The sequence below is a fragment of the Fundulus heteroclitus genome, chromosome 9, assembly GCF_011125445.2.
Source record: "Fundulus heteroclitus isolate FHET01 chromosome 9, MU-UCD_Fhet_4.1, whole genome shotgun sequence".
Classification (NCBI taxonomy): domain Eukaryota; kingdom Metazoa; phylum Chordata; class Actinopteri; order Cyprinodontiformes; family Fundulidae; genus Fundulus; species Fundulus heteroclitus.
Window position 1 is genome coordinate 16,827,404 of NC_046369.1, and position 71,445 is coordinate 16,898,848.

General features: G+C 40.8%; 3 protein-coding genes across 7 annotated transcripts in view; 2 read left to right on the forward strand and 1 right to left on the reverse strand.

The window, feature by feature from the left end:
• The first annotated feature begins 1,242 nt into the window (after positions 1–1,242).
• On the forward strand, positions 1,243–12,949 carry LOC105928657 (serine/arginine-rich splicing factor 11). Of its 5 annotated transcripts, none has more exons than XM_021318259.2 (13): positions 1,243–1,592; positions 2,898–3,031; positions 6,903–7,012; positions 9,059–9,085; positions 9,217–9,306; positions 9,391–9,437; positions 9,512–9,645; positions 10,598–10,676; positions 10,767–10,880; positions 11,191–11,280; positions 11,388–11,447; positions 11,531–11,708; positions 11,860–12,949. In XM_021318259.2, the coding sequence occupies exons 1-13, from the start codon at positions 1,471–1,473 to the stop codon at positions 12,058–12,060; spliced, it is 1,386 nt and encodes a 461-aa protein (XP_021173934.2). In that variant the 5' UTR covers positions 1,243–1,470; the 3' UTR covers positions 12,061–12,949. The 5 variants fall into 5 exon arrangements, with proteins under 5 accessions (XP_021173934.2, XP_021173935.2, XP_012721479.2 ...); XM_021318260.2 differs by having other exon boundaries at positions 11,391–11,447; XM_012866025.3 differs by lacking the exon at positions 9,059–9,085.
• A 1,724-nt stretch (positions 12,950–14,673) lies between these two features.
• On the reverse strand, positions 14,674–57,129 carry LOC105923145 (ankyrin repeat domain-containing protein 13C). The gene is made up of 15 exons (XM_036141104.1): positions 57,046–57,129; positions 56,487–56,953; positions 51,930–51,971; positions 41,993–42,097; positions 35,722–35,807; positions 33,562–33,607; positions 31,179–31,245; positions 29,806–29,950; positions 28,122–28,253; positions 26,271–26,432; positions 20,240–20,319; positions 19,974–20,072; positions 18,098–18,198; positions 17,457–18,012; positions 14,674–16,961 (listed from the first exon to the last, which is right to left on the reverse strand). The coding sequence occupies exons 2-14, from the start codon at positions 56,848–56,850 to the stop codon at positions 17,882–17,884; spliced, it is 1,560 nt and encodes a 519-aa protein (XP_035996997.1). The 5' UTR covers positions 56,851–56,953; positions 57,046–57,129; the 3' UTR covers positions 14,674–16,961; positions 17,457–17,881.
• A 4,569-nt stretch (positions 57,130–61,698) lies between these two features.
• The window catches only part of LOC105928662 (cystathionine gamma-lyase), a 13,182-nt gene continuing 3,435 nt past the window's right edge, over positions 61,699–71,445 (forward strand). The window contains exons 1-11 of the mRNA XM_012866062.3: positions 61,699–61,957; positions 64,755–64,836; positions 65,956–66,051; positions 66,170–66,279; positions 66,486–66,620; positions 66,711–66,768; positions 67,959–68,036; positions 68,429–68,581; positions 70,130–70,251; positions 70,630–70,682; positions 70,955–71,093. Coding sequence (XP_012721516.1) covers positions 61,775–61,957; positions 64,755–64,836; positions 65,956–66,051; positions 66,170–66,279; positions 66,486–66,620; positions 66,711–66,768; positions 67,959–68,036; positions 68,429–68,581; positions 70,130–70,251; positions 70,630–70,682; positions 70,955–71,093 — 1,209 coding nt within the window. The 5' untranslated portion in view covers positions 61,699–61,774. The remainder of the gene's footprint in view (positions 61,958–64,754; positions 64,837–65,955; positions 66,052–66,169; positions 66,280–66,485; positions 66,621–66,710; positions 66,769–67,958; positions 68,037–68,428; positions 68,582–70,129; positions 70,252–70,629; positions 70,683–70,954; positions 71,094–71,445) is intronic.

Consider the following 71,445-nt stretch of genomic DNA (forward strand, 5'->3'; position numbering starts at 1 on the left):
CTCAGAAGATTTAAGGCAGAAGACCTGAGTGGTCTGGAGGGCTGATACACTGATAACAAGTCTGTGATGTATTCAGGTGCTGAGCCATTTAGGAATTTATAGACTAGCAGGAGTATTTAAAAGTCTATTGTCAGAGATACAGCGAGCCAGTGTAAGGACTTTAGAACTGGGGTGATGTGATTTACTTTGTTAGTTTTAGTGAGGATGCAGGCAGCAGCGTTCTGGATCAGCTGCAGCTGTCTGATCCACTTTTTAGGCAGACCTGTGAAAAAACACCGTTGCAGTAATCAATTTGACTAAAGATTAATGCATGAATTAGTTTTTCAAGATCCTATAGAGACATTAGACCTTTAATCCTGGAAATGTTCCTCAGGTGATAGAAGGCCGACTTTGTATTTGTGTTTAGATGCCTTTGGAGGTTTAGGTCTTAGTGCATTAGTACACCCAGATTGCGGGCCTGGAAAATACTTTACTGGCTATAACAGCAACCAAATATTTCTCACAATTGCTTAAATCCTTTTGCCACTGGTATCTCAAACTATTTATCTCAAGTCTTTCAGATTGGAAAGCCTCGTTGGCATCACTCTAATCTTTAGTAATCTCTGTCAGATACAATCTCTGTCAAGACATGGGCTGGGTCACTCCACAGCAGTGATATATGCACACACACACACATGACCACTTCCTCACCAGTTTAGCTGTGTGTTTTGGGTCATTGGCATGCCAATGGTGCCCAAGACAAAAATTTTGTTATAGCTTTTTTTTCAATGATTCAATTAAAATTTCATTAGGCTACCAGTCCAAATGGTTAAAAAACACCCTGAGAGACTAATGTCCCAACCACCATGGAAATGGCGTGAATGCCTCCTCCTTTTTTCACACTAATTGAAGGCAGCGCCGTTGTTAACAAACATTTCAGAATTTGTTTTGCCTTGACCACAAAATCGGAAGATCAGAAGGTGGAGAACTTCAGGGCATTGTAATTACAATTTAAAAAAATGTTCACGATCGAAGTAATTGTTGCACCAATTACTGTACAAGAGACCCATTTCAACAAATTATTTTAATTATTTTTCTTCCAAAGATGTATACGTTTAAAACTTTCAAGTGTGCAAGGGAGAGAATAGTTTTTCATCGTACTGCAGTTGTGCATATAAACATTGCTTTCCTGGTTCCTCGCCACATTTATTACAAGTCTGTGACAACCGCGAGCTACGAGAGCGCGACCAACGGTCCCTGAAGGCAGCACCAGAGCATCACATCCACAAGTCCCCCCCTCTATCAGCCGCATTGTTGCTCCTCTGTCCGCAGAAAGCATTCACATATTCCTCCCCGCAGAGAAGATGCTCGCCTTTCACAGACCCCTGTTGGTTTCTGAACTCTAAGCGTTTAGCGTTTTTTATTGTTGTTGCTTCCGTCCACTGTGCGCGGCTAGCAGCGGCTAAGCTAGCTTGGTTAGCGCTCGTGAAGATGAGCTTCACCACTCACGTCGTACAGGTGACCAACGTCTCCCCGAGCACGACGTCCGAGCAAATGAGGACGCTGTTCGGGTTCCTCGGAACCATAGAGGAGCTCAAGCTGTTTCCGCCTGAGTGAGTATCCAGAACCAAAAGTCCTGGTTCCGGTCGGGTTTAGCTGAAGCCTGTAGCGTCGAGCGGAGGCCCGGCTAGTTGTGAATGCTAACGCGGCTATGTGAGCGCCTCCCTCCTCCCGTCACTTCGCTCCTGACAACGCTCCAAATATTGTTTTATTAAATGATTTAATAAAACAATATATTACAGATTAATTTAATAAATTAAAGCAAATAAATAAATAAAATAATTAAAAAAACACTTTTGCGCTGCCATTAGACCGTAGTTATAAAGTCAACAAAAAAGGGTCTGAAAATTGTTATTTTCCTGATGCCCATATTTTTGTTGCCTTTATTGCTTTGATATTAAATCGTTAAAAGATGGAGGAACGAGTCAGTTTATTTTTTTAGCGACTGTTTGTAAAAATATTTGAGAAAAAAACAAGAAACAACTCTCAGTGTTTGATTTGTTGCAAAAATAAAGCAATGTTTATTTTGCTTATCACTAAAAGTTTCAGACTAACAAACTAGTAGTATTATAGTAATACTTGTATAAATATTATCCTTATTGGGATCCATCCACCACTTCATTGCTCCCTCAGGTCCAGTGTTTTTTTATGGCAACATTGTTGCCTTAAAAAAAAAACAAAAAAAAAAACAACAGGAAAATGATTGTGATTTGGTCTTTTTCGTTAATATATTGTTTTAATTCGGCCAACAGGAGTATGTAGGTGATTTTTCCCAGGTGGATGCCTATTTACCAGGGTTGGGCTCATTTTGTGCCTCTTGTCGCTGAGGGCGGCAGCGAGCGTGTACGGTACAGTGGTTTAAAGGAAAAATGTTCAGGATAAAGTAGGGTTGGACGACATGGACCAAAAATAACATCTCGATGTTTTTAGGCTGAATGCCGATATGTTTTTCTTTTCATAAAGTAATTATAAAAAGGCGTCTCTGAACCAAAACTGTATCCCAAATGTCTCCTAGGCACATGCTTTAAACAAACAGCTGTAGATAAATATGAGAAACGGATGGAAAAATACGTAAAAGTATAAATATAACGCAACATAGACAACATAGTCTCGTCTTATAAGACATCTCGATATATCGCGCTGCCCTAGAATAAAGACAAAAACATGTATAAATATGGACCGTAATCGTGTTCTCAGTAATGACAGATCAGGTCAACACTTCTCTGAGCGTGACGCCGTTGCAGCAATCCCTTATGGATCAGCTCTCCTGGCAGCGCGGTCTGACGGGTGGGGAAAGGGCATGTGGGCTCTCTTGACTTTTTGTACTCTTTGCACAACACGTCTGTGTTTTCTTCCAGCGACTCTCCCTTGCCTGTGACTTCCCGTGTCTGTTTTGTAAAATTCAATGAGCCCGAGTCTGTCGGCGTGTCCCAGCACCTGACCAACACCGTCTTCGTGGACCGGGCCCTGATCGTGGTCCCCTTCGCTGAAGGTGGGTGTCCGCTCCGTCCCTTTCGTTTGGCTGCGCCGCGTCTCGTGTTTTACGGTGCGATGGGTGGAATTAGCTGAATCTGAACCATTATTTGCTTTTTTTTTTTACATTTTATTTACTGGGGTTAGCAGCGCTTTAGGTGTTCTGAAGGGAAATGTACATTTGTGTCTGTGTCTTACGATCAGCTGTAAACTTCTCTCTGTAATTTGTGTTGCGTTTTTTTTTTTTTTTTATTGAGGACAAGTCCTTTGCAGAGACGCTGAAAGAGGTCCTCTGTTGCCTCCAGGCTATATAACAAAAAAGAATAATAATAATAATAATAGCGGCCTTAAAATGGGGAGCCCTGTATTTTATTTTTTTCTGCAGTAAAATATTAACTTGTTTTCTCTCTCTCTCTCTCTCTTTCTCTGTCTGTTCAAGGCAACTCTTCTTAAAAGGTTTTAGCTTCACAGCTCAAATTTAATGAACGTCCGGGGGAATGGTGCACAGACTAAATCCTGGAGTGCATCGTGGTTTCTCAGATAACGAGCCATGTTGATAAGCAGGCATAGAGAAGTGACGGTTGAGCCGCAACAGGACATAATGTGCAGCGATTTACTCGCATTAGAGAGAACGAAGCCGCTTTAGTTTACGAGACGAAACGATTTCTCAGAGACCGAGAGGTCGACCCTTTTCTAGCGCTTTGATCTGCTTTACGGAAACACCTTAAAATGTCTTTTAAGTTGCCATGTTTTCCATTTTAAGCACCAACTTTAAGGTTAGACCCTTCAAGGCGAAGGAAATGTGGTCGTAAAGTATATAATAAAAGAGTGATCAATAAAATTTGGCACAAAAACTATATTTCATTGGGTCTCACAACTAGTGAGCTGCTGCTGCGTCCTCTTTGCCTTAAAAAAACATCTCAGAACAACAAAAAGAACTCGATTGGGCTCAGAAAAGTAGTTATAATTATTTATTATTCTGTCTGACTGGGCCAACGAATATACGCCACGCAAATGACCAAGAATGTATTCGTTACACCTGTGAGGTTGTTTTAGGTCCAGCGTAGCTTTATTACAGGCCACTTGTGGCAATGGATGAAGTTTTATTATGTAATGTGTAATTTGGCCTTAATTTCTCTGCAAAACAACGTTTAGAGAAAACGATAAACCCCTGGATCCATGTTTTGTGGATGTTCGCTCGTTAATCAGTCACATTTCTGGGTCACCCCGCAGCGAGCTCAGGTGATGGGCGGACTAGTCAGGCGTGCATGCCGGGCTGTAGTATGAAAAACCTGCGCAGTTAGTGTCCGGACATGTGGGAACGTTAATAAAAACCGCTTTGCTTTAGCAGAGATTTACGTAATTTACCCCCCGGTGTCAAAGCTCTGCTTGATGTCTCTGTAGAAATGCCTTTAGGAAATTGTCCCTCTCCATACATAGCTGCTGTGAACGAGCTGAGTGACTCTAACGTTTAACAGTGGTGTTTCTTTTGTTGTTGTGTTTTACAGTTGTTTTTCCTGGTTCAGCCAGCCCTATATTCCAGGCCCTGCTGACTATGCCACCAACAGTTTTGTCCTCCGCAGCCTTATCCCGTTTCTCAAGTGTCTCTGTCTGTGTGTGTGTGTGTGTGTGTGTGTGTGTGAGGGTGTGTGATATCTCTCCCTCCCTCCCCCCTCTCTCTCTCTCTCTCTCTCTTTAAAAAAGGAGAACATTTTAAGATTAAAATGAGCCTGTTTTCAGGTTACACAGCCATGGATGATCATCTGCTAAGATTTTCTCTTTGATTTTACCGTTTGGACATACAGTGCCTTGCAAAAGTATTCACCCCCCCCTTGGCTTTTTTTTTTTTTTTTTTACTGATTTTGTTCCATTACAACCTGTGATGTAAATGTGTTTTTAATCTTATTTTATGTGATAAGTCTACACAAAATATATATATTTTTAAAAAGGAATAAGAAAAACAAGCAGGACAATTGGTGTGTTTATATATGTTCACCTCCTTTTGCTCTGAAGCCCTCAAAATGTTGTGGTGCAAACTTCAAAAGTCAATTAATTTGTGAAATGAACGTGTGTGCAGAGTGTCTCATGATCTGTCAGGATAAATGCGTCTTTTTTTTAACGGCCCCAGAGGCTGCAGCACCACCAAGAAAGAGGCGTCACACCATGAAGACCAGGAAGCTCCCCAGGCAAGTCAGGGACAAACTTGTTAAGAAGCACAAGTCAGGGTGGAGTTAGAAAGAAATATCTAAATCTTCCCCAGAGAACCGTCAAATCCATCATCTTCAAGTGTAAAACACACGGTATCCCAGAAACCCTTGCAGGGATATCCTTGAGTACTGTGACTGGGACGGAGGTTTGCTGAAGCAACGAGAGCGGCTTAAAGGGAAACATTTAAAGGGTTAGGAATAATCTAGTCCAGCGGCCGTCAAACTGGGGTTCCAGGACCCCCCGGGGGTCCGCCAACCACGGGTTGGGTGTCCGTGAAGCGCATGTTGTCGGGCCTGAGGATGTGTCAGGGTTAAGCTACGTAACACAATAGACAAATATTTAACTCCGTCCACTTTAAGTAAGGTAAAAAGCTAAATCAGCTAAAGTGAGGAAGCATTTACATTAAGTTTGGCTTTATCCAGAGGATCTAATCTCCAGATCTCTTAATATTAGGTGTATTTATATATACTTTTAAAAACATACTTAATTCCTAATGTACTTAACTGTATAAAAGGCTGTTTAAAAATACTGATCAACATGAGGAATCTAAAGGGGTCCCTCTCCACGAAAGGTTTGAGAATCCCTGGAGTCAATGACCAGACCTCAGTCCTGTTTAGAACCTGTGGTCAGACCTGAAGATCACTGATCCAAGCGAAAAACATCCAACATGAAGGAGCCGGAGCAGTTTTCCCTCGAGGAACGGGCAAAAAAAAAAAAAAAACAGAGCCAAGATGCGTTGAGCTCTTAGAGACTGATCCAAAGAAACCTGCAGCAGAAAGTGTCTCTACAAAGTATTATCCTACAGTTATTTATGCTAAAGTTTTCTTTAATTTTGTTGCTTCACAATAACCCATCTTCAACGCTGCAAGCATGTTCTGTAAATGTAATCGTGCAAAAATCTCAAACGGTCCTTTTTTATTCAGGTTGCGAGGCAACAAAACCTTAAAACTACAGAGGGGGGGGGGTGAATACGTTAGCAAGGCACTGTGTCCTTTATGTCATTTTATCATTATTGCTGGAAGTAGCCCTTGACTGTTTAGCACAGATCATGTTTGTGTAGTATTTTGTGCACCCTAGTTTTGGCTTAATGGTAGCATTTTTTTTTTTTTTTTTTTACGGTAGCGTCAGCAAGACGCTGGTAAAGGTAAAACCACTGTTGTTTAATAGAAGTTATGGTAAGTGATGTTGAAATGTATCCTTGTCTTCACATCTAAATCATGAACTTTTGTTCTTTTGTTTTGTATCTCAATGTTTTTGTGTGCTTTATAGCGAAGCAGCCGGCGCGCGTCGCTTGTTCATAATGAAATTTGAGAGCACATCCCACGGGACAACCGGCTGTGCTTGCTAACCTTTGGTTCATGACTTAAAAAACAAGTACAGGTGATAAAATCTTGGCAGTGTTGACCACAGTGTGTATTGTGATTATTATTTTATTTATTTTTTTAAATCTCATTAGCTACTAATCCCACAATTACACTTTCACAAACAAAAGAGAAGAAAAAGAAAGTCAGGCATCAAGATTTACAGACAAGACTAAAAGTGGATTTTTATTTTTCACGTTTTTTTTTAACTCCAGAGTAGTTAAACCCGAGGTGGCTTGTCTGCAAGTCTTGTCTTAGTGTTGCTGACATTTTTTCTGGCCCCCCAGACTTGGACTGAGATGTTTTGGTTTTCCTCTTCAGGAGTCATTCCTGATGAATCTAAGGCGATGTCGCTGCTGGCTCCAGCCAACGCCGTGGCAGGAATGATGCCAGGAGGAGGTCTGCTTCCCACGCCTAATCCTCTGATGACGGTCAGTTTAACGGCTTCACCTTCAGGTTTCCCCTGCTTCTCCTAAATTGTCTTCTTATGAGCGTGTTCTTGTAGTTTGGAGATTGAATCCCAACCTTTCTAATGTATAAGTTACGGTTTAGGCGGGTTCTGATGCTACAGTTGGTAAAGGGTTTGGCGCTTCGGAAAGAGTTGTTTCGCTTATTCATCGGCAGAATCGGCGGAGCTTCGAGTCAGATGCTGACTTCAGGCGCTCGTTTCCACCTGCATCGCCTTTATATCTTATAGTTTAGCAGCTGAACGGTGGACGGACTGTATTTCCTCTGTGAATGTGTCATGGAGTGGCCATACCAGGTTAAAAATACACCTCTATGCCAGAGTTAACTTCAAATTATTGCCAACATTTACAAAGAAATAAGTTTGTCAGTGGGGAAAAAAAATGGAAACGGCGTAATTTTGTTTCAAATGATTGGAAAAAGATGCTGAATATCGAGCTTTTTTTCCTCCTATCCTTCACGTTAATATATTTTACTAAATAATTAAAATGTCTTTACATTCTCGTTGTTATTTATGAGAGAAAATTTTAATAAATGGATATAAAATCATTTTTTTGCCCCAATTGAAATATTCTCAAGAGAATAGTTGCAGATGAAATTATTATTATACCAGGTTTATCTTGCAGGTGAAGGACTGAGCAGCTCTAAATGTTCTTTTTCCAGGTTATTTGTGCTTACTGGACGTAGAACATGACACAGTTCTGCTTATATTGTAGGTTGAAAGTTGGATTTTATTAGGTCAGCTAGACTTAAAGCAACCCAAGTTGCCTAATAATACCATTGTAGCTGCTGGGTAACTATACGCACGTATAGTACTACCTCTTCTTTTATAAATCCATTATCTCACTTAAATCATTTTATATGTTGAACACATCAGTAAGTCTCCCTGCTTGTGCCACTCAGCAGGTAAATCTACTTCTGTCCTGGACTGGCACACTAAGTGAATATTATGTTATTATAATTTAGTATTTGCCACATTTATCCACACATGGAGGCTCTGTAAGTCGGTTTCTACTGTCTCAATAAAATGGCTCAGCCTTTAAACTTTTCTAAACCTTCAAAGCTACAGAAAATTGTGTGAACTGTTGCTTCCACACAGATTTAAATATTCCTTGGATTACAGCGTTGCTACATATCTGACGTGTTCAACAGGACTCTGTTTGGAAATACCGGCAGTATTTACTAGGGCTGGACGATAATTCAATAACATCAACACATCGATGATAGAAAAAAAGTGTCAATATAAACTTCAATAGAACAGTTTTCCTTCCTTTTGCATTCTAGCCATGTAGGTTAATACTACAGTCATTACATCCTCCCAACCAATCACAACGCAGACCCAGGAACCAAGCCCCGCCCCCTTCAAAGAGTTCAACGAGTGCTCGTTCTTTTTTCTTTTATGAAAACTTGCAGCTTTTGGTAAAAAGTTGGTTGAATAACTGGTTGAGTTTGAATTCAGTGTTTGTGTGTTCTGTATCTAGAAATAGGTCGCTAAGCAACAGCATAAATGGTCAGGGCTGCACTTAAAATATATGTTTAGAATTTGTTGATAATTCTCAATATCAATCAATATGATTTCCATTTTATCAATATGTTTTTTTTTATATATATCGTCCAGCCCTGGCATTTACTATTAAAAGCTATCGCTAACACTTCTGTTATTATTATAAATACTGCACAATAAAATATATTTAGTAACAAATGTAGTTTACGCTGTAGTCCCTGCAGTAGCCTCCCCTTTTAATGCTGGAATAGCTTATTCTCATAATTAAACCTTTGATATATAAAGCAACATTTCGGGTGGTGCAAGTGGATCAAGACGACTGCAGTGGCCCGGTATTATTATTATAAATTTTTAACATATTGACATCGACCGTTTGTGGAGACTTAGGGAAGGAGGCCGTGCGACTTTGATGCTGTAGGGATGCGGCGCAGGATTGTTGGATGTTTTTAACTGAAGCAGAGAAGCAGCCTCAGCCATTTGGTTGTTTTTTTTGTTTTGTTTTTCACAGTTGTCGAAATGGAAGGGAAATATATCGGTAAATATTGGTTGTTGGCCATCGCTTTTCATTTGTGTGCATCTGTAAATGTCATCGTTCATCTGACTTCGCTGAGAGAAAGTGAAAGCGGCGTTCCTGAGTGTTAAATATGTGACTGTCCAACATTGCAGATGGGGGCAAACCCATTTGGAGGGCTCGGGGGTCCCAGCATGGACCAGATGGCAGCTATGGGATTCACGGGGCCCAGCATGAACGCCCAGGTAACGGACCGCTGCAGCTTGAGTCCCGGCATGGGAACATCAGATTCTGATACTAAAGTATTGTCACTCTCCTTTCTTTCTCAGGCTTTTTCTGCAGATTTCCTCAAGTTTATGCAGTCTATTGACCCAAAGTAAGAAACTACTCATTACTGAAGCGATTAGTAGTGTCATCAGCGCTTGTTTTCATAAAGGCTTGCTTTCGCAGACTCAATCCACTGGCGGCTGGATTAAACCTGACCCCGGGTCTGAAGGTGGATTCATCCAACAAGGAGATCGAAGAGGCCATGAAGAGAGTCCGAGAGGCCCAGTCTCTGATTTCTGCTGCCATCGAACCTGGAAGTGAGTCCAGTTTTTAATCTGTTTCGTAACACTGTGGAAATTAGTCTGCTTGGCATACATCATTTGGCATACAAGTGTTTGTGAAAACAGTCTGCATGCCTAGGTGCTTGATTTTATACCCCTGTGGCCATAGAAGTGATTGCAACGCCTGATTCCAATAATTTGGATAAGTGAGCAAATATCTGGTAATACAGTGTATTTATCAGGCCTGTGCATAAAAATCGATACAAAGATTAATATCGATATTCTGGATTTCAATATCGATATACCTCCCAACCCCTAGAGGGCGTTATTACAGCGCGCCATTACTGTTCACAGTGAGAAAGAGCAAGTGAGACGCATCTTAAATCAGACGTTTATACAGTAAAAAAAAAATTTAAAAAAATCAGACGTTTGGGCAAATTTTTGGTTTATGTGATACGTTAAATGCATTGAACCATATGCACTTTATTGTCCTGTTAATATATCAGTGTTCAATAAATTGAACATAAATATAATATTTGGTTGGTTTTGTTGATTAAATGACTTTGAGCATTAATTTTGAAAGCAATAAATAATCAATATTGGAGTCAAATCAAATCAAGCTGAGCTATATCGACAACCGTATCGTGAACTACGTATCGAGAATCGTATCGAATCGGCTCATCCTGGATGATGCCCAGCCCTAGTATTTATTATGTTTATTTTGTTATTTTTAATGAATATGTCTTACATAATAATAAAAATAAACCACATTTGTGTTTCGTAACGCTATATGATACGAGCGAATTCCTGAAATAAATTCACTTTCGGATAATTTTTAATTTACTACGATGCAGCTGTAGAAGACTTGTTTCGATGAGCATCTGGTGGGTTAGACAGATTTCTCACACAAACAGAGGAAATTCTCATATCCTGTTAAAAGCTAAAGTCAAAGCTTAAGTGTCTAAGTCTGGCTTCTAAATGTCTGCAGGTAAGAAAGATAAGCGCAAGCATTCCCGATCCCGTTCGAGGTCGCGCCGCAAGCGGTCCAGGTCTCGGTCGAAACACAGGTGAGGAAAAACTGTTCCGTTTGAAAAAGCTTTGCAACGGTCAGGAGTTATTTTCTTTTAAAATATGTCTTGTTGTTTTGTTTTACACAGACGTTCAAAGAGCAGGTCTAGGCGAACTTCTCATTCAAGGAGTAGGAGGAGGTCCAAGAGCCCGAAAAGGACGACGACTCACTCCCGGGACAGAATCCGTCGCAGCAGATCCAGGTCCAGAGCTTCTTCCCGTTCCCTTAGTCATCTAAAGTCTCATTGGCCCCATGTGTGGATTACTGCACAGAGACCTGCAGCTTTGTGTTTGGATGTTTTTTTGGGGTTTTTTTTGTATTTCATCATCTTTTACTGTGATATATTAATTGCAATTACTTTTAAAGGACCCCAGGAAGACTAGCAGCCACTCTGTGGGAGCCAATGGGGATCAGAATAAAGAATAAAGCTGTAGTCATGACAAAAACTCTTGTCTTTCTGGTACTGAGGAACCTATTAGACGTTTTGCGTAATCATTTATTTTCTCTGACAGGGACAGGAGAAAAGAAGAAAAGTCCAAGAAACGATCCAAGACGCCTCCCAAAAGCTACAGCAGTACCAGGAGGTCTGGCAGCATTACCCGGTGAGTCGCCCCTCCTCGCCGTTTGTTGCTGGGCGGAGCGGCAGGCGTCGCCTTGCTCGGTTCTTCGGCGTTGCAGCCCGTCAGTTCTGACGCCGTGTGGCTTTCAGCAGGTGCAGTCCTTCCCGGTCCCCGAGGAAAAGGCTCTCCAGGTCTCCGTACCCGGGGCGGTGAGTTGTCGTGCGTCCTCTTCGACCATTTCAACGCAATTCGCCCGAAACGCGCCGACCGATTAAACCGCTTACTTTAACAGCCACAAGAAAGAAAAGAAGAAGGACAAGGAGCGCGAGAAGATCCGCGACAGGGACAGGAGGGTGGAGCGGAACCACACCAGAGACGGACGAGAGCGTTCCACCAGCAAGAAAAAGAAGAACAAGGACAAGGAACGAGAGCGGGAGCGCAAATCCGACAGCGAGAAAGGAGACGTGAGAGTGCGTGTCAAGCAGCGAATGCTCTCGTTTGTAGCCCTTAAAGGGTTTTCGTTGCTGTAGATCTATGAACCCGTCAGCGTTATCTGGGCTTTTATACCAACCGTACCTCCCGAGTTTGTCGAGTAACAGAACCCGTTCCCCCCCCCCACAGGTCACACGGGACTACGACGAAGAGGAGCAAGGCTACGGCAGCAATAAGGGAGAAGAGGAGGAAGAGCGGCGGAGCGAGTCGGATTCTGCGTCGTCTCCCAAAGATGCGGAGGAGGCGGAGAGAGACGAGCGGCGGGCCTCCAAAAGATCCAAGCTAAACGGAGACGACCGGCATCAGGAGGACATGGAGATGAGCGACTGAGAGCTTTCTGTGCCACCGTCTGTCGAGTCCTTTTTCGTGTTCCTAATTTGGGCCAGGTTCCGTCTGTGATCACTGTTAGCAGCTTCTCATGTCAACTCTGGCGCCATCCTGGACGGACGGCCTAGATGGGACTGTTTTTATAAAGATAATGAGAACAGATTAGAAGAAATTACATGAAATGGGGTTTTTAAACTATAACTTATGCCCTTTTTTTTTTTAAGAGGTCATGTTGATATTTGTTTTTAATGCTGGGTAGTTTTCCTGACTGCGGATTATTTAACATTTCCACATGGACTTTTATTTTTATCATACATGTTCCTTTCCTTTGTTATTATTTCTCAAACAGTCCCGTGTTTCGTTAAACTGTGGATAAGTGAGGATTTTACTTGTAATGCGCAGTCATGACGCTTTTAAGCATATATTGTAGATATAAGTTACATTTCTGCAATAAGTTTCTCAAGGGATACAAAACAAAATGGGTTAAACTCTACTTGTGGTAGAGCAGTAATAGTTGATTTAATAATATAAAACCTTTTTTTTTTTTTTTTTTGCAGTTTAAATGAATTGATTGTTATTTCCTGATATGTATGTGTGCTTTTGAACTACTATAGCCGACCAAAGCCATTTAGGTTCTACTGTCCAGACGGTTAGATTTGGACTTTCACTTTTTAGTACATTTTATGAGCAAAGTGTTGCAGTTTTTGCTGTATAGTTGATATAAATTGCCACAGGAAAAAAAAAAACAAAGTTTGAAACAGCTGACGCCAGGAAGTGGTGTCAGATGAAGTTAGTCTTTGGAACGAGTGAAGAGGCACACCAGCTGAACTTTACTGTATTATGGGATGTTGAAAACTGGATTTTAAATAAAAGCATTGTCTAATTAATTGAGCGTGCCAGCACAAGAATATTATTACAGCAGGAGTTGAGCATATCTCCAGCCTGCCACCAGCATTCCACTAATGTTTGTTTTACTTCGTACATGCTTGGTCATTTTTGTGTCAACAGAAACTTGCTTTACCGTTAAAGTAGTGAGCCGATCTGGGTTTAAACGTACTACACTGCTGTGGAAGAGTATTTTCCCCCTTACAGATTAACTCAGGTTTTTATTTTTTTCACACTTGAAATGTCTCAGATCAAACATTGTTTAATGTCAGAAAGAAAACGATTTGAAACAAAAAGCAGTTTCCAAGTGATTTAATTAAGGTGGTGGGACACACACCTGATTTTTGATAGACCATCATGGTAAGTCAACTTAAAGAGAACCTGTCTCACATTCATGAAGTAGGCTGAACCCTCCTTTAAAAGCACACAGCATGGGCTGACGTAGAGGAGTACCGGAGCAGATGAGAAACCAAGGCTCACTGGCATCTGTGAATCTGAAAAAGGTTACAGAGTCACTTCTAAGGCTTTGGGATTCAGAAGCAACTAAACTACCAAAATTACTCCAAATGGCTCCTTGGAGACTCATCCAGGAAGTCACAGGAAGATGAGCTCCTTTCGGATTTAATCAAGCTACACTCAGGTTATGAAGGATAAAATGGCTGATTTACATTCATGTCACATCATTTTATTTGGATCTAAATTTGGACTTAAGCCGCCGTAAAACTATTCAGAGGTGGACTTGCTGGTGCTCTTTGGATCACTCACCTGCTGCATAACCTAAGAGTTTATCCTTGAGGTGATGAAGGCCAGACGTTCTCCTTCAGGCCCAGTACAGTAAAACAGTCCCAGACCATCACACAACCCCCACCATGCCTGAGTGTTGGTATGTTTTTATGTCTGAAATGCTGTTAGTTTATCACCAGATATATCAGGATTATACACACCTTCCAAAAAAGTTCCACTCTTCTCTCTCCAGTCCACAGACATGTCGGTCCCAAAGGTCTTGAGGGATCAAGATGTTTCCGCAGGTCGTTCGTGGTCCTCACTTTTGAACTCTCCCATTGCTGCCCTTTTTCCAAGTCTTTATAATTTCATATAAGACCAGAGTGGTTTAGATTTTTCCATTAATAAATGAAATTGTCATCTAAATGCTTCTTTTGAAGTATTTAGTTGAATTGAGAAAGCTTCCTGGATGGGAAGCGAAATGTCTTCAGCTTCAGAACAGAAGTCCAGTTGTTTTATTTTTTTATCTTTTTTTTTTTTTTGGATTGATCATGACCTGGATGACTGAGTCTCTTCACCAACATTTACAAAAGTTATTCTTGACACCAAAATTGATTAAAATGACAATAACAGAAATGCAAATGCTTTTTCACAGCACTTCATCTCAGGTCTAGAACTCTCTAAACACACTTGCTTGATTTTACACACCTGTGGCTATAGAAGGGATTGAAACACCTGATTTTCATTATTTGAATGGGTGAGCAAACACTTCTGGCATTATAGTGTATATTCTACATAGAAAATGTTAACGTTTTGCACAGGACACCAAGAAAACTACGTGTAGCATCTATGGCAGAGAATAAAAAATAAATAAAAATACTCATTAAAAAAATCTTTATTGCTAAAAAACCTCAAGTTAACGTGTGTTTGTGAATAATTAGAAAATAATATTGTGCAGCATTTAGGGCTTACCGTTCATATTGTGGAAAAACATGACATCCAGACAAGTTAGATATGAGGATTTTTTTTTTATTATTTCTTAGTATATTTTATATGAAAATAGTGTTGCAGACTTATACAACAGGTTTTTTTTTGCTGTACAACTGACATGTAGTTTGATGGAGAAATCCCTAGAGAGAAAAAAAACATTTAAAACGGGAGCATCAGGAGTCAGGAAATAAAACACTGAGATGGACGAAGAGCCGCGCCTCCACTAACTGAACTTAACGAGCACGGCGGGTCGTGGCTCGGTGAAAACTGGATCTGGCTCGACTAACGCTGGATTTACATGAAAGCAACGGCTGCTGGATGACTCCCATCCACCTGCACAACAGGAACACCCTGCAGACGCCAGGTTCCACAAACGAGAAGAGTTACTCAATTTCCTTTGTCTCCAGTTTTTGGACAGAATCCTTGTGCTTCTTTTTTTTTTTTTATACAGCCTCGAATATAATTGTTTCTACATATGAGAGAGGTGTACGGTACATTATTGAGGAAATTACAGAAGAACTCAAGAGATTACTGCTCATTAAAACAGATCTACATAAAAAAAAATGGACCTCAGTTTACAAACCAATAATAGTTTGAGATAACTTCCCAGCTGCTACGTTAAAAAAAAAAGAAAGAAAAATTGCCCTCTCGTCAGTTCAAAGTACTTAAAAAAAAGACAAAACAATACTCCAGAATAAAGAAATATACTGCACGGAGGTTCTACGTGTTAAATCTGCATACTGTGATGATTAGAAACCCTAAAAACCTGTGTTGTCCATGTAGAACCTGTTTGAACAAGTTACGTCGTTAAAAAACGGTGAAATAAAAAACAAAAGGTTTAATTTGCACGGCTTAAGACTCACTGCCGCCCATCGAGACGGGATGTACCGTAGAGATCTGCAGCGTCGCTTTCCCTCGGCGCAGCTTTGATATTTCTAAAGCTGAATCCAAGGTTTCGTGTCACAGAACAAGTGCCTTTAAACTGAAGAAGAGTAGTGCTAGAGAATCTAAATCGTGACCAAATGTAGATGTTTGTGAAAATCACCGATGAACACAAACAATTACACATTTCTGTTCTGTGCAGAAGAGGAACTCTTCTGTTTTTTTTTTATTTTGACCTTGAAAAAAAAAAAGCACGTTTTACCAAACGTACAAGTGTCTTTTTTATCCGGTAAATATTTTACCGGTGATTGGTGGAAGTGAACCATTAAACATATAAAAAAAATGATTGTTCGGTTGGAACCAGATGTTTACATACGCTGTAAGAAAAAGACAAAGGATCATTTACCTCCCACTGTATGACTAAACTTCACCTGTTTTAAACCTGGATGATGATAAATCTTTTTGTTTGCTGAATGCTAGAATAATGAATAACTTTCATCAAACTCATAAGCTTACATACGCTAATGAAATTGGGGGAAAGCCGGGTGACGTCTATGTAAGGGTTTAATAGCTTATACATAACGTCTGTTAACTGCAGATGTATTTTAAGGCAACACCTCATACGCGGTCCTACCCTTGGTGACATCATGGAAATAATTTTCAGGTGCACAAAGGCACCACGTCCATCTGTTTAAACAATCATATGCAGAGGAATCCCAAGGCAAAGCCCAGACATCGTACCTCTGCGTCCCAGAGATGAAGGTGTTTTGGTGCAAAATGTGCGCGTGAACCCCAGAGCAAAGGCAAAGGGCTTTGTAAAGATCCAGAGTGAGAGATACCAAAGTCATCCATTCATCTATCTTTTATCTTCCACTTATCCAAGATCTGATCGCTGGGGCAACAGGTCCAGAAGGGAAACCCGGATAGCTCTCTCTCCAGCAACACTCCCTAACTCTTTCCGTCCGTCAGTGATAGTTGGACCACAGACAGAGCGGTAAATCCACAGCTTTCCTTTTTGGCTGAAATCTTTCTCCACTATGAAAAGCGACACCTGTGTTGCTGCTGAAGTCCATCTCCCCCTCCACCCCACCATCACTTAACGAGACTCCAAAACATTTGAACTCCTCAACTTGACCGAACACACAAAAAAGTAGGGAAATGTGGCAAATGTTTGGAAGGAAGTAAAAAAAAAAGAACTCCATAAATAATTTGGTGATCCTAATAGACCTAAACCAGAAAAAAAAGCCCAAATGTCAGTAAAATAAATAGATTTGTCTTTTTTTTCAGCGTATCTAAATATCTCGTTTCAGTTGTATGTGATTGCACTCTTGGTATTGACTGCAAATTTAATAAACTGAAGAATTTTTTAATTTTTTTTGCATTTCAGATTGTTTTTGTCCACTGTGTTTAAATAAGGAAGGAACCTAAAATTAGCCTCGTGAGACCATCCTGATCTCGCGAGCTTTCAAGGTTTCACTCGCAGATCAGTCTGGATACTCTCCGTTGAAGAAAATTTGGAGCCGTTCACCAAACGAACGTCCAATCAGCGTTGGCTTTGAGGCGGGTTGAGGTGTGACGCAACGGGAAGCGCGTCAGTTCAGTCTAAAGAACATGGCGGCTTCAGCCGATGAAACTAGCGTTAGCGTGGCTATCGAGCAAGTTTTATCGGAATTACAGAGTATTTCTTTGCTGAGCTAACGAGCCTTTACCTGCAGCAGCAAGAGTAGCTTGGCTTGTGGTTGTGTTTTCGTCGTCGCTCTGTTACGAGCCACGACGAATCTGATTGGTTCATTTGGCCCGTCTATCACCAACATAGGCCAATCAGCTAACCAGTATTTTCGCCCCTTCCCAAAATTACTTCAACGGAAGGTTTCCAGATGGATATGCGGAGCAAATCTATCTGGCGGAGTCAGGTAAACCTAAAATCACCTCGGAGCAGACTTCCCTTCACACAGTATTATCAGTGCGTCACAACATGTCAGTTCGACACAGTCCCTTTATAAAACAACACTTACATACTTAAATACAAAGCATCAAGACAACTGGTAGTTTTTAATCCCATTTTTTTACCTCATATAAATAAAGCTCACCTGCTCTGCTGCCATTTATTTTCCCTTCAATGCCCTTTGATGAAAAATCTCAAAAGTTACCTACACTTCCTGCTGCTTCGCGTCACATTCGGATGTGGGACCGAGAATGGGGAACGCCTCAGCGTACGTTCACACGGAGTTGGAGCCCACCCCTCCGTAACGCTGATCCCGTGTGTCTGCTGCTGTACAGTAAGTTTTTCATTCATAAAAAGGTAAGCTTTGTAGGGATTAACGTCAAAGTCCAAGGCGGGAGGTTAAAGGTCAGGGAAGCGGCTTGGGTCTTCTTTGTAGTCGGTGGGTATGGTAAAAATGGATCCATCAAACTCGTCGTAGCGAAACTCCTGAAACGTGACCGTGGCCGTGATGGTGGGAAAGACGGGGATGTCTGCAGGAAACCACGAGAACAAGGTCAGAAAATCTTGTTTAATGCGAAACGCAAGATCTCCGCCCTTCAGGGGACGGCTGCTTACCGAGTTTGACGGGAAAGCCAGGGGGGAGCTTCATCTGAACAAACTCCCTGAGTTTATTAAAGTGCTTGAAGGGTGCAATCACCTCCAGGACATTCAGTAACCTGGGAGAGGGTAAAACCATCGTTGCAGATTTAACGAGATCAACAAGAATTGCATGTTAAGAATACACAGTGCAGGTCAGACGTTTACATTCACTCCAGATCAACACGGATGTCTTTATTTGGGAGGGAGAGGGGGTTAAATTATTTAATTCAACCATTGTACACTGCAAAAACGGGTCTAAAAATAAGTAAAATGTTATTAAAGTTTGTGTATTTATCCTTGATTTGGGCAGGTAAATAAGATTATCTGCCAATGGAACGAGTAATTTTTCCGTTAAAATAAGATAATTAGACATCCTGCACTTGAAATAAGATGATGGAGATGAATTGTTCTTATTTTATGTGCAAAAATCTTATTCCATTGGCAAATAGTCTTATTTACCTACTCAAATCAAGGACAAATACACTCATTTTAAGAACATTTTACTTATTTCTAGTTCAGTTTTTTGCAGTGTATTTAAGGAAGGACATCTGAAGAATTAGGTTTATCAACGTTATTAAGAACCCAGTGTTGTTATTTTTAATGGGCACATGGCCTAATTACTGCTTAAAATACCCACATCAACTCATACTATTACAATAAATGTAACTTTGCAGGTTATAGAGAAACCGTGTGCTTTTGGTAGCCATCTACAAGGTCCCGGCATACATCTGGCTCAATATTTGACCTCTTCAGTCAGAAAGGACCCAACAGATGCAACCTGGTTGTTTTCTTGAACCAGAACCAACCTTTAAAGGAGATATAAGTAATACTGACACCTTGTGGCTCAAATCAAAACAACAGCTTGCCAATCACAACAATCTAATGTGCCCTTTTTAAACGGTTTGTTGATGTTGTGAATTTTTACTTTCACAGCACAGGTATAGATGTTGTATTCTGTACTATTTCTGGTCTGCTTCTCCTACTGGCTTCAATGCTTGCAGGCTGCTGCTCTTTTGCCAAAATAAAATAGCCAATGCTGCGCTCTGTGTTGGGAACTCTCATAGGATTGGCTCAGGAACCAGGAAGTAAACCCGGGCTGCACTCTGAACCGAAGTAGTTTTGTACCGTACCTCTAGGTCTGAAAGGAGAAAAATGTGACTAAAACATTGTTGATGGAGAGGACTGGTTGTTTATAGGGAACGTTACTTCCATCCCAGGTGAGACATGAGAATGATTTTGGTTGATTTAGAGTAAATATCTAACTCGTAGCTCCTTTAAACATTGAGCTTACATTTCCAGTAGGGTTACGGCTGGAGCCATGTCACAAGCGTATCGTCAGGCTGCTTTATCCATTACAAACCCAGTTCTGATCCAAACCCAAATTTGTATTTGTTTCAAACAGCTAGTTGATGATTTGAAGGGAAGTTGGTGAAATTAGAGGTAGTTTTCCTCCTTCATTGTTCCACCCATTAAAAGCAGTTTAGGAAATTTAGCATAATGCTGCCACCAACATGGTGGGAGTTGGTTGATTGTTCTTATGCCTAAAAGATTCCCCTGGACAGCTCTAAATATTATTATTTTGCTCATTGCGGTTTTAAACTCAATTTAGTTTCTCTCCTCAGACCATAAAGTTCAGCCCAGAACTTGGTGGTTCCTGGGTCATTCCAAATTTTTTAGCATATTTCCTTTCATCTGAGGAGGTAGCAGTTTGGATCAGACAGTATGGCTGAAACCTGGACAAAATGACATTCAGGCCTATAAAGAGTGTGTGAATCTTTTCCTTCCTTTTTCAACAAATCAGGCCTTTGCTATTTAACGACTGTCTGGAGGACGGCTTAAAGTGAGCACTCACGATTCGATGCCCAGCGGGAAGTCTTGACTCATGGCTATCGTGGCTTTGAAGTTCTTCTTGCTCTCTTTGCAGACCAGCTCCCTTCCTAAATGAGGGGCTCTGAGGAGAGAGACGCAACACAGACGAAGACATCTTAAAACAAGTCACCGTGTACTCATTAAACATGTTTTATATATTGATTATGGAGGCAAAAACTCATGTAAGCTTTTGTAAACTCTTATTTCTGAATGTATTCTTTGTACATAAAGCACATTTTAGACACTTACCTCCCATTGTCTGCAGTGATGTATTCCTCCCAGGAAATAGAGCTGGACAAGGGGGGAGTTAAAGACTGCCTTCTTGTCGGCTAAAAGGAAGAAAAGAAATGAAGTCTGAGAGGGTTGGACTTTAAAAAAACCTCTTAGGCCCGAACAAAATGATGCAAGTATTCCAGTTTCAGTTCGACTCATCGATTAGTCCTGAAATCAAATGGAAAGCAAGGCTTCTATTTGACAAATGCAATCCTTGGTGATTTACACACATTTATGTAACAGCTGGGACTGTGCAATATCAAAGAGCCATGCTAGAGAGATATCTTTGTTGAATATTGTGATGATGGTGTATTAGTTGAGATAAATCCACATTAACGCATCTCATTCGCCTCTTTCCCATCTGGCATTGCAATCCCTCCGATACTCTCTGACCTTTAGTATAATATTTTTTCCAGATTTATTCTGTCGGGTGGAAGCACCTACAGCAGCGCGACTCCGCCCAACATACTGAATAAATTATTGGAAAACAAAGCAAGAACTTATGACCAGCAATAGCCAGCAAACACAGTCCTTCGCACACACTGGTCTTGCAATGATGATAGTTATCTTTATGTATTTAATAACATTAACATTGAGTTTGGGCTTGGAGTTCAACTGAAAAGGGCCACTTTACAATTTAGAATAAATATTTTTACAGGCCTGTGATTTTTATAATTATTCATAAACAGTTAAAAGGTCAAGAGTTAATTAAATCACAAGATGACTTCTTTCTTGAAGAAATACAATTTGAAATCATTATCTCATGTAACGAGTCTAAACTGATTATGTAACATAATTACTCAAGCAGTAGGCTGTGGTCCACATTTATAGAAATTGTAAAAGTGCTATTAGTGTGATTGGTTCCCTGAGGGGAGTTCTCATGGTGGAGCCCTACCAGGAGCTGAAGCCTAGGACATCATGGTCCCCAGCATCATGGGGGTATTTAAAACTATTTCAATAGATTATGGTGACAATTCACACAGGAGGCTTCCAAAGATCCAAGAAAACGTATAAAATTAGCTTTTAGTTTGTAGCTATTTAAATATTTTGACTTGTGATCAGCTGAAAAATGTGTAGTCCCCACGATTCAAGTGAATCCTGCTGAATTGTGGGAACTTCATGTTCATATAATTAAATATTTTGTCAGGGTCCCTCTATGTTCAGTCTTGGCGTGAACTAAGAACAGGGAGGAAGGTGTTTGCAATTACATCCATTAGTATGTTTTTTTTACGTGCTGCTGTCATGAGCTTCATCTTATCTAATCTTTTAGCTTATGACAACCCCTCTGATTCCTGTGAGGAACTCTTCTTATACGTCATGTCAAACAAAGAATACCTTAAGGCTTTTTAGCGCCGGTAAGGGACGTTAAAGGGTTCCTAGGCTAAATTAGCCATGAGAGGAAGCAAGCAGGCTCCTTTTCTTACCTCCTTCCTTACTGACTGAACTATTCGGACATCATGGCGACCGCTGATGTACTTCCGCTTTAGCTAAAGAGTCCTTTTCCAATAGGGCTATTTGGATTGAGGACCACAAGAGGGCAGCATCCACTCACATCACATATGTAAGTGACCTATGAGCCATCTAAACAAATAAAGAGCACTTTTACATATGCCTACATATTTTGGGATTTTATGTTTATTAATTAGGATCCATTTCAGTGGCTCGGCCTCAAATTTCTTTCTATAAATGATTTGCTATGACAACGGAGGCTACCTCCTTCTAGCTCTGAGACGTGATATTATCGCTCCAGGTGAGTCCTGCTCACGTTTCTGGTGCGTTTCCTGCACAGACTCATTCTCATCCCTAATACGATCCCTTATACCTTTCAGATTCATTCTTGCCTGCTTTGAAAACGTAACAACCCCCCCCCCCCCCCCCCCAAAAAAAAAGAAAACAAAAAAAAAAGAAGCTGCAAAAAAAAAAACTCCACAGACTGTAGGGGGCTCTTCTCTACAGCTCCAGATTGATCTTTGCAACTAGAGTTGTTCTCTACTCTTTAAAAAGTAACCAATACCTTATTTAGTGCAGTGAAGAACAATGGTTGTTAAAACAGAGCACATAAAAATAAAAAGCCTCAATAATACTATGACTATCAGGACGCAACACTTTGTATCCAAACAGGGGTACGCTCGAATTATGTCTAGTCATATAGTGTCTTGGTGAAGTCTCCATCCCTCCTCAACAATTTGTCCAATAACAAACACAAATCCAATGTATTTTATTGGAATTGCATCTAACAGGCTGGGCTACTGCTACACAGATCCACAGCTGTCAGCTATCAGTTTTTCAACCCCCAGATGAGATCTTTATAGAAGAGTGGCAAGACGGCATCCATTGCTATATTAAATCCACTGAACACCCCAGCCCACCATAAACATGGTGGTGGCAGCATCATACTGAGGGGACAATAACACGTGACACACAGCCAGAGCTACTGTAGAATGATTTAGGTCATGATTTAGGTTATGGCCCAATCAAAACGCGGACCTACAATCCAGCTAAGGATCAGCAGTACAGCTTCAAAAGTCATGTCCACAGACGCTCATATTCAAAGCTGATTGAGCTTGAGTTAATATTACGCAAAGAAAGATATTTGATGTCCAAGTCTAGGAGAGACAGATCCCAAGTGACTTGCAGATGTATGATGGTCCTACAAAGAGTGGACTCAGTTCAAGCTGAACACAGAAGCACATCACATTGTTTATCCTAGCTCCACTTTTCTCAACTCAATTTTGAAAATCATGTTTAATTTTCCGTCCGCTTCACAATTACACGGGACTTTAGAGAAGAGAAAAGGTTCTGGGTGTGTGGATACTTTTGCGAAACACTCTGGGTGCACCATTCAAGTGTAATGAGGGGATCTTGAAATGCGAGACAGAGTAAAACGTACGTCTGCTGCAGGTAGGAAAACGTCAACTAGAGCAGATTCCTTCCTCCAGTTCATTTTATTCCCTCCTCCTTCCAGCAAAGCAGCTGAAACGGGAACTCATACGGAGGAATTTCCTCCTTGAACTGAAGCGTCTTTCCAGAGAAAAGCCGTCTCTGTTCGGCCTTCCCCGATAAGTGTTCTTCTTCAGTTTCAGTTTATTTTAGGATCGGACAGCCCGTTCTGGCTGTCCCTGAACCGGATCTGGGACAAGTGCCATCCTGCTAATCCTAAAACTGACATACTCCCAGATTTAACTCCTTCTTGCCAACGTTGATGTTGAAAGGCGTAGTTGTTGGACCGGTTCACCTCTTTTGTGCGCAGCGGTAGAAACAACAGGAGCAGAACATTACGGGACAATGAAAGGGGCGACTTCTCCACCTGAATGTTCAGAGAGAAAGCTTAATAACTGGTGATATTTGCATCTGGTCAGGTGTGTTTTTTCCTGCTGCGTACCAGCCCGGGCGTGCTGTTGTGATGAGGACGAGAGCACAAAGGCTGCTCAGACCCGAATCGGCTGGTATGCCGGTCCCCTCCCCTCTCATTCCTCGGCACTACGGTTCTTTTAGAAATCATTCATGTCGTCGACAGTGTCGAGCTTAGTTTGAAGGTCTTGCACAATCGCCTGTGCCCACAGACTGAGGGGCTCTCTCATGCAGTCGCTAACACACCGACACAACAGCGGCAGCGCTCTTCGCTGAAATCCAAGGCGTTGTACTCCCGCGGCGGAGCGGAGGTCCGCTGTTACCCTGCCTTTTTCGCTTTCATAACTCCATAAAAGGACTCGATGACAACAGAAGGCAATGTGAGGAAACAAAGCCTAGCACAGAACAAGTGAGGGTGCAGAAAAACAACAAAAAACAAAAAAACAAGAGAGCGGGTAAAAGGCATCCCGGTGGGTGTCGAGAGGCTTTGTCCTTCCCGTGTGACCGGCTTTATGTCCAGTTCAGACAACAGCTTGCTAAGCAAACTCTCGAACGTACTACAGTGAGGGGATATCATGAGGGGAGAGGCGTGCGGATGAGTTGTGGCGCCGCGTCTGTCGCCACAAGGTGGCAGCAGTGGGTCTAACTTCTCAGGCCAGGTGGCTGACAAACAGGACATCTTATTGGATGAGGGCAGGAATTTTTCAATAACACATGCAAACTTTCTGAACAACGTCCACGAGGAAATCCATGCTGGTTCCACAGGCTTTGTCCAAAAATGCAAACAACGGTGAGCTATCGTGAGTTTATTTAGTCAGAGAGACTGAGTTCCTACCCCAAGGGTCCAGCGGGACAAGACAGAGTCCAGATTGGACTGGTGGTTACGCTGCAGGTAAAAGTAAACAGGATTTATGTCGCTAGACTGATGTCTCCATATGTATTCAATGTTGTTAAAAAAAAAAACCTGTAAATGTAATTCTCTCGTGTGTTTTATCTTGAAAAGTTGTGATTTTTTTTCACAAAGCTCCTAAATAGCCTCAACTAACTGTAACGTTAACTAATTATTAACAACCTTAACAAATATGGGTGTGTAAAGCTGGGGACCGGATGCAGAAACTTTGTAAAATGGTACATATAACACAAACATTAGCTGGTAAACGTTCAGCACATCAATTACAAGGAAATAAAGTAATAACCCGGGTCGAGATAAGTCTGAAACTGAACTGGTCATTTTTAAAACCATCAAAATCCCCACACAGATCAACACGATCTTCTACAGATCTGTTGAGTGGAAGTAAGAGGACACACAGCCTATATTTAAATTTTTTTAAACAAATAAAAATCTAAAAAGTGTGGCACAAAAATGTATCCAGCCCTTTTAATTTGATACTCTGAAACAATATCCAGAACAAGCACTCAGGAGTCATAGAGTAAAGTAAATAGACTCCATCGGTTTGTACAGATGTTCTGTGACGGTCTCGTATATACGCTGGAGAAAACTGGAGCACAAACATCATGATCTATGATCCAATAACAGAAAGAGTATGGCAAAACCTGACTGTCCATGTAAACTGAAAGGCTGAGCATCAATCAGAAAAGTAACCAAGAGGCACTGGGTAACTCTGGAGGAGCTCCAGAGAATTAAAGCTCAGGTGGGAGAATCAGTGGTACACTCCACAAATCTGGCTTCTATGGCAAGAAGAAAAGTCATTGTTGAAAGAAAATCTAAATAGTCTTATTTGCAGTTGTCCAAGGGACAAAGCAAACATGTGGATTAATGCAATCTGATTGGATGAGACTAAAACTGAACTTTTTGAGTGAGTGTGAGCCCCGGGTAAGGTTGGAGGTCAGAGGCTGACCTTCAAGCAGAACGACCCTAAACACACCACCACAGCTTCATTAGAATGGTCTAGATCAAGAGATATTCATGTTAGACTTATCCAATGAAAGTCCAAATCTAAACCCGGCTGATAATCTGTGGAATGACTTAAGAATTGTTGATTACAGATATTTTCTATTCAGTTTGACTGAGCTTGAGCTATTTTGCAAAGTAGGATGAGCAACAATTTCAGTCTGTAGGACCACATTTCGCTGCCATTACAGCTACAAGTCTTGTAAGGTATGTGTTTGCTGGAATACAAATGCATGCCGCACTTTTCAGATTTTTTATTTGTAAAAACATGTCAAAACCATGTCTAATTTTTAATTTTTTTTTATTTTGCTTCACAATTATGTACTGCACACTACCTTGTATTTGTCTATCACATAAAATCTCATTAAAGAAATTAAAATGTAACTTGTCTGAACTTGTATAGTAATTTTTTAACCATACTGACCCCTTAAAAGTACTTTTCACACTGGAAACCAATTCATCCAGCTGCTCACACAACACACTCACATTTAAATGTCACTACATTGGTGGATCGGTAGGAAAGTTAGGGCTAAGTGCCTTGCCCAGGGCAACATTAAAGTGTGCCAGGGGAGGAAGCTGGAACCCTCACCTCCAGTGAGCCATGGCCGTCACTTTACTACCAGAAACATTTCGGATTTAGGTAGCAAGGTGACAAAATGTGAAGAGGTTTAGGAGAGAACGCTTATGCAAGGCACCGTAGGGAGCATCTTTCCAACCAAAGACCCAAACAACATGTAGCGTCACCTCAAAGTTCTGCTCGATGAGGTGTCCTCCTTTGCTAAGGCTCTCCATGATAGCTTTATTCCTCAAGATGTCCTCCTCGCTCAGATGCTCTCGCCTCTTCCTGGACTCCAGCACCAGGCCGTTCACAGAGTAGAAATCTGCCAAGAAGTTTCCCACGCGCTCCTGGAGATAGAAGCAACAAGATCAGTTTCCCTGCCGTATCACCAATTTCCTCTCTAAACGGCAGTTGAAAGAACAAAAGACTAAGAAAACAGAATGAAATAACCCCGTATCTCATTCGCTGCCTCTGTGACCTCCTGCCCTGTCTGTGTTGATTTTGACCTCGAGCCCATCACCTGTGGTCCTTTCCTGGGTTTCTGGTTTATTTGCTCTCTTTTATATCAGGTTTAACAAATGTATTTGGGGCGGCATAGCAGAGTTGTAATTTCTACAACGTAGTTATGTTGCAAAAGCAAACAACTCACAGTCATGTGAAAAAAATGGGTGTCTTTCTAACATATATGGAAAAATGAATATTTAACATCAATGGTGACGATACTGAGAGAGCCAAGTAGTATAACTAAACAAAACTAAAGAGAATCCCTTTTAAAATGTTTCATAAAATCTTATTTAAAAAGACAATTTAAAATGAAAATCATCATTCAGCATTTCGAGGGTTTATCCTGTACAATCAGAAAGAGATTGCAATAAAAAACTGCTGAACTGCTGAAGCCACAAAATGGACTCTGTACCACATTCGGATATTGCACGGTTTTAAAAATACTCACCTGTACACTGTGAATCGCACTCTGTCTATTTCCCCTGCATTGCTTACATTGTTTACATTTCAACTGTTTACATAAATCACTGCTGCACCCTATCCTGAAATTTACTGAAATCTACTGTGTTTTTCCTTTTTCAAGCTGTATGCAAACGAAATTTTGTTCTTTACGCACTTTGTGCATACAAAATGACAAATAAAGTTGTCTAAGTCTCTCTAAGTCCAAGTCTAATAGTAAAATGTGATAGGAGAAACCTCTGCTCTCCTAGAAAAACATGAAGGCCAGACTTAAGCGTGCCAGAGAGAACTAAGAGGAAGAAAATGTGCTTCTGGAATAACTGTGTTTAAAAAGAAGACTATAAAACTGATCAATGTGGACAAGAGAACATGGGACATGTTTGGCTTGAATGAGATACAGCATTTCAAGAAAGTAACTTCTAAATGACTGCGAGGCATAGAGGCAGAGGTGCCATGGTTTTGGTGTTTTTTTTTTTTTTTTCTGCAGCAGGACCTGGTCAGCTGACCGACAAAGACTGAGCCATGAACGCCACTGTGCATAAGAGGGTGCTTAAGAAAAATGTAAAAACTAATTAAAGCTAAAGCAGAACTGGACCCTGAAACATGAGAATGACCCAAAACACACCAGTAATTAAGTGATTAAGAAATAGAGAACTGTTATAAAGCGTAGCGGGAGAAAAACCCTTCAAACACCTCACAGGTGAAAGTGTGGAGCGGAGCAAGCTTTTCACTGAGACTTACTCTAACTATTAGAGGAAAGGGTGTCCAAACTTTGTCTTTATTAGACACCAGATTTTTGTTTCTAGTGTTTGTTTAAGAAGCAGAACAAGATCCATTTTGATGATTACACTTAAAAACAAGATTGGACATCAATATGTGAACACTGTTCAATAAACAGCTGATTACAGTTGTTTTAAGTAAAAAAAGTCAACAGTCTAATCTACTACTTTGTCAGATCAGGGCTCCCCTGAAGAGTGAACAAACTCCCGTGTTCCTGTATCTTTCTAGCTCCTCGTGACTCTGAGGGCACGTTTCTGACAGCGGAGTCTGTGGGAACCATCAGCAGCACCAACCGTCTTGTCCTCCCTGAAGAGCCACCCAGTCTGCGCCCTGGAGAAGGTGATGGACTTGGTGGAGAGCGTGGCGGAGTAAACGTCACTGCTCATCAAAATGTCCACCTCCTCTTCGGTCTCCATCTCCGACTCCTGTGAAGACGGAGCAGAGGTTCCACAAAGGAAGGTAAATACCTGTGTTATGACTAAAAGCGCCTTTTCATCTCCGGGCAGAGTGCTCACCACCGTCTGAAAAGCACCAAATGTGCGTGTAGAGCAAACATACATTCCGGCGGCTGTCTTTGGATACATCAAAACAACAACAAAAGAAAATAAAATAAATTGTCATTGGATTCAAAAGTTTTCTTTTTGTTTAAAAAAAAAAATCTGGTTTTCGATGTTGTTGTTTGGACTCATTCCACAAAAATTGCAATATTACAAGTGTTTCTGTTCATTCTGATAATAGCTTACAGCTTTTGAAAAAACAACAAAAGAATATTACATAAGAGCAAAAAAAAAGTTTTTATCAACACATAAATGTGAGCCTACTGAAAAGTGTCTCCATGTATATGCACTCAGTGATCCTTTTTCAGGAATAATTGCAGTGTGGCATTGAGGTGATCAGCCTGCGGCTCAGCTGAAGTGTTCGCCAAGCCCACGTCGCTTTAATAGCAGCCTTCAGCTCGTCTGCATTGTAACTTCCTGTGTCACGTTTCATCTTTCTCTTGAAAATATTTCATAGATCCCCTTAAGCAGGGGTGTCCATAGTAATTGTTGTTGTTTTTTTGTTTTTTTTAAAAAAGTATTCTGTGCAGCCTTCACAAAATTATTCAGACCCCAGCACAGGTGGCTGATGCAGATGGAGACTTTTATTTTTTAATGAAGACAAAATAACAGACAACTTAAAATCTTCCAGTTTGAAAAGGTTTGGATCGACACAAAGTTTTCATCTTTTAATAACCACACTTCTATTTAATGTCTTAGTAAACGGGACCACTTCTGTCCAATGACCTTCGCTTAAATGCACTTGGGAAAAACTTGGGACTTCAGACTCTGCTTTTATATTTTATATTCATTTAAAATGTCCTAAAAGCGTTTTCAAAGACCAAATCCATTTCTTGTTGCTCAGAACAGAGAATGGTTTTACCTTTTTATTCTGTCTTTTAATACGGCTAATGTGCAATACCTTTTAGAAGTTATGGCTCTACAATGATCGACACATCCCTTTCCAATCAAAAAATAAAACTAATTTGATTTATTGCAGGTTCGTATTTTGTGGGGCAGGTTAACAAAAAAGTTCACAGTATATTTATTTTTGTTGTATTTTTTTTTGGCCCTTGATTATTTAACCATTTTGGCCCACCCTGAGCAGTCAGTCTGTTGGACACCTGTCAAGTTAGCCGTCTTCCCCATGGTTATTTGGTCCATAGCATAACATTCCTGAGTTAAAAATCCCATTTTCTAGAGTATATGCTATATTCTCATATTCAAAAGAAGCCTAATTTTGTTTTCAACAAAAATAACTAAACATATGCTGTGAAATTAACCTCAATAGTAAGTAAGAGCCACATTATAAATAAATCCACTTTTTATTGATATTCTAATTAATTGGGGGACACCACTGTGCTGTTTTTCCACAAACACAGCTAGCTTTGGTTAGCTATAATGAACCTGACAGGTTTGAGGGCCACCGGATATCCCTCACCTCGTGGTGTATCCGCTGGTAGACCTTCTGCTCGTTGTCCAGCACAACAAACGACTCGGAGGGAATGGCGTTTCCGTTGAAGATGAAGCTGAGGTCTCCCCGCTGGCATTTCATATCGGAGAAGTCTATCAGGGTCGTATCCAATCTAAACCCACCAATTATGTAAAAAATAAAAAAAAAGGTTTAGTTTAAAAGGAGCTGGATATTAAAATAAATTACATCTCGACAAACCAAACAACTGCCCTGCAAAACCCATTGACCAATATAAACCAGTTAGGAAGCAGGACATGAAAACGATAAGGTGCAGAAATATTTGCTCTGAGACTTCGGGCACTGCGCATGCCATGATGCGAGATCAAAACTAAACTTCAAACTCCTCGTTTGAGCGCCTGTTCGTCTGCGTGCGCCGTCAACGTCTGCGGGTTTCAACCGAAGCGCGACAGCAAAGAGAATAACCGATCTGCATGCGAGCACCAGACGCAGAACAGAGGAGGACGCTGTGAGCAGGTACGAAACGGATGACATGATGTAGCAGCAGAATGCAAATGAACGTGGTGTGACAGTGTTTTTTTTCTGTTTTTTTAAACTCCCCTCTCCTTTCACCCCGCTCTCCGTCTCTCTCTTTTCTCTCTCTAACTCTGCAGAATAATGAGAGGGCATTTTGAATACCAAATTAGACAGCCAGGAGCAGTTTCAGATGATAATGAGAAGCTCCACATCAAGGTTACCTCTTGACGGGAAAGCACACAGACGGAAAAACTCAAATTCATACTTCTAACGGGTTTAGGTGATAGGTTAAGGCACTAAAACGTAGAGGCTCATGTTTATATTCTGGATAATGGAGGGGGCTCTTATCTTTAGACCCCTACAAAGAGCTAATAAGAGTGTGACTACATGCCACAGCTACGCAGGCTTCACCCCAGCAGCATTAGCTTTCTGCCCAAAAGGCAATGATGCGATATGGATTTCCCGCTGAAGATTCGTTACCGTGAATGTGTGCCAGCGTGTGTCACAGTGTGACGACTTTCTGCTGCCACTTTTTCGCGAGTGAGCCAAACGGCACGGTGCATTTTACAGTAACACCTCCATCTACAGGGCTCCGCCTAAAACAGGAAGACGGAGGCTACAGATCTGTGCTCGGAAAAAGGCCTTGCCGTTCCCTTCCCTCCTAGGCGGGCTCTGATTTCACACTCCAGTTCACAAAACTGAGCTGACGAGCACAAATGGTGGAGCAGAGGGATCGAGAAGAGTGGATGCTAAGAGCAGTACGAGTTAATTTTACTACACTAGTGTCACTAAAAATGTGACCGAGGGTTTTAACAAATAGCGATTCTTCATGCTCATTTCTTCTTCTTCTTTTTTTTTTTACTTGCCTGATGTTGATGCCTTGCTTATAAATCTTACAGGCATCTGATGGGAGGATTCTGGACAGCAGAGGCACTGCAAACATGAAAAGAGCACATGTGAAGCATCTAAATTTAGCAAGATCGCGAATAATAAAGGGTACGGAGCATTTTAAAGCGACAGAGGCACATAAAGCTCTGCGGCTAGTGTTCTACACAGCTGCAACAGCATGCACTTTCACAGCTTAATATTTAATGCCCCCAACGACATCCGGCGTGTTTCCGGCCATTTCATCACTCCACGACACCAAAGCGACCTAATGGTTAAAGTCAAACTGAAAGTGGGAGAAAACAGTAAACAATAAAATCTAAATGAATGTGTTATTTACAAAACCGCATATGTGCACAGGAGTGGGATAGGGCTAACTCTTTGGCAAAAGGAAGTTAATGTTGGTAGGGCTTCCTGTAAGTCATACTTCATCTGATTAATAATACTATAAAGGTAGTGGGAAAGAACTGCTTTGTCCCAGAAAAGGACTAAGAAGAAAGAAGTTGTCCGTCCATGTCCAGAGGAGGAGTCTCCGCGTTCAGTATGGGACCACTGGTAGCGCTGGCAGCAAGTCACTGAGCTGATAAAATAACCTTAACATCTTCCTGTCTGTGACATCAGTCTGAGTCCACGTCTGTGGGGGCCATTCACAACATCTGATCAACTTAAATATCCTCTGTGCTTGCAACCACAAACCTTTTTGCGTTTTAAGAATTTTGTATGACAGACAAATAAAAACGTTTTTTTTTTAAGTAAAAATCTGAGACGTGCGGTGCACATTTGTATCTAGCTGCTCTGGATCTGTATTTTTTGGTTCCACCTTTTTGCTACAAGTATTTTAAGGGATGTTTCTTCCAGCTTCCCACGTCTGTAGACTAAAATCTTTAAAATTGTTTGTTTTTGCAAAATCTCAGATTTGATGGAGAGCGTCTGTGGACACATTATTAGATCTTCCCAGGGGCGGTTCTAGACAGGGGCCAACAGGGGCCAGTGCCCCTGTAGAACTGTTCCTGGCCCCTGTTATGGCCCCTGTACTAAAAACATGATATTAAACTTCTTAGGAAGATAAATGCTGACAAAGATACCGTGACTGACTGGTCATTTGTATCAGTTGTATTTTTTTTTTCTCGTTTATGTTTTTACCCAATAATAAAATAACTAAATAATAAAAAATAAATATAAAAAACTAACAATAATTAAAAATTAAGCTGTTTCAATTTAAGCTCCTGCTGTATTGAGAAAAGATCAGGGGTCTGCAACCTGCAGTTCCGGAGCCACAATTGGCTCTTTGGCTTACTTAATATACTAAACTATGAAATGTTGACCTGTTAAGTTCCCCCCTCCCCCAATCTTTTGTTCTGTGGCCCTGTGAAAAAACACTGGCCCACCCTGGCCACCCTGTTAAATTTGGTCTAGAACCCCCACTGGATCTTCCCACAGACAGACGCACTAGGTCTGGACTTTTGACTCTGCCTTTTAAAACATGCATATGGTTGTAGGTGTAGCGTTGTCCTCTTGGAAGGTGAAACTACATCTCAGTCTCAAGTCTCCTAGAGCAGTGGTTCCCAACCCTGGTCCTCAAACACCCCTGCCCAGCATGTTTTAGACGTGTCGCTGTTGCAGCACCTGATTCAATTGATTGAATGACTTCCTGTTTATCACTCATTCATACAAGTCAGGTGTGTGGCAGCAAGGAGACACCTGAAACATGCAGGGCAGATGTAGTTGAGGACCAGGGTTGGGAACCACTGTTCTGCAACTTCCAACAGGTTTTCTTTCAGGGTTGTTGGTATTTAGCACCATCCACCTTCCCGTCAAATCTAACCAGCTGCCCTGTCCCTGCAGAAGACAAGCTCCCCCATAGCGTGATGCTGCCACCACCATGTTTATGGTGGACATGATGTTCAGTGGGTCAAACCTTAGATTTCCATCAGACATGGCAATTTGGATTTTAACCAAAAAGTCAAACTACTCCTTCCTGGTCTGCCTCCTACATGTATTTTTTTTTTTTTTTTTTTTTTTTGCCAACAGGACAATGGGTTTCTTCCTACCGGCTAGATTTGGGGAGTGACTAACAGTCATCCTGAATACAGATGTTCTGAGTTACCAGGGCCCTAAGTGGGTGACTTAGGAAGCCATAGTGGGCTGAATAAAAGGCAGAACATTGTCCATATTTTTTATGTGTTAAAAGAAAAGAAGATCAAGTAAAATATCATATTCTTTCTATTTTACAATTATGCACCACTTTGTGTTTGTCCATCACATAAAATCCCCAAAAATACATAGAAGTTGGTGTTTGTAACGTGACAAAATGTCGAAGGGCTACGAATCATTTAGGGACAGTAGAATAATTGTTTAGCTCACCCCAACTCTGGAAGTCCCAGTGAAGCTCCAGGTAAAAGTCACCAAGCTGTCGATAAAGACGCAGGATTAGACGGGAACAAAACGTACAACAGCATCATCTCTTTTTGAATGCTTTCAGTTTCATTAAATAACTGGAGCTGTAATTCTGAGCAAAGGTTAGTCAAACTGGGATAAAACATGTAATGACTGGAGTCTATGTGGAGTAATAAGCTCTTACAGCACCAGGATGTAGATTGTAAGGTTGACTCATAACTAACTCCACCTATCTGTCATAAAGATTTGCAAACTTCTGAGCCGCAATCAATCCTGTAAGATGACGATATGAAACAAATGACCATGCTTCACCATTAGAGTATGATTTTATTATGTCTAATCAGAGGTGGGTAGTAACTAGTTAACATTTACTCAGCTATTTTTACTAGAGTAACCCTTTGAAAATAAAACAAGCCATACCTTTTGAGTAATCTAATGTTATTTTCCATCTGCAGAGCCTGTTGTGTCATTTGGAGGTCAAGTGAACACTCATTACACAGTAAATATTTTCAGTAAGAAGTACTTTGTTCTAACGTGTATACAAAACCCTCAGCAAGGATTGCTTTCCTAAGTTTAATGTTGTGGGAAACTGAGATTTGAAGACGAATGTTTCCGTTGCCCCAATTTGTTATTTCGTAATGACAGGATTTATTTTTTACTCATTTTTATGTTATTATTCTAAGAACCAGAACTACATCACAAATAAACCATATTAAACAGCAGAGCTCAGGCACTCAGCACTTAAGTAGCCTTTTAACCAAATCTGTTTATTTCAGGCATTTTTTTGTATGACTATGTTTTACTCCTACATTGATGTAGCTCTACTTGAAAACAATTTTTGGCAACTCCCCCCACCCCTGTGTCTAATAAAGTGGACCAAAATTATATCTCAAGAACCTACACACGCTAAAATATTTTGAGTAAAACACAAGAAGATAGCTCATATAGAACCATATTCTTATCTTTCTTTTTTTTCATATTAAACATTTTTTTAAATAAAAAATAGAGTAATATTCAATAAGCAAACATGATCTTTACAACCTTTAAGCAGGTTGTAAACATACTCATCATTAAGCTCACATATCTGTATTTAAAATGTTGTTTTTTATTCTCCTGATGTGTTCCTCGAATATTTTCATTACTTGTAAGCAGAAAATCATCATAATTAACGGAAATACAGGCTCAAAAACATCAGTCTGTGTGTGATTAATCTTTTAGTGAATTGAGTTACTGAAATAAATGGTCTTTTCAACAATATTGTTATTATATTAATTTATTGAATGAGTCTGTAGTTAAAGCCATGTCAATATTTTGGGTCAGCTGGGGATTAGCTTGATATATCTAAAATTATTTGTATTTGCTAAATGTCAGAATAATGTGAGAGAGAATTTTCTAGATCATTTTCACCTTCTTCAAGTAAAAAAGTTTACAGAAACTAAGATTAGAAATGTAGGCCTCCACAAGTCTGGTCCAAACCTGGGTAAAATTGGGTAAAAAGGACTGTAGGTGTCATATTTATCTGTTCAAACAATTATACACAAGTATGAACTACTTGGGAACCAGCCGCTATAGCGTTCAGGAAGGAGATGGGTTCTGGCGTCCTAGATGAACATCTTTTAGTGTGAAATGGGTGTATTCACCTCAAACCATTCTGGGACTGATCTCAGAATATTTCCAACCAACTATTGTAAGATGCTTGTGAAAGGATATCTAAAAACTGCTGACAGTGTCAAGGCAATACTAACAAATACTAAGGAAATGTGTTTAAACCTCTGACTTAGCAACAGAAAAAAAAGCTCTCAATACTCTGGCATTTAGCAAGTAAAAGTTATTATTTTGTTTACCCTATTATGTAAAACAGGAAATGTTTAGTCTGTTTTAATCTCAGACAGTGAGACATAAAAGGTTATGTCAATTTTTATACAGTGTATATAAGCATCTTGTTTTGACTATACATTTGCTCGTGTCAATAGGCCTGAATAGTCCTGAAAATCTAATGACCTAACTAAAACTAGGAATCAAAGAAGAAGAAGAAGAAAGAAAAAAACACTGAGTAGAAAACATTTTATTGCCACAAAAGAACTACATCTTCGGTTGCCAGGAAAAACACGACCAAGGACTGCATACCTCTTTGAGGGCTTTGAGCAGTTTGGGCCTCTTGTCCTCCACATTCTCCCTGGACTGCTGCTTCAGCTTCCTCAGCAATGCTGTGACTGTGGGAGAGGAAAGAGACAAAAAGGAAGCATTAACGCTGAAGAAGCTTTTCCACTCTGAGCAAAAAGCACAGGCCTTTAAACGTTTTCATCACAGAGGAAAGAGCACTGGACGGCATGCAATCAGCTCCTAAAATGGAGAACTCTTGACTTGGCCTAATATACTGCTTTATGGGGTCTGAGTCCCACTTTACCATCTCTAAGCAGGTCATCCATCCACTCTGCTATGCTGCTGTTGTTTTGGCAGAACGACATTTTGCTTTTCAACACGCCCTGGAAATCAGCGTTAACTGTGAGAAAGTTGTGGGCAAAACCCACTTTTTGTAGTTCAGCTGGGAATGACTGATCTTTCATTTATGAGCTTTCCCTTGAGTCTCAACTTTTTTTTTTTTTTTTTTTTAAATTGTCTCCAGTCTAACTTTTCTTTGGATTTGCTTTATACACACATTTCATACCCGTCCGTTGCCATTTTGTCCTAACCTCCTTCCACGTTACCCCTATATAAACAACCATTTTATAGAGATGTAATTAATCTATCATTTCACATGAGTCTATTTCTCCTGGTACTTTTCTACTTTTGATTAATCGTAAGTAGTCAAAAATGCTTAAATCCTCTTTTAATTTGTATTATTTTGTATATAATTTGGAAACAACTTTATTTAACACCCTATTTCCATTGGCTATAAATCTCTGCATAGGCCAGTTGACCTATGAAATATAAGATTATATGAAATATAAGATTATGTCTCTGGATCAAACCAAAATAACCCTGACTGACCTCCTGTTGGTAGAAGGTATTTAGTACAAATCTGCCTGTAAAACAGGGCATGAGCAGGTTAGACATGGGTCGGTCTGAGATTTTCATAACCTCAAGTAAAAATATGCTTTTATTCTATGGAGTATTTACAAGACATTTTAAACAATGCATAACATGATTTAATCACTTATACTCGCAACATCTTTTCCTAATGTTGCAAAAAAAATAAAAAAATCATACCCATTATTACAGATATAATAATGTTATTTCTAACAGTTATTTACAGCAACAAACTTTGACTTTGACAAACAAAAATTCTGAATAATAATAATTTTTTTTTTTAATACAACCAGTTAATATCTGCTTAGGTAGAGCCTGCAGCTCCCTGCTTAACAGACACACGGTTCTTAACTTGCAAGCTTTACTTTTAGAACAACGTTCTCCAAATTAGGAGATTATCCTAATAAGGATGATGGGAGGTGCTCCTTAAATTTCTACATCATATTATTTGCAGCTGGAAATAGTTTCCAAATAATCAATCAATCAATCAATCAATCCCTCCCTCCCTTCCTTCCGGCACTTTTTATGTTTTTTGAAAGCGTTTTGAGTGTCCAAAAAAGTGTTATATAAGTTTAATGTATTATTATTATTATTAAAAAGCTCTCTTTTTAGAACCTTTGTTTACCTCGACACCGATCACTGGCCAATGGCTCCAGCATTTCATTCAAAATTACTTTAAAAACCTTTTAAGCTGTAAAAGGAAATACGTAATACAACTGCACGACATTAGAAAATAACAAAACGGTAATATTGTTGAAGACAATATCATTGGCAAATACTGTGGTGTTGATATGAGCTGCGATAAATGTACATTTTCCTCCATGTGTTTCCACCAGTCTGTGGCGTTTACCATCCTGGGCTCTGTAATCTGTCTAGTGTGAGCTCCCACTGCAGCAAATCTCCATCCTGAACATCTTAATAGCAAGAAAAGTGTAACCTGATGACACTTGCAATTGCCAATTGCATTAACTATTGCATTCCCTTTACTCCTTTAATTATATATATATATATATTAATATTGCACATGTTTATGGTATGTTTTGCAGCCCTAGTATGAAACATCCTCCTGGCTGGTTTGACGTGACGACTGGTCAGCAGATGGCAACCATGGGTAAATATGCATTTCATATAGCAACAACACTTTGATTTTCCCGATATTGTTGAGTTATAGTGGACATGCGACAAACTATTCTCAGCGAATATGAACGTCAGTGAAACATGGGACAGATTAACAGCATCAAGCTAAAACGCAGAACAATGTGTTTCTTTGTGAGAGATGAGCCAATTTTCGGCAGTCGGGAGAGACGCTTGATTCTTCTAACCAATCGTGGTGCTGTGCCTGGCAGATATAAAAGACTTCAGGAAGTTCAAAGGGAACGAGCCTGGCAGATATGAGGCTTACTGGTAATAAGCTCTGCCTTTTAACCTCTTTGTTGACCAGAGGGAGAGGCATATTCATGCGGACTTTTAACCATGAGCAGTCACATCAAGCATCCTCAGCTCTTTAGCTCGGTCAGGAAAAAGAGGGATTCACATCTGACTATTGTGTGTTTATGTAAGTGCTACACGCTATTCAGCGGAGAGTAAGGCCATCTGTTGCTCATGACATAGTTGCGGTCCTTTGATGAAGCCAGGAGGGGGGATAAATGCCCACATGACTGTACCAGTTACAGCTCTGGAAACAGAAAAACACAGTTCTTATTTCGTCTGTGACAGCCGCAGCGTCCTACTTTTAAATCAGACAAGAAAAAATGAATAAAAAAAAAATCTAAACACATAGGGGATCATCATTAGCCTGGCTATCAAAGAGGCTCCAGCGTGTTGGTGGTGAGTCAACGTTACCACAAGGTTGTTGTTATTGCTTCACGGGAGTGTGGCAACATGGAGGTAGATTGGGGCCAAACTGGAGCGCAGGCACCCGCACATACTGACACACGCATGAAGACACGCATGCCAGCTGAACCCGACACAACCGCGGGATGTCGGGCTCTTTGTGGACCGGCCTAATGAATGCCGACAAGCACTGGTCGGGGGTTCCTCTTGATCCTCGACGCCTCTCACTACGACGAGGTAAAGAGCACAATCTCACCGTCTGGCCGCGGACCACCCAGCCAACACAGGCTGAGAAACCGATGAGGATCACTGCAGCACTTTACCGAACTGACTCTTCATCCTGAAGAACTTTTTGGCATTAATGAGGCGACTGACCGCAGGGCTTCCACTAATACCTTCTAATGAAAACAGACATTTTCCATCGCCGCAAGGCGCTACAATTTAATTAGTCACTGGAACTAATAAAACAACCACTTCTGGAAGGTCTCAAAAGATCTCAGACCAGTTACTCGCTCGATAGCGCCTGCCTTTGTGAAAGCTGGCTCTTACATGTGTGAAAAATGTATTTAAAAGCTAAACAACAATGTAGTCGGGCCTAATTATGTGATTCAGTTCACTTATACAGCACCGATTCACACAAAATGTGACTTTGATATTCAAAACACTGGAATAGGAACAAAGCATAGTCATGTGGAAAAACAAACCAGTCCTTTTTATTATAAAATGTGGTCAAAATTCAGTTTTAATGGCAAATGCTAGAGAGTCGTCAATGAAAGGAAGCCGACTTTGCAGCCATCGGTCATGCTGAGCATGGAGTCACCGTAGAGAGCGACAACTGTACTTTAACAGGAAGAAACATCCAGCAGAACCAGGCTAAGTATAAGCAACCAATTGCTTGCTATCACCGTTTTATGACACTGAATTAATTATTTATATGAAATAAATCTTCACTTTGCTTTAAAACCAGAGATATGAATCGGCTCGATTAGCTCTGATCAGTGGTCGGCAAAGCAAATTATCTTTCCCCTGGTCAATAAATTTGATCAAAACACAACTTTTGCATCTATAAATGCATCAAAAAACAGCATGTGGTTAGAAAAAAATACTTTGAATTTATTTAAATAAATAAAGAAATAAATGAAGGTTAAGAACAACTACTTTGATGCATAAAAGATGAAAATCTCCTAATGCCTTCTTTGTTGTTTTCTAAACAACAATAAGGAAACTGCTATCAACCGCTAACATGGAACTTGCCACACATTTGTTTATCTTTAAATTACTCCTTGAAAAAAAATCTGAATGTCTCAAACTCAACATCAGGAGCGCAGACCTTAAAGAAAAGTAGAAATAGGTAATGGCCAGAAAATGTTTTGATGAGTGCAAACTAAAGCTAAAGGAGCAGGAACCGACTAAAACTGATATAGTGATGCTAAAGATAGTGCAGCTTGACTTGCTATAGTTACAGGAACTAATTCAAAGTTCAACCAGCAGATATTTCTAATTGGTAAGACATAAAATAGCATTTAAACACTGATCAAAACCTTGCTTGAACTTATCATTTTACAGGACAGTTCCCAAAACAATACCAAACACTTTCCCTTTTCAGACATTCATTGTAATTTATCTCTCATAATTTATCCAAGCTGAACAGCGGTGGTCCGGTGTTACGTCCCTTTGTTTGCACGTACTATGCCAGTGTGACAAAATCAGAGGGGCGAAACAGATAAGAGCAGTGTGTCGACCGCCCCATATCCTACTTCACACATGCATGCCATTTCTGCATTATGGCCTCCTAAATTAACCGTCTGAAACTGTATCGTGTCCCGGCCCAAGCAGGATGCTGGTCTGGTAAAAGAGCGGCATCGAGCTTCCCCATAGTGTCGTGAAAAGGGTGACAGAGGGCAAGCGACAGCAGTTGAAAAACATTGCTTGAGTTTTTAAATTTGCTTGAGCGGGACTTTTTTCCACCTCTGCTTTTCGGTAGACAGCTCTGGGTCTGGCCTGGTTGTTTATTTCCTCTGCAGAAAGCATTACAGCCAGACACTCCCATAGAAAAACCGCTCCCCGTCATCATATAACACTAAACATCAGCGAGACGGCCTTTAAACCAGTTCTTAAAGCTGACAACACAACTGTGTGAGTGGAAAAGTAATTGGGGACAGAAATAGCTCTTCTCAGCAAAATGTGCATGACAACAACTATTTTCGAGGCTCACTTTTGCATCCTAGTACAAACACAAATAAAACTGTACCAGGTGCAAACAAGTATATATATATATATATATATATATATATATATATATATATATATATATATATATATATATATATATATATATATATATATACACACACACACACACACACACACACAGCAGAGTGAGAGAGAGTTTACAAACTTCAGCTCCGTTCTCGTAAAATCTTTTACAATAGCCACACCAACATCTATATGACAGCTAAAGTGTCATCTCATCTTTTCTCTTTTCTTCCTGAATAGGATCTGGTTTTAAGTAAAAAAGAAGACATCTGAACAGGACAGCTAAAACTATATGCATAAATAAAAAAGCACACACACACACAGCCTGAAATACAGTGAATACAGCAAAGCAAAATCTTATCGCCCGAGCTAGTCCCCGCCCTTTTACTGTGTTAAGTCAGCCATCTGTGGCTAAGCTGCAGCAAGAGGGGCTGAACCAGATAAATTTTGTTTTAGTGCATCAGAGATTCACGTCCCCTTTGGCTTCCCGCCAAATTACTGTACTGTAGCATCTGTGAGCAGGACAAACCTAAATGTTTAGGCTCGTCTCATATCCAAAAGGTTTGAAATAATGTAAAAATTCCTTTTAGCTCAGAGTAGGGCCAGATGATCATTCAATAACACTATAGATCGATCGACAGACGTGTGGTTTAATAGGAAAAAGGGTTAATAAAAAGTTAATCAGAGAACAGTTTTCCTTCCTTTGCTTCTAGCCTATCATTAATACTACAGTCATTACAACCAACCAATCACAAGTGCAGACCAAGGAACGCTCCATCAGCACGTTTCAGAGAATCAAGAATCTTTTATTGTCACCATGTTTTACCATCGTGAAATTACCTTTGAGGCAGACGCCAGCTTAGCATACACACAAATAACATGACACACATACACATCAGACTTAGTATTTACAATTTTTCCCCACACAAGATTTTTTGACTACTCTGAATTTAATGGACTGGAGCTTGCTCACGATCAGTCTCTGAGTGAGTGAGAGAAATGTCTAATGAATACCCTTTTATCAGAACAAAGGCTCAGAGGACTTTGAGGAATGTAGCCTCTTTCTGATGAACAAAAGAAGCGGGCCACCATCACGGCCTCGCTGGGAGGCAGCAGTCTGGGGGGAATGTGCAGAGAGACCTTTTGCTGCTTTGCATCAAGACTTCTCTCTGTCCCACTGAGGTTTTCACACAGAAAATAATACCTGACCCGCAGACACAGGATGACTGTAAACGAGCTGGTTTGGGTCTTTACTCTCTTGTCTGTTTCAGATACTTACTCATCTGTCGGTCTCCGTAACTAATGGCCTCAGCGAGGGGGCTCCATCCCTGAGCGTTCTTCACCTTCACCGGCGCGTTGTGAGCCAGCAACAAATGGGCGCACTCTGTGGGAAGGACAAGGAGCCGGGTGAGTGATCAGAAAGGCAGAAGACATATCCATCAAACATCGCTGACAAGCCACGCACGCAGAGAGGAACGGTTTGTCTTACACGCACTCACACAAAGGCGTTCTCACACGCATCTTTTTCACTAGAACGTTTGTGATTCGGCGTTAAAACCTTCAAACTTGTCTTGCAAATTATTAACTAAGAGAAGAAAAAACAAGTTTCTCAATTCCCAGCTTTGGCCATCAGGAAACTGAAATTTCTTCCCATTCTTTGCAAACAATAGTCCAAGCTAAGTCAGACTGGATGGAGCTCATCCCTGACTCCTGCCAGAGATTCTCCCTTATAGTTAAATCCTGACTTTGACTGGGCCGTTCCGACACGTGAAAATGCTTCGATGTGAAGCAACCCTATCTGTATGTTTAGGGCTGTCATGCTGCTGGAAGGTGAACCTCCACTCCAGCTTCCAGTGTTTTGCAGCCTCTAACTTCGTTTTGCTGCAGGACCGCCCTGCATTTAGCCCCAAATGTGACCTGTCGACAAATTCTTCCACCAGAGATTTGCTTTGCAGGACCTCTAAATACGTCTGCGCAACGCTCACTGGGAAATCGTCGATATTTCTTTCAAAATTATTCGGAAAATGTTTGATGTTGCTATGGTTTCCTACACGCCATGCAGTTTCCTGTTCAGATTAATCATCCAGGAAAGTTGAGCAGAGTGCATCAGCGGACAAGCTTATACTTGTTGTACGCCTGCAGGTTTCTGCTTATTGCAAACGTATCGGACCGGGTCCAGCGTTTTTTTACAGGATCGAGAGAGCGTTTTGAAAATAACTCTCATGGTGCAGATCCTGCAGGCTTGAGAAGACAGCAAATCTTTTAATGAACCGACCCATATGGGAGACACTGTTACACGAGTTACAGAAACTGCATTTGATTATCGCTCAGAAACTGAGTCCAGATCCAAAACGGTCGAGTCAAGAGAACGTGCTGGCTCGGCGTGGAGCTGCAACTGTACTACAACAGCCGATAAACGGCCAGACAGCCGCATTTTGTTTCTATTCAGAGACTGAGTGCGGCAAAGAAATCCTTCCACTCCCCGGGTAGCCTGTCAGCAAACTACAGCCGGCCAAAAAAAAAAAGAAGTCTGTTGTTGCGGCTCAGCTGTCAGTGTTGTTGTGACATCATTTGTTAGGACGCTGGCGTCCGTACAGCTCCGTCTCAGCCACGGGCCGAGCGGCTGCACTCCTGCAGCGGACCAATGCAAACCTGGCTGCTGGAAATAAGCTGGGCTTTCAGGTGAAAGAATTTGAGTTGGTTCTACGGGATCTAATTCAGGTTTGTGAGCTCCTGTTCAGACTTGTTTCTTTATTCAGCATCAGTATGAAAAAAAAAGGCCATAAACTCTGTCTTTTAAATAGTGTAACATGGTCTCACGGTCTCACGTCAGCCATCCAACATGCTCGCCGTGTTTAATAAATGAGAAAGCGGCCCGGGTCTCATATATTCTTAATAAGTGGGAGCGACGCACGCGAAGCCTCTCCTGAATGAATCTGAACGCACAACAAAAACAAGCGTGCCCGTGAGGTTATTCGCAGTAAAACAAGAAAAAGGGATCTTGTGACGGCTCAGAGAGCGGTAAGGCTGCATTCCTTTTCAGCAACTATCAGCTCACTTCAAAAAAAAAAAAAGGAGACAAAGGGCAATCAAAACAAAGACAACCGTGTCAAACCTCTTCCGACCCGGCTCCTCCTGACATATTTTCCAACTCTGTCCTCAAGCTGTTTACTTCACATTTCATTCCAGTCAAATCCCAGCCTGCAATTAAATATAGAGCCGGCTCTCGCGCAAGAAATACGGCTGCAAAATGTGTCGCAAACAGCCCTCACGCCCGAAAACTTAACAGCAGCACTCGGTGCCAACGCTTGTAACAGGGACCCCAGGATGAAACGGCCGATAACTGGAGGCTGATGTTGAGAAGAAACGCCGGCGCACAGATGCACGCTGCCTTTCTGATGTAAGCCTAAGGCCCCCTGAGGCCTTTGACCTCCACATCACTCGGCTAAATCCGGGCGGTTGTGTAATAATAATAACAACCACACAGCGTTGAGCAGATATTCAGAACCATGGAAAGAGCAGCCGGGCCATATGTCCCTCTGGTGTGGGATTAGGCATTTTAAGCGCTCTGTCTGGCTCTGGGGACAGAGTGGTGATATCGGTCATCGTGAAACGCTGACAAAAGATGGCCTTCGCTAACAGCTTTTCTGTTTGATGCAATAGCTTCAACCGTGTGCAATTTACGGGTGAAAAGAATGTATTTCTTGGACATGTGCAGCCGCTGAACCGTTCTGGGACAGCTACGTCACAGCTGTGTCGATCTCAATTCAAGCTCACACTCTACATACTTTGGTTATTATCTAATCGCGTATGATAGCTGCCAATAACGGCGTGTTCTTTTCTCACCAGCAGCAACTCCCTAACCAACAAGATCCCAATGACAATATACTTGGTATGCTATGGATTTTTAACATTTAAATCACTGGCCACGCTTTGCTGTCCTATTCAGTGGAGCGATAGAGCGACCAAAAGGAAGTCTCTTTATGGGTTTGCAGGACTGATATGCAGCAGCTGTTGGTCTTTATACAAGAATAAACTTCCTGTTCCTGCTTCAAGCAAAAGAAAATTTTCAAGAAGCCCTCCAGGCACGTTCAGAGCGGTCATTCTCGCTCCACAAAAAAAAAGTTAGGATCTTCTTCTTTTTTTTTTTACTCTGCTATAACATGGGTTTTCATCTTTTTGATGGAGATTAGATGCAATTTGAATGGTTTGTGTACAAAAAAGTGTGCAGTTTTTACACCAAAGGTTGGCAGTACACTGCAAAAAAACGGAACTAGAAATAAGTAAAATGTTCTTAAAATGAGTGTATTTGTCATTGATTTGAGCAGATAAATAAGACTATTTGCCAATGGAATAAGATTTTTGCACTTAAAATAAGAACAATTCATCTCCATCATCTTATTTCAAGTGCAGTATGTCTAATTATCTTATTTTAGGGGTAAAAATACTCAGATAATCTTATTTACCTGCCCAAATCAAGGATAAATACACAAACTTTAAGAACATTTTGCTTATTTTTAGACCCGTTTTTGCCGTGTAGGGAGAAATCCTGAAACTTGCGGCTCACAACGAAACCCAGATGTACGAAACCGTGCGTAGACGGGTCACCGCGTACGTTGCTTTGATAAATCCGGATATGTGGGAAATAATGCACCAGTTCACGGGTAACCTGGGCCGCCCTGGTCCCGCCCCTGATCAGCATAAATACCCGAAAGGCACCCAAATAACTATGGCAATGACCTAAAGTCAGCCAACACACACGGAGCTTGCTCTTATTTTGTTCCCGGCACTAATTATTACGATAGCATAGCAGAATCCTGAGTTGAGCAGGACTCATGGCAACATGAGTGCAGGCATAGCCCCCGATTACATTTGGAAATCTGCTCCTTGCTGCAAATGAGCCACGGTTTTGGGGACTTTCATGTATCTGAACAACATATAGATGAGGTCGTCTCAGGGACCAGGCATGGGACGGCTCAGGGATGAACGTGAAATACCCGACAGGCCAGCCAGCTCGCTCTGAAAAGCTACGGCTGAAGTTCATCCAGGTTCATCCAGGTTTTCCCTCTGTAATGCTGGGGCCAGTTAAAAAAATAATTGCCCTGAGCAATCTAAACCGGTTAATAAGCAACTCGTCATCATGTGCCAGCATGTGAGCAGGATCTCTGAAAAAACGCTCCTCCGCAGTCTTCCACTGGCGATGTCCTGCAGCAGTGCCAACGCTGCCATCGTTCCACAAATGGACATGTGTGATTGTCTGCACCTCAGGAATCATCGCACCTCGCGTGTTAGGATTAATCAGCTAATTTCTTTTTCGGTGGGAATGAAAGAGCCCCTTAGATGATTTACAAGCGTTTCACGTATTTACAAGCGCCTCGGTAAACAGACTGATGAGCATTTACATCTACATTTGACCAAAACAGAGGAAGATTCACTGTTGGCATTTGATTGAGGTTGTTTCCAGAATGTTTTATGCATGTTACGTCATTGTACGAGGCTAAATGTGATTTTATCTTTTGTATGAATTTAAACCAAAAAAAGCTAAAACTCATGAAAAAACCTCGGGGGTCGTTGCTCTTTGACTCAAATAAAACTGAATGGAGTTATAATTCCTTGCATTTGGGTGACTTTTGGTTTGCGTGGCTGCTGCACATTTTCACAACAGGTCAAAAGTTTGTGTGGATACACCTTGAGACAACGTTCGTTTTTTTTAATCACAGCAAGTTGCGCGTTAAACATTGCACCGCAGGTTTATTGTGTGTTTGACCAAATGGATGGCGTTTATGGGCACCGCCCAGCAAGCAATGTGAGGAAGAGTTGGTTCGACTCGGCCACTGCGATTGGATGGTGGAGTGTTTTGTGAGCATCTTTAAACATCTTTTATCTAACCCATTCCTACAGTGGTGAGCTTACTTTGAGCAAACAAGGATATTCTGAAAGCAACGCCGTAAACCCCTGCGTGAAGAGAATATGATAGCCAGTTAGCATCAATGCTAACTCTGTGGATTGCTTGGATTTTTCCCTTGTATGTCGCAGCTACATGTTGTGCCGTACGAGTACTTAAGCGTTCTTAAGATCCAGAATCTCTTTCTACATGCGAGTGGTATTCTTCCACCTCCTACATGCTTCTGCCTCCGCAGCCATGAGTAAAGGAAGGGATATAATACAGAGGGGGAAACCATGCACTTTAGTTTGTTTTAACCGACTAATTTGTGGTTCATAGATCAGCTGACCAAATGATACCAAACCAAAAGGGATTTTTAAAAGACACAAAAGTATATTGTCAAATTTCAGTGTGAGATACAATGATACATTTCTGGGCTCGGTGCGGAAAGCAACAAGAATACTTTTATATCCCAGACTGACAGTTTGCAGCGATGTATTTTAATGTATTTTAAACAGGACAGCCACCTGACACACGGCATACATATAACAATAACTAAAATCTTCAACAAGTAAATTGTTGTACGCTGGGCTTATTGTGTATATGACAACCATAGAAAGCTAGCATTAAGTACCATTAGCTTACCCTCATACGCCATCTAGCACATACTCTTCGGTTTGATACAGCTCTATGGCTTTCCAGAAAGTTTCCTTTTTACTTTGAGTCTGACAAAAAAGATTAGACGGATCAGCAGGTTTACTATCGCTTCCATGTCCTCCAATGTCGCACTTTGTTTGTGTCGCAAACAACTCAAGTCACATTTCTTTAGGGACTCTGGGCCCACCTTGCAATGACAACCCCAACCCCATCCAAATTGCAATGGTACTCAAATGTAACGGAAAACGACCTGAACTACGTAAAGCCCAGTCAAGTCGAGCAGAGTACGCACTAATGGAAAAGGGCTGATCTTGTTTTTGGAGAAAAGCTGCATGAACAACTGCCTTGCAGCAGGCAGCTGAGCAAGGGAGGGTGCATAGAGTGTGGTGTGCTTGGAAATGGAAGTTTGGCAGCAGAGCTGCTAGTTGGGCATCGCTCAGAGTTGACATGCAGGAAAGAACTACGCCGCTGCCTTTTAAGGTTGATCCATTGGATAACAACAAGGCTGCACAATGTAAGAAATAGAAGCAATTTAGATATCATTGGTAAATATTGCAGTCAACCCACAATTTCATCCATCTTCTCTGTCTTTTCATCGTCAATATTCCCACCACTCTGAGTTTTAACAGACAGGTCACTAAGAAAATGGCACCAAGTCTATGCATTTGGCCAAATGCCAGACATTTTATATTTCTTTTCTTAAAATAAATCCTTGTTCTATTTTCCTTACACCGGTAGAAATGTTTTGACTTTTCGCTTAAAACAAAAGACATTGTAGTTTGCGGATGTAAAAAGTGACAAAATGTGAAAAAAGATGTGTGCAAAACACTGCCCTGTGATCACTAAGATATCATGAATATTCCTTTCTAAACACGTTCTCTGATTGTTTGATTTTGCTATAGATACCAGCAGATCATCCAGTTTTCTGTTCAAATTCATCAACCACTGAATTTTAACGGCGGCGGACATGTTTATTCTTCTTCTGGTTAACATACTTCTGCTGGTTTCTGTTTATACTCAAACGGTAACCATATTGGACGAGTACCAGTGAATAATGTGGTTTTTTTTGCTGACAAAGTGTGAATCCTGCTGACCTAAAATGTAAAAATGTAACATTACAGCCAAAAGGTGCTTTGTGATTAGGATTTTCTACATATTGTTACTGTGATGATGATGTTCCAAGTCCACACACAGCACATGCAGCCATGAGTGGGAGAATGCTGTGTTTTCATTTTTGATAGGCTCAGAATTACCTCGCACACTGCAAAAATCGAACAAAAAATAAGAAAGTATTTCTTGAAATTAGAGTATTTTTTCTTGATTTGAGCAGGTAAATAAGATTGTTTGCCAATGGAATAAGATTTTTTACACTTAAAATAGGAACAACTCATCTCCATCGTCTTATTTCAAGTTCAGTATATCTAAGTATCTTATTTTAGGGGTAAAAATACTCATTCTATTGGCAAATAATCTTATTTACCTGCTCAAATCAAGGAGAAATACATTCATTTCAAGAAAATTTTACTTATTTTTAGTTACCTTTTTGCAGTGCAATCCTGCTGGACGTACTAACCTCCTTTTTTGCAGGTGATGAAGCAGTGGCTCTGATGCAAAGCCTGTATTCTGATGAGGTGATCCGTATCTGAGCTGCAACCCGAAGCGTTTTTCTAGCATTTTTGCATCCCGGATTACACCAGCGTGACTGTTACAGTTTTTTTTATTTTTTATAAACCACTCATATGCATAACTGTCACTGCGAGTAAGGTAAATAATAACATACGAGGCTACACACACAAAGGAGGGCCTTGTCCTCTCCGTCCACAAAGGGACGGCCACACCCAGACGGTGAGCTCATGCTGTAGCCTGAAGCCCGGCATCGCCTCAGCCTCCCTGGAGGACAGAGCAAGTCAGGCGAGAAAACAAGCAACCTCGTTAGCACAATCAATGCCGTCGGCCTCCTATCCGACGCGACGCTGTCAACTTGGCCGGCTGGGTTACCAAACGGGTAGTGCCGGGGCTCTGATGCCAGTGACAGAGATTGACCTTTGTGAATGTGAAATCAATTGAAGCCGATGCTTCGGCGGCAGACGCTGAACAAATGGGAAAGTGCAACACACGTAACTGCGTGCCTGACGTTTGCACACAAATTTGGCAAAAAAAATAAAATAAATCAATTTTATTTTTCCCCCCCAAATCTAAGCACTGAAACACAAATAACGCCGCTTCAACGCTGTACACACATGACTTCAGTCCCAAGCAACTCATCTAAAAACAATTTCAGTAAAAGCAAAAAGTGTAACAAGTGCTTGATACTATGTCATGAGATACATAAGGAATAATTAAAATTTGGACACGTCTACTCCTTCAATGGTTTTTTTTTTTTTTGCATTACTACAGCTGGGAACTCTTTCTAAACTATTGGGAACCGATTCAGGTGACTAACCTCATGCAGCTCACTGAAAGAAAGCCAAGAGAGACCAAAGCCGTAATCAAGACGAAGGGTGACTGAAATTGAAAGTTGGTCTGTGGTTATTTCACATTTTTTTGTTTGCTATATATTTCTACCTACTTTGGCTTTATAGGTTTGTCTTCACTATGCATCATCGATGTAGAAATTATTAAAAACACAAAAAGTCTATTGACAAGGTGTGTATATTTAAATGTTCTCAAATAAACAAGCATGTTTTCTTTCTTACCCAAAACACTTCCAATGAGATATGGCAGATATCATCTAAAAATAATTATGTAGAGTTAAACCTCCTTTCCCAGCTTTAAACTCTTAGTTATCAGACTAGAAGTAGAAAGCGGTCACTCAGAGTAAGAGACTTTTGCTCTTCTGTTTCTAGAGGTATTGCTATAAGATTGACTGTTATGCTTAATTGTCGCAATAAAGCTGTCTGCTTTTGTATCAAATCTGATCTCTTGAGCTGTATTTTGTTGTACCTAGTTCGCAGTTGGGCTAAATTTCTCCCTCTCGTCTGCTTCAGCCACTTGTGGATATGCGGAGCTCAGACGGGACGGGAGTGCCTGTTGCTCTGCTCTCACCTGCACCTATAATCACATTAACCTGACCGTGTGGCTCCAGCAGCCGTCTTTCAAACTTCCACTCAGAGGGAAACGCCACTAGTTCAGAGTAAGATTTTAGGCATAAGAAATAAGTAATATAGTTAAGTAATAATTCATTAGTGTTGCCCGGGCGACGACATCAATACTAAAACCCAGTAACGCGTAGTTTTGAGGCTCTGACGCCTGCTTTAAGCTAAATGATGTTGTGCCCGACTTTCTTCAACCAAATGCACCCAGCATTATGCGCCTCAGAGCTTTTTGACTTAATCTATTGCAGGGTTCCTACATCATAAGGCAAGTTAAATTGAAGACTTTTTAAGACTTTTTAATGCCACTTGAAATAAAAAGTTAAGACCAACTTCACGATAAACAAGATAAACCTGGTTGCGACAACTTCACCCAAATGTTTATTTTAACATAAACCATTACTTTCAGGCTCAGTAGACGTGTTAAAAATTTTGAAAAACATTCCATATAGGAAGAAAGCTAAAAAAAAAACACACAAATTACAGATATATTTTTAACAACTACTGAACTGAATTCACAAACTTTGTTTTGTTCCTTACTAAAATAAACTATAAATCAGTTTTAAAAACCACAACATAACCAGAGCCAACTCTTTTTCACAGCTATGGTCCGGCCGCAACAGTTTTTATTGGTTCTGCTATCGGGAACAATTGAGCCGTTCGGTAAATTTAAAAAATATATAATTGTGTCAATTATTTTACTGTTTGGGAAGGATTACAAAAATAAAATCCTATTTATGACCTGGTAACAATTTTAAGACCTAAGAAAGACTGATTTAAGACATTTTAATGCCAATTAGGGCCTTAGTTTTATATTACAGAATTCAATGCCTTTTAAGACTTTTTAAGGATCCGCAGGAACCCTGTATCGCAGTCGAACTGACGAAGCAGCTAAATATACGCTGGCCTATCAGAGGCACCTTTGAAGGGTGAAGGTCCATGTATGGTTATACCAAAGAAATGCACATTATATCGAATCGCTAGCTTCGTCGCAACGTAATTGAACGTGATATCAAATTCCCGGATGGTGAGGACATTATGTGATGGCTTTTACAATTTTCATAAATAGTATCACGATTGTGTATCTTCCTGATATTGTGCATCTATGTTATTAATCTCCCACTTTAAGTAAAAAAAAATATTCTTTTTTTTATGTATTCGTTCACTAAGTGTTTGTTTCCGTGCAAGAATGCTGGTTCGGTAGTCAAACACCAATTCCACACAAAGCATCAATTCTCCGTCCAGTATGAGCTTTTATAAGCTCATTATAGAAAATCATAGCAGTAAAGAGCAAAACTCTGATTCTTGAAAAAAAAAAGAAAGAAAAGAAAAAACACCACCAACACCCATTCACTCATAGATACGCGTCTCGCCTTCTGGGACCTGTGTGGCGATCTGTCACACATGTCTGCTGGTGCTTAGACAGACACCACGCGGAGGCAGAAAACATCGACTGAAGCACGCGGCACAAAACAAAGGAAGACACGGGAAGACGTCATGTGCGCTCACAGACGCCTTCATTCACCGAGCCACGAGCAGCCAGTCAGTCAGAAACAGAAACACACCGCATGGCAGGGACTCACCTTTGTGTCCCATCATGACGGCGAGGTGTAACGGTGTGTTTCCTGTAAGAGACAGAAAACACAGTTTCCTTAATTAGAAACAGGAAAGAGAGCAGAGAGAAGAACTTTATCCGCAGAGCAGTCACAGTTTGGGTCATTTAGGCATTTAAACGGCAAGGCAAGAACACAGTAAATTCAAAATTACATGGAAATAATAAATGCCTGTTATGAGTTTGCTCGCCGTGACAGGCTTCCTCAGTAGCTACTAACCACCTGCAACACAGACTGAGCTCAATGTTTCCTGAAGGTGGCATGGCCTGTTAACCGCATATAATCACTTCAGGGGAAAAGCAACATCAGATATGATCGCCGCCCGCAAAAACTCTTTGTACACAAAGTGTGTAGAAGAAAATTTAACCTTTCTTCCAAAGGTGTAAAATGTGCCTTCAGAGGAAGCTACGTTATTCGAATGATGAGAGCATGTCCTGAACGGTGTAAAATATGAGCTGCAACTCTGATACGACGCTGTGGTAAATGATTTGATGTGTGAATATTTTTACGTAGTAACATGTCCACACTAGACACAGCTATTAATCTACTAGTTTGTTGGTGGTCAGCTCAACGGAGCAATACAAAGTTCTCACTTTCAGGTCTCTCTGCTCAAATCCTGACATCCTTTTTTTTCTTTAAGGCTAGTCAGATCAGTACATTTTTGAAAACGGGCTCATTCTAGATGATACAAAAGTCTGAATTGTTCGCTCAGAATTAATCCGACAAACTGTATCTTCCGGCACAAGGTCACTTGACGTTATTTTTGCTTTATTTATCCGTGTTTTTAGTGATATTTCAAGCCAGTCTGCGAGTCTAAACAGAGACCAGAGCTGAAATGAATGGGTATAATTTCACAAAATTGGAAATCATCTGATATTTTTGGATTACGTGGCTTAATGCCGATGTTTGAGCAATCAGTTGGAGATTTATCTCTGTAATTCGTGACGATTTTGATCTAAACCAGCAACAGAAATTCATACGCCCTGGGTTCTAGTGAAAGGTTTTTGTAAGTATGAAATGGAGGTAGGAGGGCAGGAAAGAGGAAACGGTCAGATTTGAAATGGGTAGAGAGTTGGCAAAGGGCGGCCAGACACTGAGTCATGAGAGACAGAAGTGTTTTCCAATTGTCAATTAGGAAACAGTTATGATTTAATTCCAGTTTCTTTAAGTAATGCCTTGCAGAGTCAGTAACTGCACACTGAGTTAGTGTACATGAGGATTCAAACTCCCCTTTCTGTGTGATTCTAGTATTTAAATTTGATTTTACATTAAAAAGAAATAAAGAAATTCAGTAATTTGCCAGAAACAGCGTTTAACATTCAAAAAGCAGCCAAACCAGACCGGTCTACAGGCACAGCAGAAAAGTTTTTCGACAAGCGCAGGTTCCGGTTCCACAACTGCGGCGCCCCGTCTGTCTGAATGACGCTAAGTGAGAGCACATTCCTGGGTTGACGTTCTGTACGGGTTAGGGCCAGATTCTGTGCTGCCATGTGACCCAGAACAAGACAGTTCTGTCCTGCTGTCCCGTCCAGTCTGCATGGGGTAGACGGTTTATTTGGAAACTGTGCCGTTATCTGATTAGACTTTGCCCTGAAGTCTAATCAGACTGCAACGAGCATCCGATTCCCAAAGTTTTGTAAAACACACCTTACTATAGCATCTATAAACTTATATACGAGCTGACTTCTATCAGGTTTCTATGGCTATGACTGATAACTTGTTTATTTCACTGCTGGGAAGTGATTTGCTACTTACTGCCTGGGATGGAAAAGCCTCAAGTTACACAACGTCTGTTGTCAAAACTAGAAGGAGCCAGTGTACGTGAACGATGCACCGATCAGGCTATAGCTGGCCGATTTGAGTTTTATTCAGGCCGGATTTACTGATACCGCTTTTTGTTCCTTCCTATTTCTGTCTGAGGAGAGAAAGGGGTGCTGATGTAGTAGTAGCTTAGAAACCATCAGAAATGAAGGAATTGAGAAATTCCAACAATTTATCTGTCAATGTGTGTCCCCAGCATTGCCTGGTTTTAGGTAAAGAGGAAATATTACAATTTAGAGCTTATCAAAAGGAAGATCCTGAAAATATATAACACGGAAATTATAACCAGCCATCCCATTGTTTTCAAAGCATTTGCATCATTTTAGCACGAAATTTTCAGACTAAAATTTGAGGCCATTCCTATTAGAAAAAGTGGGAGCTTACGACATATGGATGATAATAAAGTAAATGTAGGGCTGGACGATAATTCAATAACAATTTATATCGATCGATAAACGCATATCGATCACAGAAAAAAAGGGGTAGATAAAAAGTTAAATAGTACAGTTTTCTTTCCTTTTGCATCTTAGCCTATCATGTAGGTTAATATTACAGTCATTACATCCTCTCAACCAATCACAAAGGCAGGCAGTAATGATTCACACCCCAAGCTCCGCCCCCTTCAAAGAGGTCAAAGAGCACATGTTCTTTTTCATTTTTTTAAAAACGTGCAGTTTTGATAAAAAATTTGTAGAATAATGGGTTGAGCTTCAATTAGACTTAGATTTAGACAACTTTATTTGTCATTTTGTATGCACAGAGTGCGTACAGAACGAAATTTTGTTGCATACAGCTTGTAAATTGCAGTAAAATTAAATTACAGTATAGGTTTAAATGTAGACAGTGCAGGAGAAGTCACAGTGTGCAGGTGAGTATTTTTAAAATCATTTGTATGTGCAGAATTGATTGTGCAAAGGGCATTTGTGCAAGAATACAGCTTGTACGTTACAGTAGATTTAAAATACAGTATAAGGTGCAGCAGTGATTCAAAAGTAAACAATTGAAGTGTTTGTGTGTTCTGTATCTAAAAATAAGACATTAAGCAACAGCATAAAATAGCCAGGGCTGCACTTAAAATACATGTTTTGAATTTGTTGATAATTATCGACATTGATCAATATGATTTCTATTTTATGGATATGCTTTTTTTCTGTATCGCCCAGCCCCAAGTAAATGTACAGTTCCTTTCACAGATAAAAAAAAGTGCTTTACAAATTAGTGTGGCGGTGAAATCCACCTGCTTAGACGTATATAACAGGAAACAGAGAACTTGAATAAAAATATCTTATTGATGAAGGAGGCCAACTGGATTTCTATCGTGGCTCCTATAGATATAGGTGTAGTAGTCAACCAGGGGACAGGCCATTGCTGCGCATGTTTGTGAGCATAAAGTTTCCCCCGTTTTTTTTTTACTTTTCAATGCATTCTCTATCAGAACGAACCATCTGCTGATGTCTGCGTGGATCATGATATTTTAGCAAATGAATCCCCACATAAATGATTGACAACGATTTTTACCTACAGCAGCAACTTTTCTCCGTGCGAATGTTTGAGCGCAGCTGCGGGCTGGTTTTAACCTCCCGTTCCCGTCCGGCCACTACATGTGTAGCATAAGTTACTAGTTCAATGTGTGCTTCTGTGCTTTTTTGTCTCTCTTGTTGTGTCTCTGTTCTGTCTTCTGTAACCCCAGTCGGTCGAGGCAGATGACCGTTCATACTGAGCCCAGTTCTGCCGGAGGTTTTTCCTTCCTGTTAATGGGGAGTTTTTCTTCCCACTGTCGCTTCATGCTTGCTCAGTATGAGGGATTGCAGCAAAGCCATGGACAATACAGACGACTCTCCCTGTGGCTCTACGCTTCTCCAGGAGTGAATGCTGCTTGTCGGGACTTTGGTGCAATCAACTGGTTTCCTTATATAGGACATTTTTGACCAATCTGTATAATCTGACCCAATCTGTATAATATGATTGAACTTTATTTTGTAAAGTGCCTTGAGATGACATGTTTCATGATTTGGCGCTATATAAATAAAATTGAATTGAATTGAATTGAATAAGGGCTCACCTTTTAGGGCCAGTTGTGTTTAACTGGAGTCGCTGTCGTGACAATTACGTTAATCCAGAGCAGTTCAACCCTCAGTTGAACAGAACGTGGACTTGTTCGCACGTTCAAACGTTGATGTTTCAGCCGCCGCTGTCCTTTTAAGCTTTATAAAGTAGGTGAAACTGCTGCTGAGCAAAATGTCTTTCTGGGTCTTTCTTTTTTGTTTGTTTGTTTGTTTTGTTCGTACTATGTTAACTTTTGATTTCAGACATGGGAATCTGAAGAGCCTGGAAGGCGTGACAGTGACAAAATATGCTCTTTAAACTTAACATCATATGCTTTCGTGCGCTTTATTAAAGAATGGTAAAACATTAGATTTTTCTGTGTCTGTTTAGCAGTGAGGAGTGAAGACAAAATCGGCTGGTTCCGATCTCTGCCGGACTGGACTGATCGGTGCATCTTTAGTTTATGGCAGAGAACCAACTAGTGCTTTATCAGGAGTTATTCAGGCCTCGCGAGAAGAAGCCTTGCCTACTTTTACTGCTGATGGACACTGATGGCACATCAGCAGAAAAGATACACGCTCGACAGGAGCTTAAAAATGTTGCATTCTGCTGTTTGTTTGTTTTTTTTAATGGATCTAACGAGATAAGCAGTGAACTCACCGTGAACGTCTTTCTGGGCGATATTCTGGGTCCGGATGAGCGATGACAGCCGTCGGACATCTCCTTTAAAGACACATTCGTGCACCGGAAAGTCCAGCCCGGGTTTGAGGATGGGGTTTTTGTTGTTGTCGTCGATAACATCCGACGTGCTCAGAGTGTTGTTGGTGTTGCCATTATTCTGCGACTGCGCGGACGGGGACTTGATTAACTTGTGGTTGCTGAATATTTTACTCGCCCTGCTCTTGCTGTTCGCCTTGGGGACCGCGAAAGTCCCGGTGGCAGCCTCCTCGTCCGGCTCCAGCAGATTCTCGTCCTTGCTCGGCCTCTGGTCCTTCCGCAGGCAGCGGAGCTTCTCTCCGGTCATTTTCGAAAACGGTTGACGCCGACGGAGCAGAGGGTGTCGCCGCTGACGATGACCCTCCGGGCGAACTGATGCGACTCGCCGGCTGGAGCTCCTTACGCAAACGCTGGAAATTGTACAACATTTAATTTACCTGTCGGCCGGAGACGCGAAAACGTCACTTTTCTCAAGGATGAAGAAGTGGTAGATGTTGTTTACCGGGTTATTGTCTAAACAAACCGCTCCCTCCCCTCCCGCCTTCCTAAACTGTCGGTGGTGCTCAACAGAAGCGTCTCTGCACTTCGGTAGTACGAAAGATTCCGCCTTCTGATATCGCGAGAGTTGAGGAAAGGTTACTAACGGTTATTAACGGTTGGGTTGTTAGTTTAACTCTGATTTGTGCTTCTTTAAACAAACTATAGTATGTTTACAGCTAACTGACGGAAATTAACACGGATTCTTGCGCATTTTTTTTTACTATTTTTATCATATTTCTTACTAAATATGACAAAAAATATGTACATTCTGTATCTCCTTTGCTGTGTTTATGAAGGAAGTAAAACTAAATAATTACATTAGCCTACCATCTTCATAATTAATAAAAAGTATTTGAAAAGTTATTTATAACTGCACTTTCTTTTCTTTTCTTTTGTTAATAGCCCCATATATTTAAAGTGTTTTCCCTTGATTGCAGACAATTAATTTCTCACTGGCCACTGAAATTTGACAATTTATGGTTCTGTGTAAATAGAAATACAGAAACTGAGAAAAGCAGTGGTATATAATAATTAGATTTTCTTTTTTGTGTTAGTTATTTTATTATTTTATCCTACTTTTGATTCATCTTACACCATATTTTTGTCTAGCAAACAGTCCAAACCTCATAATTATAGAAAAAAAAAATTACTTGTTAAAAGTAAACATATTGAAAAGCAGCAAATCTTTGCATTTGTAACATTTCAACTATAAAGTCCTTTTTTTCTTAGTAAACTAAACTGCCAGATACTTTCTGTAATCTGATAACAAATAGAACTTAAACATAAATTTTTGCTAAATGATCATGTATTAATGCTGTTTTGTGTGATCACATTCCTCTGTAAAGTATGTAACAGAACTGTCCTTTAAAGCTTGATTTCTATTATTTACTACATTCAAGTTTTATCAGACAAAACAAAAACTATATACTGTCACTTATAAAAGTAGTTTTGTAAAAATAGGTATGTAATGTACAGTAAAAAAACAAGAAAGAAACAAAATTCTGTTGTCAATCTTGGTTATCATTAACGCCAGGACATAGTTAGTTTTATAAACTGGCTAGTTCTACCTAATAAATAACTCTGCAAGGCCTTACAATTATTTTTGGACAGTATTCTGTAATTAGATATTTTATGGTCAGCATAACTGTATAAGAATCAAAATTAGAAGTTCAGGACATTGTATTTAACTCAGGACTTGCACCTTTAGACTTCAAACTCAACTTGGGACTTGAAAATCTAGGGAGTTGACTCAAAATTTGACCAGAAAGACTTGAGATTTGTAAATAATGGCTAGAGAGAAAACATGCTGGTCGTCTGCATTGTCTGCAAAAAGACAGGTGTTGTGAGCCTGGTGTTAGTGGAATAGTATTAGTTAAACAAATATCTGAATTTGATTTACACTGGAAAGCAATTCAATGTTTGTCTTCTATGTGTCACAAATGGACTCAGCTGTCATTTTGTCTTTTATGCTGAAACGTTCTGAACAACAGTAGCTCTTATTTTCATAGTGTATTTTCTCTTTTCTATCCACGTGAATATGAAAAAATTCAATATTAAATATAAAAGTACATATAACTATAACTATGCACATAGTGTTTTTGCTTTTTTAGATAAATTGCTTTCCCAGGGTCGATAAACTATAGAGCAGGGGTCACCAACCATTTTCAAACTGAGAGCTACTTCATGTGTACTGTGAAGAGTCAGCGCTCACCAGTAAACATTTGCAATGCTACTTTTTTTAGATATTGTAATTTTTAAATCTACATAAATGCAAGTGTGAGTAAAAAAGTAGAGGAACAGACTAAAATAACATTTTTAGATGCAGCTCACTGGAGGGTTGTGCTAGTTTTAGACCATGTGGTTCTTGGGGGCTACCTGATGCCTGCGGGCACCATGTTGGTGAGCCCTGCTATAGAGGGTCTCAGCTAGGAAAAGAACCGTGGGTTTAAATATCACATTAAAAACTATCAAAATATTATGAAAACACAAAAAAACAATAAACCACATTACGTTAGGCGGTTATTTCAAGTAGATAATGATGAAAATTATTTGCAATCTATGTTGTAGAAGTTATGAATTTTTATACTACAAACTTTTACGTTGTGAACTAGTTTAAATCACCAGCTCGGAAATATGATAATGTTTTGTTTTTGTCATAAATCTACATGGAATATCTGTTTTATTGTTTTTGTGGGAAAAATATATATTTTTGTGTAAAACCAAAGCTCTTGATTTGACAGTTGACTCTGTGTAACCTCGAGAAAGCAACATACAGTGATCATGTTTGCATTTTACAAGGCTGTTGTGATTCCACCTTTTTGTCTTATTTTCTTTTACACTATTAAAGTATTTACACTGGAAAACAGTTAAATGTTTGTCTTATGTGTCACAAATGGACTCAGCTGTCATTTTGTATTTTATGCTGAAACGTTCTGAATAACAGAAGCTCTTATTTTGAAAATGAGTGTCAACCCAAATATTGTTTGTGCAGCAATGGTTGAACTAACAGTAGGGATTGCACTTACTCTAATGCTCTAATAGTGTCAGATACTTGCTTTACATAATGCTTATATGCTTTACACTTTATATATAATATTTATAAGTAAAGTAACACATCTTAATGTGACCGTGAACTTTGATGCTAATGTATAGACAACTATTACTCTATTAAACAAAGTTATAAAATCTATGTAAACAATATTGTGTCTATGAATTGTCAGTACTAGTTGTAGACAAGGTGCCCACAGTCTTCTTAGTCTAGCTTTGCACACCATCCTTAATTTTCACACTCACTTTATTTGTAACTTTTTTTTCACTTATTCACCAATTTATTTGTGAGGAAACCTTGTGGAAATATAATGTTATGTCCATGTAGCTCAGCAAATGTGTTCAAAACTCAGATCTAATAAGTGTACAGCCACAATTCTTACTAAATTAAATTCTATGCTATGTACTTTAACTGAAAATATGTCGATCTAAACCATTCCATTGTAGCTTTGACTGTATGTTTGTGGGTGTTGCCCTCCTGGAAATGTAAGCACTGCCCTATTCTCAACTGTTTCTCAACTTGTTACAGGTTTTATTTCCAGATTTAGCTGTATTTAACTGCATCCATCTCCTGATGATACATGCTAAACAATAGCCTTTCCCATAGCAATATGCGGGCACCACCATGTCTGACTTTGGGGAAGGTATTTCAAGCCAATTTGCAAGGGCTTTCTTATGGCAATTCTTAAACTAAGGCTATGTTTGTGGAGTGTGCAACAGTTGTCCTGTCAACAAATTCTCACATCTGAGCTATGAGAATCTGCAGCTCCTCTGGACCAATGATTCCCAGCCCTGGTCTTCAGGGACCACCTGATTCAAATGGTTGCAAGACCTCCTCTGCATGCCATCAAGTGCTGCAGAAGCCTCTTAATCATCCACTCATTTAAGTCAGGTCAACTAAAACATGCAGGACAGGGGTCCCTGAGGACCAGGGTTGGGAACCACTTCTCTTGACTCTGGGCCCCTTGGCTGCTTCACTGGCCAATAGTCTCCTTGCCTGGCCTGTCAGATTATGTGATTGGCCATGACTTGTTAGGACTGCAACTGTTTCTCTTTCAGATGATGGGCTGAATCGTGCTTGTAGAGATGTCTAGAGCTTGTAATATCCTGCTTCAAATCTCTCCCAAACGTTATCCCTGACCTGTCCTCTGTGTTTGTCTGTCTTTCTAAGGTTTGCTGACCATTTTTTGCTCTCACAAACTCGGACATCTGTAGTTATACCGAGATTAGATTACAAACAGGTGAGCTCTAGGGGGTAATTAGATGCTTTTTGAAGGCAGTTAGTTGGTGGCACTGGATTTTCTTGTAGGCTATCAGAGCAGGGAGGAATCCGAATGCGCTTTCTCTGTTATATGAAATCCCAACATAATCATTTGATGTCACAGCTCGTAAAATAAAATAAAAATGTGGGGAAAGGTATGGGCTGTGAACACTTTCTTAACCGGGAATGCACTTACACCAGTTCTGCTGGATTTCAAAACAAATCGTACTTATGCTCCCTGAAAAGTGTTTACGCAACAGCTATTACGGAGCACTTCCACCCCCTGTGGGTCAAACAGGAAAGTGCAGTCTGAGTTACTGTCCTCTTCCCCAAGGCGCAAAAAGGGAACAATGCGCCTAGCTCAGTTCATCTTTTCAGCAGCATCAACAGCTGCATTAGTGGTGGTTTAGAAAAAATATCAGGATATGGTAGGCTACTTTGAGGATAAATAAGCCTTTCAAGCTTCTCTGACTTGCCGGTGAGACCGTGACTTTATTCCTAAGGACTTGCATTTTTACTGTCTGAAAGGTTTTATGGAGATTATGGCGGCGAAACCCATGGACCGAACTCAAATGAGTACTTTTTGTTTTCTGCTTACGAGACAACCAGACCCTTAACCTTATTCAAAAGGCAGGAATCGTTGCATCATAGCAGCGGGGCAGACGGGAAAGCAAACAACGTGCTGCCGTAACAGAGCGCGGACGCCCACAGCGCCGCAACCAATCAGCGCCGCGCTCTGCCTGCACGTGGACGCCGATTGGCTGAGAAGGACGGGCTTGTTGAACGGCCCCGTTAAATAGTATTTCCCCTCTTACCATTAAAGCCGTAATACGCCCTCATCCTCAGAACGGAGCGTCAGGCCGATTCACAGGAGCGCAGAGCCATGGCCCAAGCGAACAAACAGGAAGCCGGCGATGTGTTCGCCGGCTTCCGCACGGCTTTCAAGTCGTTCGCCACAGACGCCATCCACATCGGCCAGGAGCCGGAACAGTGGACGTCGATGGCCGTGGTGCCGCCGATTTCCCTGTCTACCACCTTCAAACAGCAGTCCCCGGGGAACCACGCTGTAAGTAGCCGGATAGGACTCGGGTATTCAAGGAGGAGGGGGGAAGAGGCGAGGAGGAGGGGGGTGCTGGTAATAAATACACGTGGGTGGGAGAGATACCCATATTATAGAAAGAGCCTAAATAAGTCCAGGTCTTTGTGAAAAGCGGTTTTGATGCTTATCGATTTATTGTCTTTTAACAAAACGTGTTTTTGGAACTAGACAACCAGAGATTAAACGTCAACACTGTGATCTTTCAAGCGCTTTAATTGTGGTGATCTATATGGCTTATGCAGCTGATGCAAAGCCAAAATGTAGTTCTCATTAACTTGAATGGAAAGAGTACACACAGACACACACTGATGAGTTTAACGTCCACAAGAAACCAAGAAGATAGCGAGCCAGAGAGGAGAACCCGATCGCTTCAAAGGTAACACCTTCAACCTCTACGGAAATTTTTAGTTACCAAGATGAGAAGATGAGCATGGTGGTGGCAGCATCATACCGGTGGTCTGCGATAGTCAAACAAAACTCTGGGATCATATTCTTCAATCTCAAATTGAGAGGTTAAAATTGGATACGAAAATTCAAAGGACTATGCCTTAAAAGCATTGCACAAACAAGAGGTGCGAAACCTCTCCAAAGGGGAATCTGGCACTTTTTTTTTCACCCAAGGTTTTCCTTCCACTGAACTTTCCAGCTGCTCAATAAGCAGCAGTCTCCTCATTGATTGCGTAGGACATCACGTGACCATGGAACATGCGATTTGCACCTCAAGAACAAAGGGCACTCTTGTTAAAGACAAGGATGTCCGAATTTTTGGACAGTGTGAACGGATGGTTTGAAAGAAGCCATCTTGGTTAAAAGAGAAAAGTTATCACAAAAGAGGGGGAGGTGAGCTTTCCAACTCCCCAGTGTTTCCAGCTCGGTCCTCCAACACATTCCAAAGAAATTACATCAGCTGTCTCATCATGATTCAGGTGACCAAGTACTCCACTCAACAATTCAGGGCAGTGAGGGGTTGGTCATTGATTTGTGTCTGACTTAAAATGCACCTAGGAGGATGGGCCTCCATGTCCTTAAAAACAGCAGCGCACCAACTGCAGGTTGCTTAAGTTTGAGCCACCAGAATTGACAAAGACTCCTGGATAGGTGTGGAAACGTTTTCAGAAAGAACTGAGCGAAAGTCCGGATGCCTCCGATTTAAGCCTGTCTGCTGTTGTGATGACCCCGAATAACTGAGAATTTGCACAGGCAACATGGAATTTAAGTTTTTATGATTCCCATGTGATGTTAAAATCTTCAGAGAAACTGAACACTGGGTTTTCATTAGCTGTAAGCCAGAATCATCTAGGTTAATGGAAACAAATGCTTGTAATAAGTCACTGTGTGAAAATAATCTCTGTAATCTATGACATTTAACTTTTAAAGTTGCATATTGAAGTCAACTTTTAGATGATATTTTAATTTAATGAGATGCAGCTACAGGCTAATAGACGGACTGTTTATACGGCCAGCCCTCAAGTCTGCACACTATCATTACCACAGTGCCTCTGGCAAACTAATAATCGTGGTGAAAGTTGCTCTTATCACGAAAGATAACAAAGGCATTCATCAAGTTCGTCACAAGAGGTTCCTTTGCAAATAACTGGCCCAGTTTCTGTTCATACGGGAAAGTAACTTTGCTGAATAAGCAGGATGCATAAATGAAATGTCCTTCATAATTGTAACTGCACAGAAATCCTTGATGCAGCTACTTGTTAATGATTTAACTTGTTCCAGTCCTTTCTAAGTACTTGTTGTTAAACCAAATTCCCCAAACTGTCAGATTTGTTAGTGAAGGCTAAAACGAAAGATTTTTTTTTTTCTTTTTTTTGTAAAGGCTACATTGTTCTCTTAAAACTGTTCTCAGTGATTATATGGCCGGCCATTTGGGAACTTGTTTCTCAGGTTTTCAAGTTAGGCATTTATGTTGGTGCATTACAGAAAATTGCACACAAGATAACGTGTTATAACTGGGTACTGTTAAAGTCCTAGTTAACTCTTGGTTATGTTTAACAGGTCCACAACTTTTATTTATTTTTTTTTTTTTTTTAGAAGGTTTGCTCTTGTTTATGTTCGATAAACACTTTATGAAAAGACTACCTCAACAATCGGTGTATAATCTTTTCTTTCTATTGATCAGAAGTTTGGATAGAATCCTGGGTTTTCCTTTTGTAAAAGCCTAAAGGCATGCTCTACTTTCTCTGAAGTGGTAAATGATTGGTGCAAACCAAACAAGGCCTTATAGATGTAGGGGAGCAGGTCTCCACGCAGTTCGTTGCAGATAAAGTATTTGGATGTTACAGATGGTGTTTCTCACTCGCGGCCAATAACACCGAAACTGTGTTGCTTCTGTAGGCGACGTCAAAATAACGGCTGTGGAAAATGAGCAGCAACAATGTGACTTAAAATATTCCAATTTAAAGTGAACCCAACATTGAATTCACTGTGGGTTCACACTCATGAGTCTTTGTTATAACAGCCAAAAGTCACACCATTCATTTAACAAGTTATCTGAAATGATCAAGATCAATGGACAGTTAAAAATAAAACCTTAGGAACAGGAATATTCACCGTTGTCCTTAGAATATGTTTTAAATGATTCCGATTAAACTGCATCGCCTCGGGTCCAGTTGTAGTTCCGACTGTCTTTTCTCCCCCATTTTCTGGAGGAAGACTCATGTAATAAAAGTATGAGCTGAAGGTGTTCCTGTTCTCGGAAATCCCTGATGAAATTCTTCTCTTTTTTTTCTTTTTTTTTTTAATCTCCTGTCAGGGCTTTGAGTACAGTCGGAGCGGAAACCCGACCAGGAACTGTCTGGAGAAGGCTGTGGCCGCGCTGGATGGAGCAAAACACTGTAAGCAAGACGATTACAGAAGAGATTCAGAACATTCTGATGAGATGCAAGTTCCTTGTTTTGGTTGATGCCTTAAAACACAATTAGTGTTGTAGATATCCCAAAAAATATTTCCAAACTGCTGATTTAGCCTTTCCTGTAGGCGTAGGAAAAGCGTCGCTCCCTCATTTCCATGACCCACGATGCTTTGCATGAATTCTGTTTGTGACTTCCGGACCCATATCTTTGCGTATAAACAGACGCACACAGAGAGCAAACAGGCATTAAAACATGTGGTAATGTCGTCCTTTGAAGATCAGGAGTATAACCTGAAAAAATTACTTCCAAGCATGTATGCAACTTTAGTAATTTAATTGCTAAAGACAGGGTCTACTCCGGTGGTCTGTCAGAGCCGAACCATGCCGTGGGGTAAGGGCTTTACTCTATGTGCTTCTTTTTTTTTTTTTTTTTTTTCTGTTGTCGCTTTCAATTTAACTTACCGTAATATATATCTGATTCCTCATCTGTTGCTACAATTAGCTGTAAAAATATTTTTTTTACTGCATCTGCTGTTATGTTACCAGGAGTTGCATCCTGAAATAAATCCTGAAGCAACACTGCTGGGACCAAGGTGAATGGAATGCCTCTTTCAGCCAGCTGGCCTGCAGTGCACAGGAACTGGTAGAAAGGGGCAGGCGTTGAGTCGTTCTATACTCTGACACGTCCTCTGGCGTCTCGTTAATTGAACCACAGGAACGGTATGATGGAAGATTTCAGTGAAAACAATAATTATTTAAAACCATGACATTATGGTAACGTTGAGTATAGTCGCTGCAGGATCCCGGTATTCACACGGGAAAAAGAAAACGTAAGACATATTTCCAAAAAGCCGAGTTCAATCACCAGACTGTGGAGCTCTACTCTCAGCAACTTTCTCTGGCATGTTAGCAAAAGGACTTGAAACTGTAAGAATCGGATGGCAGCAAATGGTACCAGTTTTAAAACTTTATGTTTGATTCTTTAGTTTATAATCATGATAACTGACCTTTGTACCCATATAATTTTATCCTTTAATTACCTCTTACACGTGAAATGATTTTTTTTTTTTTTGGTCTTCAACAATGGTCCCCCCCCCTGCAGGCCTTGCCTTTGCCTCAGGACTGGCAGCCACAGTCGCCATCACCCACATGCTGAAGAAAGGAGACGGGATCGTCTGCATGGACGATGTGTACGGAGGTGGGACGCAGCTTTGAGATGTTTATCTGCACCAGTAATCCTCTGCTGTGATACAGAGAATTTGTATTTTTTTTATAACAATCCTAACGGTTCTGTGGTTCACCTGTTCGTCGTAAAGGCACCAACCGATACTTCCAAAGAGTCGCCGCCGGGTTTGGGCTGGAGACGACTTTCGCTGACTGTACGAAACTAGAGCTGCTGAAAGCTGCTCTGAAGCCCAACACCAAAGTAGGTCAAGGGAAGATGCAATAAGAAGAGGGAATAACTTGCTGTTCTTTTATTTAGGTGTGTCCGTTTTTTTTTTTCTCCTCCTGCCAACTCAGAGCTGTCCTTATGAGTCAGCACTTTGCGTAATCGCCCATTATCTAAACCTGACGTTTAGCTCACCTGAGTGCGAGCTGCACTGATGCGACTTCCTCTCTCTGCCGGTGCAGCTGGTGTGGCTGGAGACGCCAACCAACCCCACCATGAAGGTGGTGGACATCAAGGCCTGCTCCGAGCTGGTGCACGAGCACAGCAAAGACATCGTAGTGGTCGTCGACAACACCTTCATGTCTGCGTATTTCCAGGTATTAATGATTTCCCGCAATCAGATTCCAGCGGATGTGTAAAGGAGCGGCTCAATGATTAACTGGCGTGTTTGTTTTGTGCACCCTTAGCGCCCCTTGGCTTTGGGAGCTGATATCTGCATGTACTCGGCCACCAAATACATGAACGGTAGGTCGTATGCGCTTCCTCATTTTAACATCAGAGCTTTACTTATAAAGATCTATCTATCTATCTATCTATCTATCTATCTATCTATCTATCTATCTATCTATCTATCTATCTATCTATCTATCTATCTATCTATCTATCATATTGGATGAGGTAATTCAAGATTAATAAAGATTTTATTGTTATTTCTGGCAAAGCGAACGTTACAAAAACTATCCAGGCTTTTGTCTCATGGCATTCAGTGCCAATCCCTCAACCGACCCAAACCCCCAAGTTGTTAAATAATGTAAGACAGATAATGTAGCATGTTGCCTTGCAAGCAAGAAGTTCCTGGGTTCAAATCCTGACCTGTGGTATTTCTGGATTAAATTAGCATGTTCTCTTTTTGGATGCCTGGGTGCTCTCTGAGCTCGCCGGCTTCCTCCAACAGTCCAAAAACACGACTCTTGGGTTAATTGTTCTCTTCAAAACACCCATAGGTTTGTGTGTGTGAATGATTGTTAGTCCTGTGTGTCTCCGTGTTGCCCTGCGATTGAGTAGCGACCTGTCCAGGTAGCTACTCTCTCCAACTGACTGCTGCAGGGATAAGCACGTATAGGCGATGGGTACATAGGTAGTTTCTCATTAAGTTTAAAATGTCAACAGCTGTTAAAACGACATTAAATGTGATTTAAAAGAAGGAATCTATTTGATTAGTCCAAACAGGCAGAGGAAAAAGCACTTTATGCAGTAAAATACATGAATACGAGGTTCAAAGATACTGAATTGGGATGAAATCGTAGTTTCCTTAATTTGGGGACACAGCCATTGTTCTAGGAACAACCAGATCCACCCTTGGGGCTGGGAACATGGTGCACAGGTGGAGGTAAATATTCCCCGGAGGCCAGGGCCACTCCTACAATTTGTCTTGGCAAACAAGACAAAAAAAAAGTAAAACAGGCAGAGGCAGTGCCAAAACACACAGATAACAGAGGAACCTGAGCGATGGGACCGTTTAATTAGAATACTGGACCGGCTTCAGTTTATATCAAAACACGTCTTCATGTCTGCGTTAGTTTGGGGGACGGGGACGGTTAAGGAAAAAGTTAGATGTTTGTCTCTGAATAGTTTCTCTTGTTTTCCTCCTCCCGTTCAGAGCCGTGTCATGCTATAATAACCTATTACAACCTTTACTTGTGTTTATGTGGCAGGTCACAGTGACGTAGTGATGGGTCTGGTGTCTGTAAACAGGGAGGATCTGAACGAACGGCTGAGGTTTCTGCAAAATGGTGAGTGCACCGGTAGTTCTGTGCTTAAAAACTGTGCTTTAGGAAACAGTGGTGCTGAAATCATATTTAGTCTGTTAACGATATGTGTGTTTTTAATTTTTTATTTTGGATTTCTGTAACTCAATGATCAGGAATTAGGTTTGCTACCCTAAACACACAGCTACACCCCATTTTATTTTTTTTCTCTTCAAAGCCAATCTGCCCCCTTAGTGTCTGGGGAAGCGGCTCCTTGAACTCATTCAGCAAACAACCGACACAAAAAACCTGAGGCCAAAGTCCCGCACCAAACTAAACCTTTTCATTGTCGGGCGTATTGTTCTGTTCGGCTAATCTAGATTTTTGGGAAGCTTTGTTTCTAACCCGCCTGTGATTTACTTCCTGCCCGTGGCCAGCCATCGGCGGCGTTCCCTCTCCCTTCGACTGCTACCTGTGTAACCGCGGGCTGAAGACCCTACACCTGCGCATGGAGCAGCACTTTAAAAACGGCATGGCTGCCGCTAAGTTTCTGGAGGCGGATCCCAGAGTGGAGCGAGTCATTTTCCCAGGTGAGTTCCTGTCACAGATTTGTTGGGGCTTGCCTCCCTCCCTTTTGATGCCCACAATAAAGAGCTTTCTATAAGCCGCAGCGTAAAGAACAGCCGTTCAGAAACACTTCTTTTATCTATTTATATGAAAAGGTTTGTGTTGTAATTTATATTGCGTGCATTGTTTCCCCTAATGCTGTTGTAACATAAGCTGCACCTTGTGGGTTGTGGATACGAGAATCTGTATAAATCCGAACAAAGCGTGACTCATAACAATAAAAAAAGCGGGACTCTTTGATGCTCTCACATAAACCGTGGTAAACTTTAACTGTGTAAATAAAATAATCAGCGATGCCGGCTCCAGTTTACTCTGATGTTGGTGTCAGTGAACTGTGTCTGTGACCTCTCCCTTCTTTCGTCATTTTATGCCACTACAGGCTCGGCAATAACTCACAACTGCAAACTGGGAGCGCATCCCTTTGTGCCTGAATGAATCACGCATTCACGCTTTTCTTGTTTTTCCCTTGCATCTGCTTGTACACGTGTCACTGTTTTAACGGAGCAAAAATACATGTTATTGTGACCCCTGACTGCAGTGCTTGTCTACGGTGCTGTAAAGAAAGTATTTGCCCCCTTTTACAGATAATGTTTTTTCAGATTTTTGCTCTTTGGTCTCATAGATGATCATGCTTCACATCATCAAACCAATCCTAACTTCAGAGGCAACCTAACTGAACACAAAATGTTGCTCTCTACTAGAAATACTTTAATTGAGGAGGTTTTTGTGCACCAACATCAAAATTTTTGTTAGAAAATTGAGGATCAATAGTTTTTTGCAGCCAAGTATTTATCAGATCTTTCGCAGAAGCTTCTTTAAGAATCAAACGTTTCCCCTCGCCTGTTCTTTAGAGTAGGGCTGGACAATAATTCAATAACGATATATATCGATCAATAGACGTATGGTTCAATATAAAAAACAGGGGTCAATAAAAAGTTCAATAAAAGAACAGTGCATTCTAGCCTATCATGTAGGTTAATACTACAATCACTGCATCCTCCCAACCAATCACAAACCCAGGAAAGCTCCATCAGCCTTCAGAGAGTTCAGAGAGCGGATGTCCTTTTTCTTCTTTTTTAACACTTACAGTTTTCGTAAAACGTTGGTTGAATAAAGGGTTGTGTTTTAATCCATTAATTTAAAAATATGTCATTAAGCAACAGCATAAACTGTCCAGGGCTGCACTTAAAATTTATATTTTAAATTTTTTTGATATTTATCGATATCGATCAATATGATTTCTATTTTATCAATATGCTGTTTTTCCTCTGTATCGTCCAGCCCTACTTTAGAGTTGTCTTTATCTGCTCATTTGATCGGTTTAGGCAGGATTGTTAAAAGCTGAGAAGTTCACGAACGTCCTACTGCAGACGTTTTATTCAAGCCTAAGTCATGAACAAATAATCTGTGGGAAAACCATCACTGTTGTTTGCAGAGAGATTAGATGATGATTTATGACTGGTCTGTCATGGGTTTTTTTTTTTTTTTTTTTTTTTGTCGTCTCAACGTAGGCCTCCCCTCCCACCCACAGTACGAGGTGATGAAGAAACAATGCACCGGGTGCCCAGGGATGATCACCTTCTACATTAAAGGCAAACTCGAGCACGCCACCGCCTTCCTCAGCAACCTTAAAGTAATCTATGCCTCATTTTATTTCAACTTTACTCCTTATTTGTTATGTTGGTATCCAGATATCTAGACTGGGGACACACATGGAAGGTAGCAGTTTGTGGTCCAAGACGTTCGAAACCAGCACTTACGAGGGTTAACACACTGCTCTACATATTATCTCTTTAGTTCAGACAAAATCACATAAGCTGATTATTATTTTTGCATAAACAGAGACAGACCACATAAACGGCTTAGCATACTGTCAAGAGTGGGTAAAGATGCGATTAGAGTAATTATGTGCTTATAGTTAAGTATTGCGTATTTGTTGATGGATCTTTTGGTAGATGCTTTTAATTGCTGCTGTTCAACGTTTAATTTGTTATCTGTTGTCTGGTTTCAGATGTTTGCAGTCGCAGAGAGCCTCGGTGGTTATGAAAGTTTAGCAGAACATCCGTAAGTTTCCCCCTAGCTTCACTCCTAATACAGTTTAAAAAAAAAAAAAAAAGGATTCCAGTGTTGAACATATTTTGTTTTGTTTGCAACATGAGCTGCAGCTTCACTTAATGCCACAAGAGGGCAGCAGAGAATAGGAAGAAACTTAAACACAGCATTACTTTTTTTGCTTTTTTTTGCCTGGACTGCCCTGCTTTGCATCAGAACCTCCAATTATTTGTTTTTTGTGTTCAGCCCATGTGTATGTGACACTGTCTGCTGTCTGAATTTAGGGCGATCATGACCCACGCGTCAGTGCCAGAGAAGGAGAGGGCCGTTCTGGGCATCAGCGACACACTGATACGGCTCTCGGTGGGACTGGAGGACGCGGCCGACATCATCGAAGACCTTGACCAGGCACTGAACGCTGCTGTAAGTATCAGATATTGTGAAAACACCAGCAAGAAGCCAGCTTGATAGTCAAAATAGGGCTTGACAGTGGGAGTGGGAGTCTGAACTTTTCCCGGTGTGACTAAGGCTGAGACCGGCTCCTTTTGGGTCCGAGCTAGAAATCGCTCAACCGTAACCAATTCAACATTTGTATTATTTTACTTTTTGGGGACACATTTAGCAAGAACAGCTATAAAAATATTTGTTATCACGCACATTATGATGTGATTAAGTCTATCTGCTTAATCACATGTAATGTCATATCCTATGGGATGAAAGCCATGGATGGGATTCAGTAGTGTGACTTGTTAAATCATTACCTGAGTTACGCGTG

What these genes read in the sequence shown, in the direction of transcription:
- LOC105923145 (XM_036141104.1), bottom strand. Translation starts at nt 56,850, where the DNA reads ATGACCGGAGAGAAGCTCCGCTGCCTGCGGAAGGACCAGAGGCCGAGC. An exon ending in TGCTCAAAGCCCTCAAAGAG is followed by an intron (nt 33,608 to 35,721) that starts GTATGCAGTCCT and finishes CTTTATCGACAG; the next exon opens with CTTGGTGACTTTTACCTGGA. An exon ending in TCATCGAGCAGAACTTTGAG is followed by an intron (nt 20,320 to 26,270) that starts GTGACGCTACAT and finishes TCTTCCTTTTAG; the next exon opens with CCGACAAGAAGGCAGTCTTT.
- LOC105928657 (XM_021318259.2), top strand. Translation starts at nt 1,471, where the DNA reads ATGAGCTTCACCACTCACGTCGTACAGGTGACCAACGTCTCCCCGAGC. An exon ending in ATCCGTCGCAGCAGATCCAG is followed by an intron (nt 10,881 to 11,190) that starts GTCCAGAGCTTC and finishes TTTCTCTGACAG; the next exon opens with GGACAGGAGAAAAGAAGAAA. An exon ending in GCGAGAAAGGAGACGTGAGA is followed by an intron (nt 11,709 to 11,859) that starts GTGCGTGTCAAG and finishes CCCCCCCCACAG; the next exon opens with GTCACACGGGACTACGACGA.